A 72,089-nucleotide genomic window follows, 5' to 3' on the forward strand; every position below is an offset into this window, starting at 1 on the left:
TTTATTTGCGTGAGCGTAGCAGTAATGCTCTCGTTGCTGAATTAAGTAAAATTGTAGGTACTAACAATTTCCATAAAGTGCCTTTGAAAAAAGGCAATATAGATGAAACAAAAATTCAGTCCTACACTGAAAAAAGTTTTATGGACTTAGTTAAATTTTTGTCAATTAAAAACAAGAATTATTATTCGTATCAACTGAAGAGCTCTAAGGGTCTAGTTGTTGTAATCAAGGGTATAGAGTCCGCCGAAGACTCTAGTGAAGTCAAAGAAGCATTGGAAAAATGTGGTTTTGGTATTAAAACAGTTGTAAATATATTTAATAGAAACAAAGTACCACAGCCAATGTTTAAAATATGATACATGTACTGATCTATCTTCCGAATTCGAATCAACTTAAAAAAATTGGACCCATCCAATATATAATTTGAAATATTTGCTGCATCGTAGAGTAACTGTGGAAAAACCACATAAAAGGAACGGTCCGGTACAATGTACTAACTGCCAAGAATATGGGCATACTAAATCATACTGCGCTCTACGCAGTGTTTGTGTGATATGTGGTGATTTACATCCCACTTCCAAATGCATCCTTAAGAAAGAATAATTAAATAAAAAATTCAGCAATTGCGGAGAAAATCACACTGCTAACTACAGAGGTTGCCCTGTATATAAAGATTTGAAATCGAAGTTGTCACAGGGCATTCAAGCACGTCGCAAATGCTACAAACACCCCGTAATGTAATTATAGCAACCTCAGCAAAAAGTTCAAATTCTATTACTTCTAACAATAATAATATGCAAGGAAGCTATGCAAATGTGGTGAAAGGCAACACTGTGCAAATGCAACTGCTGCAAAATCCTCCAAATGGAGGTATAGAAACTATGATTATAAATCTTACACAGTGTATGACACAATTTATGTCTACTATGCAAAACATGATCCAAGATTTAATAAAATCACAAAATCAAATGCTGCAAAATTATTAAGTAAAAAATGAGCTTACTAAATATCTGTATATGGAATGCTAACGTTGTTAACCAACATAAATTAGAGATTATCAGATTTCTGTCTGAAAAGAATATAGATGTAATGTTTATTTCAGAAACTCATCTAACAAATAAAAATAATTTCAATATACCGAGATTTAGACTATATGTTACAAATCATCCGGGTGGTAAGGCGCATGGTGGCACGGCAGTGTTGATTAAAAATCGTTTAAACCATTATGCTCTATAATCTCATGCTACACCACAGTTACAAGCTACAACAATATCGCTAAAAAATCGGGGTTGTGACTTAAACCTTATGGCTATATACTGTCCATCTCGTTTTAAAATTACAGAAATCGAATTAAAAGACTTTTTTGGAACACTAGGTAAAGATTTTTAACAGGTGGAGATTACAATGCAAAACACACGTACTGGGGCTCACGTCTTATTAATCCGAAAGGACGACAGCTGTATCAAACTGTTATAAATAGTCACAATAACCTTGAAATAATATTTCCTGGTAAGCCGACATATTGGCCCAGTGATCGTAAGAAAAGACCAGATTTAATTGATTTTGCTGTAATCAAAAATATAGATAAATCGCACATAACAGCTGATACATGTACTGATCTATCTTCTGATCACTCTCCTGTACTAATAAAGTTATGTGAACAACCCGTATTCGTTAATCCAAAGGTGGGTCTAACTTCTTATAATACCAATTGGTTAAAATATAAAAAATACGTCAGTAGCCACATTAATATTGAGTACAAAATAAATACAGGAAGAGATATTGACGAAAGTATAAGAGAAGTCACTGATATAAGCGCAGCTGTCTTAGCAACAACAAACAAAAGTTTCAGAAAAATCTCTAATAGAGAAATAGAAATGCTTGTAAATGAAAAGGCGTGCCAGACGTGAATGGCAGATAAATCGTTCCTCTTCCACTCAACTTCAATTAAAATCTGCTGTACGTAAATTAAAAAAAGCGCTTAAATGTGAAGAAGAATTGAACACCGAAATGTATATAAAGAAGCTGTGTCCAAATTCAAACAACTAAAATTCCCTTTGGAAAGCCCAAAAGTCCATGAAGCCACCAACTGACTCCAATATGCCTATACGAGACTTGGGTGGAAATTGGGCTCGAAGTGACGAGGAAAAGGCTAATTGCTTTGCAAATCACCTAGAAAAGGTATTTCAACCTAATTTGCCAAAGAACAACTTTAAGCTGTCAATCTTACCCAACACACCTAAAGAGTCGCTCGAGTATTTTAAGACTTCACCTTCTGAAATTATTGCAATCATCAAAGACCATAAAACAAAAAAGTCGCCGGGACATGACAATATTTCCCCAAAAATGCTAATTGAGTTAACAATTATTGCTGTAGAGGTGCTCTCTTTGCTCTTCAATGCGATTCTTAGTTTCGGATACTATCCAATTTCATGGAAAAAGTCGCAGATTATCTTGATAGATAAATCTGGGAAGGACTTAACACAGCCGTCTTCATACAGACCAATCAGTCTTCTACCCTGTCTTTCAAAAGCATTTGAAAAAGTATTACTATCAAAGATGTCTCCTTTCCTCCACGTAAATAACACAATACCAATGCATCAATTCGGATTTCGTGCGAAACATGACACAATAGAGCAAGTAAATAGAATTACTAACGAGGTAAGGAAAGCATTTGAGCACAGGGAGTACTGTTCAGCAATATTTCTAGATGTAGCCCAGGCGTTTGATAACGTGTGACACGAAGGTCTTTTATATAAGATTAAAAAAATTGTACCTTTAGAATTATATAAAACCTTGGAGTCTTACTTAAAAAATAGAAAATTTATGGTAAAAGTGGAAGATTTCATATCTGATGAACGACAGATAAGGGCTGTTGTACCCCAGGGCAGTGTTTTAGGCTCAACACTATATATCATATATACAGCAGATCTTCCAATAGCTAATAATGAATTAACTTCAACTTTTGCGGATGACACAGCTATAGTGAGCCGTAACAAATGCCACATAATAGCATCAAGAATATTACCGGAGCATTTAAGTTCTGTCGAAGAATGGCTAGCGAACTGGCTTATAAATGTGAATGAACAGAAATGTAAGCATGTTACATTTTCGCTTAGACCAAAACTGTGCCCGGCAGTAAAAATTAACAATATTTTACTACCCCAAGCAAACGAAGTAACATATCTAGGTATTCACCTAGATAGAAGGCTCACGTGGAGAAAACACATCTCTAGTAAAGTAACATGTATGAAGATTAGAGCTGCAAATTTATATTGGCTTTTAAATAAAAACTCCAAACTTAGCCTAGACAACAAAGTGCTTTTATACAATGCGGTCATAAAGCCGATTTGGATGTATGGCATTAAACTGTGGGGTACGGCTTGTGCAACTAATATTGATCTAATACAAAGGTTCCAATCAAAAATGCTTAGAACAATCACGTGTTCACCAAGGTACATGCGTAACGAAAATATCCATAAAGCCCTTAGTATTCCTATGGTAAAAAAAGAAGTAGAAGACAGCAGAATTAAATATATATCTAAACTCCGAGATCACCCAAGCCCTTTGGTACATTCCTGCGATCAAACACGACTTAAAAGAAGAGATATGGCTGCGTATTAAAAAGCGACGTATCACCAAAACAGCTCAATCACTTGCTTGAGTCTGTCTAGTTTTTAAATAGATTTAAGATTTTATTACTTATTGTTAGGCTTTAAGAAAAAGCAGATACAATAAATAAAATAATTTTGAAAAACAAAAAAAATATATTTACGCTAGTTTGTCGGCGAAGATGTTCGAGCAGCAAGGGAAGCGGTGACAATCGGCGATCGTTTGTTAGTTTCTTTCGGCACAGCTCGGATTTTCTACCAGCAACACAATGTTGTGACGCTTTGTCGTCGTGTCAGTGCTTTGACACATTGACTCTTTGACAAAGCGTGAGTTTCGGCCATGCGAAAGATGCGTGCGACACTTGTTATTATGAATGTATGTACATACAGTATGTAACACAATTGAGCAAATAAAATCAAATATTCCGGATTTCAAAACTTTTTTGCACTACGCAACTTATTACGAAAAGAATATATATGTATTCGAATAGGTACACTAGTTGAGTTTTTTTCGCGGAAATATAACGGTACAATTTCTCAATATTTTTCTGGCTGCGACTGGTTTGCGCCACGTGCACATTTGCTCAATTGTGTTACAACATCGGTTGCGTTCAGGCGTGTGAGCATAGCTAAGACCAAATAAACAACTTTCGAGTATTTTAAAGCTGATTAACTCCGTGTGTTTTTTTTTAGAAAAATGAAGAAAATTGCTGACTCTATTAAAAAATCTGTGCTTCAATGGTTGAATGAAGGGCTCTCATATCGGCAAGTTGCGAATTTAGCTAAAATTTCATTTGGGTCAGTGAAAAATATTGCTAATTGTCATGAAATATCAGTACCAAAACATCGATCTGGTCGGCGATCCGGTTTAAATAACCATGATAGACGAACTATCAACCGTCTGGTGGCCTCGGGAGCAGTAAAATCAGGTACTGATATTCAAAAAGAACTGGAGAGGACTTACGGAAAACAAGTTTCTCGCATGACTGTACACCGCGAGTTGAAAAAACTAGGTTTTAAAGCCAGGCGCGAAATTAAAAAACCTTTGCTTACTAAACGTCATCAAGAACTACGTCTAAAATTTGCTAAAGCGCACCGAAACTGGACTCCAGAACAGTGGGCGAATATATTTTGGACAGACGAAAGCAAGATTAATCTTCACGGGTCAGACGGAATACATTACGTTTGGAAGAAACCATCAAAGACTATTACCAGCCGCGATGTCATCCCAACACTCAAATTTGGGGGCGGAAAAGTCCTTTTTTGGGGTGGCTTTTGTAAAAGTGGTGCTGGGGACCTAATTTTAATCGACGGAAATATGGACGCGAATATGTATATAGATATATTAAGGCAAGGGTATTTTTCTTCGTTGGAGAAATTGGGTCTGGACAGTAGCAAAATCGTTCTGATGCAAGACAACGACCCAAGCACAAAGCTAAGAAGACTATGGAGTATCTTAGAAGTCAACAAATTGAAACTTTGGAATGGCCCCTCAAAGTCCCGATATTAATCCTATCGAGAACCTGTGGTTTGTTTTAAAAAAGGGTATACAATTATGCCAGTCCACCGAAAACAAAGGCAGAATTATTTACTAGATGTGTAGAAGTATGGAACTCCATCACTAAAAAGAATGTGAAGATTTAGTCAATAGCGTTCCCAAGCGGATTGAAGCGGTGATTGCGGCCAAGGAGGCTATACTAAATATTAAAGCGGTAAAAATTACTATGTATCAAAATTGAGCAAGTGCCATACAAGAGAATTTATATTTTCTTCTTATAAAACCTGAATAAATCTGTTACTCTTTTGTAGTTTTATATTATAGACGGGCTGAAGAATGTATTTGAAAAAACTGTAATTCAATTCGCCCAAATTAAATACACATTTTTTGTAAGAATCCATATTCGTGATTTTATTTGCTCAATTGTGTTACATACTGTACATATGTATGTATGTGGCTCGCATTTGCTTTCGCAAACATACAGACAAATGTACCAAAGAAATAATATATGTACATATATGCCATACAAACTCTATTTGTACATATGTATATATGGAAATGATATATAAATATGCATATTTTATGAAGATCATCAAATTTCTTTGAAGAAATGAAGTTCATTTGACACATCTTCACTTTGTAATAGTCGAAATAAATATAAATAATATTTAAATATTAATTTATTTAAAAATTAAAAAATTAAATTAAAGATAAATAAAATATGTTAAATAATTTAAATGAGAAACCCAAAAATACTACTCTGTGCTAACGACCGCAGTTATGCGGTTCAGCTATATGTAACCCGACAGTTTCCGTTAATTCAAAAGTGAAGCGCTTATAGTAAAGAACAATTGTATTTTAATTATGATCAAAAAGACATATGTATATAAAGAGCGTCCGCCGCTGCCGTCACACGTCCGCCTCGGAGTGTGATTGATGCTCAACTGTTTCTCACTCATTCGGTGACATATATTAGTTCTGTATGACACTGTTGAGATCGAATGTATAGTACATACATACGTGTAAGGAGAAAGTTGTAAAATTGACCCGACACCTTTGACTCGTTCACTAATTTTTTCACTACTTTTGATTGGTAGGGATGCAAGTTATTAACCTACGTAAGCATTTATGTATGTATTGTTGTTAATATAGATAACACAGGTCTGCAATTATTTGGATGGAGGCAAAGTAATCTTATCTCTAGAAACTAAAGATGAGTTTATATTCTGGTTTTTTCTAATGGTCTTCAAACATATATAGAGTGACGAGCAATACCGTAACACGTTGAAACGCTCTTATTTGAACTGCAACTTCATTTTTTTTAATGTTGGGAGTGGACATCGTATTTTACCTGTACTGTAAAAGTGCCAAGATCTAACAACAATAAACTAGTATAGAGAGCGTAAATTAAGAATAACTGTAATGTTAAAGTTATGCTCGCCCGTTATGTGAAGATTTATTATAGCTATTTTTTGTAATTGCGATGAGAACGTGGGCATTTTATAGCTGTTAAGTGATAATTGAGCTGCCTTGTACCAAACGTGACAATGCAACCAGAAAATAAGCACAAAATTTTAAAGCTATCAAAGCAGGAGCAATTTGTGTGCAAAGTAGCAACAAAATGCAAAGAAAGTCATATGACCGAGCAAAGTTTAAAAAAAATATTTAAAGCCACGTCCAACAACAAAGGTAGATTTTATAGTGCCCATTATCACTGGATATGAACCCAATCGAAAATTTGTGGAGTCATGTCAAGACGCAGCTGACAAAGTACTCTAATCCTCCTAATGGGTTAAATGAGTTATCGGAGCGGACTCAAGAAATTTGGAACGATTCCTCCCGATTTTGCATCGAAATATACAAAAAAGTATGCCCCACCGATTTAACGCTTTAAAAACAACTAATGGATTTTGGACCAAATATTGGATCTAATTGTTGAATCCGTATCGAAATCGGATTCGTTGCGGAAAGAATTTTCGTTCGAAAATGTTCATGCGATCATTGATACCGTCGATAATCTGCTTTACCATACCTTAAGTAAACTGTGTTATCAACAAATTTGACAAGTTTGAAAAATGAAATAAATTGTCTTAGCTTTTTGGTAGTGATGATGAAAATAGCGTAAACATTCGTCGTGAGCCCAGAAATTGGAGGAATATTTCAAAAGACCTGTTGGAAATGGATGACTATAAGTGAGTTGAACTTTCTAAGCTAAAAACAAACAACATTTTATTTACTGATGTATGTACTGTATGTATGTACATACGCAGTTTCAAAAATTTTCGGGTCAACAAAACGGACATTTATATAGATTTTGGTGGAATGGGAAAATGAATTTGAAAATGGCAAAAGAAGAGGTTCTCTTTCTCCAAAAATAAAACATGCTGCATTACTACGTTTCTTAGTCACAGGCAGTTATCAACATTGCATTGAAAAGGACTTCAATATAAATATGACCCAATCGACATTTTTTGTAGTATTAGATGAAGTACTCAACATTCTTGAGTACAGGCTGTGTTCATGATGGATTTCCATTGACATGGCCACCAGCGAGAAGTTAGAAGCAAAAACATATTTCCTGGTGTGGCAATGCCAGTTGATGGAACTCACGTAAAGATTATGGCACCGTCAAGAGATAAACATCTGTATTTTAACCACAGAGGATTCTCAAGTATGAATGTTATGGTGGTGAGGCTTTTGCAAAATTAGCTTTCCACTCAGTATTCTATATATACATATATGTTTTTCGTATGTACATATGTAGGTGTGCGACCACAAGATGCAAATACGATACGTTTGTGCTAAGTATCCCGGCAGTAGTCATGATTTTCACATATGGGATATGAGTGATTTGAATTTGCTGGCTGATTTTTGTTGGTGTGTTTTGGTTTCTTCTCTTTAAATTACACATTTAAAACATAATTGAATGCGTTCTTAGGTATTTTTTTACATAAATACTTCATTTTTGCCAATTTATAGCCCTGACAGACGACAGCGCTAATTTGCATTAGCGGGTTTAATTTACATTAACTTGCGCATTTGACCCATATTAATGCAAATTTGTAATGCACTAGAATTTCGTGCATTTAGCTGAATTTACCAAATTTTAGTAGCCAAAATGGCAGATTGTTGCTATTTTTTGACAGACGTCGCTTAAAGTCTGCCGCCTTCTTTGCGTTTACAACATCAGAGGTAAGCAGTTTTATATTGCTAATCAAATTATGTGTAAGTATATTAACAAAAACAAATTTTAATATTTTTAGATGGCAGAAAATAAACAATGCACAGTTTGCTATCCATTATTCCAATATTCTTAACTTTTTCGTACACTTTTTTCGCATTACAATCAATTATTGTTTTTAATTTCACTCTATTATCTTTGAACGTAGTTAATAATAAACGAATCTTTTCGTTAAATTAGTATTGATTTTCCAAAAATATCAACATTTTTATAAATAAATTATCTTATTCATTTTTATTTCACTTTTTTTATTTTAATAAATAAACAAATTTCACAATCAGCTGTCTAAATGCACAAATCTACCGTATGTCACCATAAAATTTCAATGCGCATTAACGTTGCTTTGTGCGTATTAATTTTGCTCATCTGTCAGGGCTATTACGCAGTTCACTTATCATTGAATAGATATCGATATATATCTTCGATTTTGCGGTTTCAATGTTTTCGAGCCGTGGCCAATTAGCCACGGAATGTATTTTATCGAGTCGGCAAGTTCAAATTTAATTTTCGATACGGTTTCAATGATTTCAATGTAATATATTCCGATCGAATTGTCAAGTTTTTCGATCAAAACGGATTCAATAATTATACCCATTCATTTTACGATTTTATATAGTATTATGTTCCAATATTACATCGAGTGTAAAACTGTAACATTGATTATATTTTATGTTTTTATTTTTAACAAGAAAAAACGTTAACTTCCGTTGCGTCGAAGCTAACTACCCTTCACAGGTGCATTTCTGTTAGTAACTATGTGTTCAGTTTGTATGGTAGCTTTAGTGAAAGTTGTCCATACAAGAACTTGATTCCGATCGTTCAGTTTGTATGGCAGCTATATGCTTAGTCAACCGATCTGAACAACTTCTTCGGAGATAACATTGTTGCTTTAAAAATTATATATACCAAATTTCGTGAATATATCTTGCCAAATGTGAAAGTTTTCCATACAAGCATTTGATTCCGATCGTTCCGTTTGTATGGCAGCTATATGTTATAGTGGTCCGATATCGGCCGTTCCGACAAATGAGCAGCTTCTTGAAGAGAAAATGACGTTTGCAAAATTTCAAAACGATATCTTAAAAACTGAGGGACTAGTTCGTATATATACAGACAGACGGACATGGCTAAATTGACTCAGCTCGACATACTGATCATTTTATATATATAGGTACTTTATAGGGTCTCCGATGATTCCTTCTGGGTGTTACAAACTTCATGACAAACTTAATATACCCTGTTCAGGGTATAAAAATATTGCATTGTTATTAAATTACCATATTTAATTACTCTAATAAAGCTAAGGGGAGGATAGTATCATGTATAGAAGTTCACGCAAGTGAGGAAAGTTCTCTGATCGCCATTCACTTGGGAGTGGCCAGAAACGATTATTTTACATATGGCTCAAGCAGCTCACGATTTCCGGTCTTTGAAGGAGAGCTAAAGTGAGAAGGCGAAACATTCCCTACATAGGGTTGTGCGCTGGGTTTGGGATCCGCCACATAAAAAACACCCCCAATGAAAGGAAACAACAAGCCTCGGCAAATGAAATTGGGAAATCTCTTAATTGGGAAGGTGCCACTGCCCAGCGGGTTGATGTCCTCGTTAGAGTGAAGGCTGACATCACCGTCGTCCAAGAAATGCGATGGACGGGACAAGGACTGAGCTGAGCAGGTCCTTGTGGCATTTACTACAGTTGCCATATAAAGGAGAGCAAGTTTGGTGTGGAAGAGAGACTCCGTCGCTGAGTACTATCATTCACTCCGGTGAATGAACGTCTAGCCACAATCCACATCAAAGCGAGGTTCTTCAACATATCGCTGATTTGCGCCCATGCCCCGACGGAAGAGAAGGGCGATGTCACCAAAGATGCCTTCTGTGAGCGCTTGGAGCACACGTATCAGCGCTGCTCCCGCCACGATGTCAAAATCGTGCTGGCGACTTTAACGCCAGAGTGGGCAAAGAAAGTATCTGTGGCACGACGGCCGATAAATTCAGGCTCCACGAGGTAACATACTCAAATGGGTTGAGGCTGATTGACTTCGCCGGGGCCCGGAATATGGTTATCTGTAGTACTAGATTCCAGCACAAGAAGATTCATCAAGCCACCTGGCTGTCTCCGGATCGAAAAACCACCAACCAGATCGATCATGTTGTGATAGACGGAAGACAGGTCTCCAGTGTTTTAAATATGTGTATGCTCCGAGGTCTTAACATCGACTCGGACTACTATCTTGTTGCAGCGAAGATTCGCACTCGCCTCTGTGCAGCAAAAAACGCACGCCAGGAAACACAAGAAAGGTTCGACGTCGAGAAGCTGTAATTACAACAGATAGCCGAACGATTTTCTACTCGACTTGCACTCCTGCTCTCTGAGGGCACTCGTCAACAACTCGGTATAAGGGAACTGTGGGACGCCATTTCAAACTCCTTACGTGCAGCTGCAACCGAACCCATTGGTTTTCGGAAAATGCAAAAGAACAGCTGGTACGACGAGGAGTGCCGTGTTGCAGCGGAGAGAAAACAGGCTGCCTACCTCGCAACGTTACGATCGACCACAACACGTGCGCGATGTGATAGATACCGACTGTTGAAAAGGGAAGCGAGACGCTGTAGACAGAAGAAGAAAGAGGCGGAAATGCGGGAGTACAAAGAGCTTGATAAGCTGGCCGACAGGGGTAATGCTTTCTACGAAAAAATGCGGCGGCTAACTAAAGGTTTCAAGACCGGAGCATACTCTTGTAGAACCCAAGGCGGTGATCTAGTGACCGATGCCCAGAGCATACTTAAATTATGGAGGGAACACTTCTCCAGCCTGCTGAATGGCAGTGAACGTACAACGCCAGAAGAAGGCGAACCCGATTCCCCAATCGATGACAATGGAGCAGACGTTCCATTACACGACCATGAAGAAGTTCGAATTGCAATTACCCGTCTGAAGAACAACAAAGCAGCGGGGGCCGATTTATTACCGGCCGAGCTATTCAAACACGGCGGCGAAGAACTGATAAGGAGCATGCATCAGCTTCTGTGCAAAATAAGGTCGGACGAAAGCATGCCCAACGATTGGAATTTAAGTGTACTCTGCCCAATCCACAAAAAGGGAGACTCCACAATCTGCGCCAACTACCGTGGGATAACCTCCTTAACATCGCGTATAAGGTTCTATCGAGCGTATTGTGTGAAAGATTAAAGTCCACCGTCAACAAACTGATTGGACCTTGTCAGTGTGGCTTTAAACCTGGTAAATCAACAACCGACCAGATATTCACCATGCACCAAATTTTGGAAAAGACCAGTGAAATGGGAATCGACATACACCATCTCCTCGTCGATTTCAAAGCTGCTTTCGGCAGCACGAAAAGGAGCTGCCTCTATGCCGGGATGGCTGAATTTGGTATCCCCGCAAAACTAATACGGCTGTATAAACTGCCGTTGAGCAACACCAAAAGCTCCGTCAGGATCGTTAAGGACCTCTCCTAGCCGTTCGATACCAAACGAGGTTTCAGACAAGGCGACTTCCTATCGTGCGACTTCTTCAACCTGCCGTTGGAGAAAATAATTCGAGTTGCGGAACTTAATCGAGCAGGTACAATCTTTTATAAGAGTGTACAGCTGCTGGCTATGCCGATGATATTGATATATTGGCTAGGTCATGTTGTACGTATGGACGAAAACACTCCAGCTCTGAAAGTATTCGACGCAGTACCCGCCGAGGGAAGCAGAGGAAGACCTCCACTCCGTTGGAAGGACCAGGTGGTGAAGGACCTGGCTACGCTTAGAATATGCAATTGGCGCCACGTAGCGAAAAGAAGAAACGACTCCGCGCTGTTTTTGACTAGGCTATAATCGCGTAACGGTGTCTACGCATATTAAGAAAAAGAAGAATAAAGCTAAGGTTCCTGTAAATTAGAAACATAAATAGAATTATAAAAACGTTGTCTATTTTTGTTTGGGGCGTCATTTAAGAGGTTAGGTGGGTTTCAGAGATACAAAAAAATAAGGTATTTTTATGATTTTCTTTTTTATATCAATCATATATTTGAAAAATTTAATACAGCATATACAAAGAATATATTTGAACAATGTCTCCTGAAATTTTGATATAAAAATGTTGAGAATTCAGCTGTTGAGACCTAATCTCACAGTGTGTCTCACAGGAAAGTGCTCTCGTCGTGGGCAGCATAACTTATTATTGGATCATCTAAAATTAAAGAACTAAACATATTCCGTTAATACAAATAAAAATCTCGTTTACGAAGGAAACAAAAAAAAACATTAAAATTTTCCTTTTTTTTCTCAGACTTTGATAGAAGGGTTTTGAAAATTTTACATATATGGTTTCCCGTTTACCATATACCATATACAAGGTGCGCTCCAAACTAAACAATACTTAAAAAAAAAAAAACGAACAAATGATTTTTTCGGCAAAATCAATTTATTTTATTCAAGATAGTCCCCTTCTGCTTCAATACAGCTTTTTGCACGGTTCAAAAGCATATCGAACGAGTGTTTTAGCTCGTTGGACGGTATGACCGCTAGTATGCAAGTGCAAGCCTTTTAAATGGCATAACGCTTTCCTTTCACCTTTCGGTTAAATGCATTTTTCCGAAAAGGAGAAAAGTAGGACGGTGCCAAATCAGGTGAACACGGGGAGGGGTTAATGATTAAATTTTGGTCAAATAATCGGTCACAAGCGTCGATCGAATGTTGGATTCTGAGCAATTTTTGGTGGTCAGTCAATTTGTGCGAAATAAACTGTGCACATCTTTCGAAAGCCCAAATGTTCGGTCAAAATGCGATATATCGATATTTTGGAGATGTTCCAGTCCATGAATTTCAGTGATGATTTCGGTTTTTTGATGAATTAGAACGGTGTCATATCAGGTGAATACGGGGAGGGGTTAATGGTTAAATTTTGGTCAAATAATCGGTCACAAGCGTCGATCGAATGTTGGATTCTGAGCAATTTTTGGTGGTCAGTCAATTTGTGCGGAATAAACTGTGCACATCTTTCGTAAGCCCAAATGTTCAGTCAAAATGCGATAAATCGATATTTTGGAGATGTTCCATTCCATGAATTTCAATGATGATTTTGGTTTTTTGATAAATTAACGCACAGTTTCGATGGAATTTCCGGTGATCACGGATTTTGATTGGCCCACATGTTTATCGTCATTTATGTCCTCCCGACCACTTTGAAAACGTTGAAATCACTCGTGCACTCTGATACGGGATAGGCAATCATCGCCATAAACTTGTTTCGTCAATTGAAACGTTTCGGTATAAGTTTTACCAATTTTAAAACAAAATTTAATGTTCGCTCTTTGTTCGAAGCTCGTTTTCGCACCGATAACACAAGCATACTGGCACTAAAGACGCAATAAATTCATTTCCAATGGATGAAATGTGACTGGACTATCGATAAAGATAGCAGATCCTAACGCACCAGTCGACATATAGATGGCGCCACCAGGGGGCGCAAGATTCAAAAAGTCCTCTTTACTTTGGAAATCACCTTGTACATATGTATATATGTATATTGTCATACAAACAAGTGAAAAACATATTTTACCTCCAATAATCAGTTTATTATCATTTCTTTTAAACAAGTTAATTTACACACATTTTACACATTTAAATGCTTTTCGCATGTCTTAAAAGCTACGCCCACACCAAATCCCGATCCAATTAATAAAGGCCAAGATTTTCTTTTCAGCATCAAAAGTGAAAAAGTGACACCCACAAATAAACCGGTTGCTAAAAAGAAAGAAATATATATAAAAATTGTTTGTTTAGATTAAACACGTTGTATAATGAATAGCTATACTATTTTGAAAATTGTATCTACTAATTTTGAATTAGCATACGTTCTCCATATTATTCCGTTTAGCGCGATTACGCTCACTTTTTAAAAACTTTTAAACCACAGATACCATTCTCACTTCGATGCCAAGTAGCAAATAAGCGTTTGTTATCTAAATATTGAACCTAGTAATAGTTTTTTTGCAGTTTTCTATTATCTCACATTTTTGATCACGGTATTGATTGCGCGATAATTCATCTGGATTTTTTGTTTGGCCAATATTACTAATGAACGACCAGGAAGTCGATGCTTATTAATTAATGAGGCGTTATTTTACTTTATGTCTTCAATAACTTCGTGGTGATTTTTATTAAAAGCTTGTAATATAGATGCTCCTCCCAATTTTTGGGTGAAATTTCTTTACTAATAGCATACTCGGATGACCATATAGTGGTAGGAGTAGCAACAACTTGATGACGATCAAAATAAATGTTATGAATGCATAAATGGTGTACACCAATGGTTGGCTTCCATGAGTTTGGAACTGGCTAAGCACAAAACAGAAGTATTGCTCATAAGCTCCAGAAAAATTGAGTAAAAAATAACTCTCACTATAGAAGAGTATGCGATAACTTCACAGCCACATTAGAAGTATTTAGAGGTAATGTTGGACTTCAATTTGAAATTCAAGGAGCATTTGCTATACACATGAAATATATTAGGTAAAGCAAGTAAAATTTACAATATCAAGAATGATAACAAATAGAGGTTGTGTGCGCTCCAGCCGTCGACTTCTAATCGCGAAAGCGATGAGCTCAGTAATACTATATCAGGAATAAAGGGTTGTTAAACTTATTCCAGTGTGAGAGCGCCTCAAAATTAGCGTTTTTATAACATTTTCCATTATGGCCAGATTGCACAAAATTACAATTTTTGGGCATTTAAATTCAAATACCCAACATTTAGTATGAATAAAAATTACTATATAGCGGTTATTTATTATATGGAGAAACTATTTAAATCTTTTTAAAGAATATTATAACAACTGACTTTTGTCCTTTCAATGCCCAATAAATGGGTTTAAGCTTGTTAGCTCTCAATCATTAAACGTTTTTAATCATTTTCCATTGAAAATAAAATTATGATGCTTCAAATTACAAAACGTTTCATCAAATATCTTTAAATTTTACAAATTTATTTAATTTCATTTTTATAAGTGGTCTTGAACGATGCAACTAATACCTCCGTTTACATATTTTTTTGGTATAATTTCAATCTGGCCATCGCTCGTTTCCAATTGCTAAACGTCAAAACCTCCTGAACTCGATCAACTGTCAAAGTTTAGGTGGTTTTGACGTTTAGCAATTGCTCTCTCACTTCCAGTGAGAGAGGAGTTAAACATCTCTTTATCTCTGACTATATGCTGTTCCAGTTAGGATACAGGCACTAGACATAAAAACCTATGCCAGACCAATAAATGCGGTGCATAAACTCACAGCAATAAGAGTAACAAATGCCTTCCCATTTAAGTATCTAAGTATAACGGCCATAGACATCCAAGTAGACGAGTTCATAAGATTATATGAGCTATCAGCGCCAATTACAGAAATTAAAAAGAGAGAGGAGAGAAATACATCCATGACATCTGTATATGGATAACTAGACAACATGGGGACCTGGATTTCCACCAGACCCAAATATTAAGCAGGCATGGGTGTTTCAGAGGCTATCTATACAAATTTCAAAATGACGTTAGTCCGTATTGTTCGAAGTATATGGAGTCAATAGAAGACTCTCAAGACGTATTTTTCCATTGTCCTCGGTTTCCAAACATAAGGGAAAAGTTAGAAACAGCACTAGGTAGTAGTTTAACGGCGGAAAACAAAACAGCAAAAAATATTGTCTTATCTACACAGCAGTTTTTTACGTTTGCACATTGAATCCGAAAGTCGCTTTTTCGATCGTCGTTCCGCTACATTGATACGCTGCTATCAACAGTTTGTTTAACTAAATTTTTAAATTGAATTTGAGCTACATTTATTATAGAAACATAATTTTTTAAATAAACCCAAAATTGCCGAGCAACGAAAGCGGGCGTTTGAATTTTAAAAAAGGTGAAAGTTTGGCAAAGTGAGAAGTGTCGAAAAAGTGAAACCAAAAACAGTGACCTTTGGCGTTAGCAATTCCCACCACAGCCGGTTCTACGCACGGGAATTGACTCGGATTTCATCCAACCAAGGGCTGTTTTTTCGGCGATCTAACCCCGTTTGGATCGGTAAGTGTTAATTTGTGTTTGTCGTCATTGGAGCAATGCCTTGCAGCAGGGTTGCTCCGTATCCTCCTGACTCGTGCTGGCATTGAGTCCAACCCGGGCCCGGAGGAATTTTTCTGCTGCGTATGCGCAAAACGGCTCCATCCAAACTCCACCTCGGTCAAGTGCAATACATGCAATGGATGGAGCCATCTTAAGACCTGTTCTGGCCTTAAGACTCATAGGGAGTGGACCACGCGTTACGTGGCCCCATGTTGCCTGCGCAATACTTCGACACAAGCCTCTACGGCTGTGCAATCTGCACATAGTTCGCGCGCCGCGCCGCCACTCAACAGAGGATCTCCACGGTCCCTAGGAGCTCAATCAGGCAACATAGCTCCCCCTCTGACGAGGAGATAGTTGCACTTATGAATCGGGAACGTGTATCGATAGCTGCGGTCCAAAAAACCAAGCTAAACAGCCGCTCAGATCTTCTGAGTTGTGCCGGTTTCAACGTATTACGTAAAGATCGCGAGTGAGATAATGGTGGTGGCCTAGCCTTCATATTGCACAACACCGTGCAATATCGTTTAATCGATGAAAACATCGACCCCAGGGATACTACCCTAGAATGACAGGGTATAGCTATCCGGTCAGGCGAGGTCGAGCTAGAAATATTTAATATATACATCCCCCCAGTTACATGTTGCCCAACAGGATATCACCCGAATATAGGTGCGCTACTTCGTAGTGAAAACCGTTTGGTACTAGGCGCGCACCATGATCTTTGGCATTCCTGCCTGTCAAATGACCGTAGGGGGATAGAGCTGGCGGAACAGATTGACGTTTCGACATTCTGCACAGTGATGACGAAGCTCCCACCAGAGTTATGGGCACCTGTAATAGCTCGCCGGATACCCTTGCTAACGGTGGTCTGATAAACAGCATAACCTGGCGACCTATGCTAACTCTTGCATCAGATCATCTGCCCATAATTATCTCGATCGAGAAGCCTCCTGATTTTGTTTCTGTGGACAACCGCACCTACATTAACTTTAACAAAGCTAATTGGGTCGGCTTCACAGAATTTACTGAGGGCACCTTCAACGCTCTACCTATTCCTACGGACGGCGTTGGCGAACGTCAATTCCGCAAAGTGATCGCAGCAGCTACCACTCGCTTCATCCCGGCTGGAAGAATAGCGGAAATCCGCCCCAATTTCCCAGCCGAAGCAGCCGTTTTAGCTAATGAGCGCGAGGCCTTAAGCCATGCCGATCCCGGGGATCCCCGAATAAGGGATCTCAATTTGGAGATTCAGATACTGTCAAAGCTTTGTCAAACCCAAAGAGACATGACGACCGAGTTGAAGTTCAATTCAATGGTCATGCCTCTTCGGACCCGTAGAAGTGCGCGAGCTATTTTAGACGGCAGTTCACACTGCACCCTTCGGTTGACAATGCTAAACGATGTAATAACCCACGGCTGCGCAAAATGCAAACGACGGCGCGCCACTTACTTTCACCGATGGGGAGGTTCAGGGTGTCATCAAAAAAGCTAAATCCTCCAAATCCATTGGCCCTGATGGAATCAACATGCTAATGCTAAAGCATCTAGGCTCGACGGGAGTAAGATATCTCACCAAGGTCCTCAACCTGTCGCTGACCACTCTTCATATACCCGATGTGTGGAAAGTCGGAAGAGTGGTCCCACTACTGAAACCTGGGAAACCCGCCAACAAAGAGGAATCTTAGCGACCGATAACACTCCTCTCCCCAGTAGTGAAGACACTTGAGGCCTTGTTACTCCCGACCTTCACTCACCACCTGAGCCTAGCCAGCCACCAGCATGGATTCCGAAAAGTGCACAGTACCACCACAGCACTTAGCGTCATAAACGCGCAGATGGGTCGTGGCCTCAACCAGAAACCACCCTGCGAAATAACGATCCTCGTAGCGTAGGACCCGTCAAAAGCTTTTGACACGGTCAACCACACAACGCTACTGCAGGACATTGAAAAAACTACGCTACCTCCAGGGTTAAAGAGGTGGACCATGAACTATTTGTGCGGTCGGCAGTCATCCGTACTATTTCGTGGTGAAACATCTAAATTGAGAAGAATTAAACAGGGGTTCCGCAGGGTGGTGTCCTCTACCTGCTACTGTTTAATTTCTATGTCTCGAAACTCCCACAACCACCAGAGGGAGTTTCCATAACCTCGTACGCTGATGACTGAACGATATTGGCGTCGGGCAATGGAATCGATGGCATGTGTTCGAAGGTAAACAGCTACCTCTCCGACCTTTCTCGTTTCCTCACTGCACGAAATCTCACACTTTCCCCCACCAAATCCACAGCGACCATATTTACAAACTGGACGAAGGAGTATAGACTTGAGCTTAATATTGCAGTCGACGGCGTCAAAATTCCGACTGTCAATAATCCTAAGATTTTAGGTGTAACTTTCGACAGTCTATGCTCCTTCTCTCCTCATACGACCGCGATTATCGCCAAGTTATAGAGCCGCAACAAAATCCTCAAGTTGCTATCCGGCAGCACATGGGGAAAAGACAAAGAAACGTTGTTGGCAACATACGAGGCAATCGGCCGGCCGGTCCTTAATTACGCAGCTCCCATATGGTCGCCTGGATGCAGTGACACGCAGATGAGGAAACTTCAGACCTGTCAAAATACTGCACTCCGGACCACGACGGGATGTCTTTTGATGTCTCCCATTGAACACCTCCACAGTGAGACGCTTATGCTCCCAGTTAAGGAGCATAATGAACTCCTCTCCAAGCAGTTCCTGCTGGGATGTTTTCGCAGAAATCACCCCTGCCACCAACTGCTTGGAGTGGAACCGCCTCCTAGGAGCATCAAAAGGTCATTTCTCGACTACGTCGACGACGTCGTACAGTACGCCGACCGGACATCGGACGCAACTAACTTTCGACAGGTACTGACCGCCATTCACAATGGAGCCATCAGCACCTTCACCGACTCCCTTCCCGTGAATGGCGTTCTTGGAGTCAAACCACCACCCATAGCAGACGAAGAGCTCCAGCTGCCGCGAGAAACGCGTGTGAACCTTGCGCAACTTCGTTCTGGATAATGTAGCAGGTTTTTTTTTTGTTTAATTTTTCCCAATGTTTTTTTACATAAATTTTGTCATAACATTGTCAACAAATTATAAAAAAATATGAATCTAGTAGGGACGATAGCCAGGCGTTTTGTGAACATTTACAAAAAAAATTAAGCAAATCGGCTGAGTAGTTCGACCGGAATCATGTCCGCTAGTTTAAAACAGTTTGGAAAAAAAAAAACGCGTTTAAAGTTTGCGGTGTGCCTCCGAACGCTCCGAACTTCGAGCGGTATTATTATTTTTGGGCCGTTTTCAAAATCTTCCAATGGTAAAGTGGGTTTCTACATTAAATCTAAGGGTATAAGGAAGCATAAGATGAAAAGTGACTATTCTAAGTGGACATGGGTGCTTTAGAAGCTACCTGTACAGATTCCAGCACGACATTAATCCGAGTTGTCCGACGTGTTCAAAGTGGTTTAAAGACTCTGAACATGTATTCTTTTATTGTCCTCGATTTTTACGTACAAAGAAAACTGCACACAATCGGTGGTAGTTTTACGGTGGAAACTCTCATGTGTCAGACCACTGAGAACTGGAAAGCTGCCAGCGAAAATGACAAAACTGAGACATATAGAGCGGAGTATGCGTCCGTCAGTGCATGCGATAAGGGAGACTAAAATGTCTTATCACCCCCACGTATTAATACTTAATCGGGTGGTTCCGTGTTCTTCGTCAGCGTTTCACTAAATCCAGGCATATATATTAGTTATACATACATATGTAGTTAACGAGCGGCCGCAGAACTCTCGACCTTCATACACCATCTGAGCCTCGGCAGCCAACATGGCTTCCTTAAAAGTCCCCTCATCACCACAGCATTTAGTCATATATATTTCCATATAACTAATTGCTTTAATCCTGTCAGAGGAACAAACGTGCCATACGTCGACGGGGCAATCAGTATTTAAATTTTGTTCGATTATTTTCATTCACACAAAGAGAAAAGTTTTGCGATCTAACAAATAATCCGTTTTACCTTTTCTATCTTGGTCGATCTAACACCGGAAATTCTGAAAGTGTATGCGTTATTAGTTACACGACTATAAATTTTGTATTGTGGATTTGAAAATATTAATTTAAGTTAATTTTAGATTGGGATTCAGAATATTACCCCCGATTTCGGCGATAAGATGGGTATGTACAAATAGAGGTTTCGAAACTAAAAAAAATATACATATATGCATATACATATGTATATATCTAGTTGCCGCTGTTTTATGTGCTTATGCTTTAAAGTGCTTGTTTTTTACTTTATAATGAACTAGAGGGCCCGTCCACGCTTTACTGTGGCTGATACATAGATAATACTACTAATACTATCTATTTGATATCTATTAGTTAGATTATAACTATTATTTAATGAAAAGGTGAAGCAACTTGTGTTAGTTTACAAAAATTGAATCAAAAATCATTTCGCGTGTTAATAAAGCATTGCTTTTTAGGGAAAAAATACTGTTGAATTTGGGCTGTGCACCAGGAAAATCAACCGAGTCCAATCGATAATAATTATGTTGGCTTATCACAAGCTATCATAGCTTGCATATTGAACTAGAGGCATTGCCAGTTCATCGCTTTTTTTCATTCACAATAGCTATGAAAATGTAAACAAACCAAAATTACAAAACTTTGTGTTTTGTTTGAGTTAAAATTAATACAAATAGGAACATTTGTTATATTTTTTTTTGTATTAACAAAATAAATATATTTATATTCCGTTACAATTTGAAGAATTCAAACTGACCTTTTCTCCACATCAGACATTTTGAAACAAATTGAATATCAGTTGACTGTTCCCGACCGCATTGCCAACACACATCGTTTTTAAGCGAAAATATGAAATAAGTTAAGAGCATTTTATTTGTTCATGATTTGGCTATTAGCTTGTGATGGTCAAAAAAACACGCCTACTCGTATTACGGGCATCTCGACAGGCTAAAGTTTACTGCATACTAACTGTCAAATCCATTGCCAAATCTGTATGTGGGCATTTGTTATCATAACATAATCATTTGCGGAAAGGCGTCGGGTAGGTATGTTCGAGCTGATGTAGCGCATGTTTTGAGCTATTGAACTGTTTAAATTTTTATATGGATGTGGAAAATAAAAAAAAGGAGAAATATATTTCTTTCTACAAATGTATTATTGGAAAAAATAAGAATTTATATTTTCGGACTATATGTTATATTGTAGCATAAATTTTATATATGTACCTATTAAAATAATAAATTTAATATGAGCAATGATATTTTGATTTATGCTTGTGTAAGTTAATTAAATTTAAGACTTCGCTCATTCGCCAATCAATTTTGTATAATTTTTCCGCAAATTAACAATATTAAACTAAATATTAATATTTTGGAAAAACGTATTAAATTATTTTGAAAATGTACTTTATTTTTATAATTTAACGCAACCGTCTTAATACTCGCTCTACTAAATTCAATATTACCGAAATGGAACTGCCGTCGGTATACATATGTGTAAATGGGATGTGTTGCCTCCTCGAAATTTTCATAGAAATGAAAACTGATCTGTCAAACTGCTGAAGTGATAGTTCATTGCTTTCAATATAAGGCCTACTAATTAGTATTCCATATATTGTATTCCATAAGCAATTTGAGGTCTCCGCAGGCAATACGCACGGCAATACATACAGTTAGTATGAGCCTTATTACACACGGCAACTTTTGTTGCGGCAACTCTTAATTTATAGGCGAGGGGGCGACGAGGAGAGGAGAATCGCGCCGAGTTTCCAGTGTTCAGCAACTCGCTTTGTGTTCTTATTCGTAACAGTTCGCTGCGACGTTTTTCGGCATTCGTGTTCTTTCTTTCGTAGTACATAGTTGCATTTGCGTATATTTTTTTGAAATTAATATTTTGAATATATTTAAAAAATTTAATTTCATCTTTTGGTAAGTAATTTGCAAATATGTATACAAGTATACATAATATAATATAAATATTTTAGAAAATGGAGTATGACGAAAAAATCGAATTAATTAAAGATATTGTGAAACGTATGGAGGAAGCCATACAAATTGATTCAGACGATAGTAAAAAGGGTGATATATCTTTGTTTTAATAAATAAAATGTATTTCTTAATTGACAGAGCTGATTAATATATGTGATAGAGTGGCCCAAATACCTATAAAGAAAAAGAAGCGACAATGGGTTAAAGTAAAGAGTAGACAATGGGTTAAAGTAAAGTGAAAGAGAATGAGAAAAAAACTCGAGCAGAGTTGCGCAACACAAGTTGCTCGTGTGAAGGTAATGGGCGACAGCAAAAGAGAATCGCCCGAGAATTAGCAACTAAAGTTGCCCCATGTAACCGTAAACTATACAATAAATTTTTTTTCCTAAGCTGATGGCTTAACCATTAGTGCTTTATATATAAATTGTAATTGTAATTAAATTACCTTTTTCAATTTAAATAAAACAAAAAAAAAAATTTCCTGTCGGGATGCCCCGTTATGAACCGTTTCTCAAGCGTGGAAAGACAAAAAAAATGTCGGCTGGCAAAATTGGGAATGCACATGGTATAATTAGTGTTCTTCCGCATTAGCTGTGTTGTTATTTTTTTATTTCTTTTTTTTTTTTTGCTTTTGAAGTAATAGAGTTTTCAAATGTTTCTTTCATGAATTTTGAACAAATGCTTATGATTTGAAATATAATTTTTGTATTAATGAATTGTGAGGAATTTAAACATAAAAAGAGAAAAATTATCTTATGTCCTTGCCCTGGTTCTAAGCTACGTTCCCACCAATTTTCGGTTGGTACAGTCGTTCTTGAGTTATAAATAGTGTAACTAAAACGACTTTCTTTTAAGAAAATACTTTAAGGTGTAAAACTTCAACCCGAAGATCGGAATCCAAGCAATTTTATAAATAAATACACTATATATAGTATAACTCCTATACTGACTGACACATAAGGTTTGTTAAAAAAAACGTAGACCACTATATGTTGTATACGAAAGTTGGGGTAGAATCGACATATATGTAATAAACGTGATTGTAATAACACTATCAGGTGTTGTGGAATCTGATTGTAGTCGGAATTAGAATTGAAACCGATCAAAAAAGGTAGTAGGTGTCATGAATTCAGATATTATTGGTTTGCAATTCGAAACAGAATTTGTATCGGTTTTGGGTGTCACGGAAACCAATTGTATCGGTTTTGCTATCAGAAACAAAGCAAGAAGATAGTCGCTCACAGATTTGAAATGATAGTTAAGAAATCCACTTATTTTATTATTTTGAATTAATTTATCTTTATTTCTATAGGGGAAAACATAAGTATAAAACACGAAATGTGTTAATTATTGAGTTTTTGGGAAAAAAAAAAGATATTAGATTTACAAAACGTAATTTAACACCCATATGCGTCTTTATTCATTCAATAAATGTTATCTCTTAAAATTTTCCTTTAATTCGGAATTTATTAAAAACTTTTAAGGAATTGCTTCCAAATGTTTTCATTTGCAAGTTTTGTTACATCAGTAAACAGCCGGTTTGAATATTGGTTTCGCGTAAGTTCGAAAAGACGAAAATCCAATCAGATTCTGTGACACCATTGAAAATCAGAATTGATTTGCAATTCTGACAGCTAAGCAATTCTGTCTTGGATTTCACAACACCCCTGTATATTAAGTTTTAATAGCAGTAATATAAATAATGTAAATAGTCTTAAAATTCTAGGCTAAATATTTAATCATAAGTATACATGGAATGACCATAGGAACATTTAATAATATTTAACCTATTTTGTTGTAATAAACAAAGCTGTATATCACACAATTTTGTATCAAAGTAGAATAGATTAGATAAGTAAATGAGGACTTTGCACAGCGACCTAGGGTCTATTGTGCCCTCCTCTAACTCACAACATCTCAGCTAGCCCCAGCAAATTGATGAGTTCCAATATGCTGCTAGGTGCTATTGAATGTGATGCCTATTTGGAAACATGGATCCAAGTTCCTTAAATTCTGCGCCTACAAACTGCTGTGCAGTCCATTAGCAGGTTTTCTGGCGTTTCAGACTTCAAGTCGCACAACCGGCAATTTGCACAAGAAGCTAGGCCCATGTTAAATAAGTGCTTCTTGAGAAGGCGACCAGTAGCCTGAGATTTTCCCTAGGGAGATTGATTACATATTTAAACCTTTTGAGGTTGTAACCATTCATTAGCAACTTTGCATGGCGCATGCGCGGGAGTTGTTGCCAATGCCTCTCCCTACCCACTGTTTCATCATTACGGAGCAGCTCCTTTACGGTGTGGGAACCAACCACTATGAAAGGTTCCGGTTCTACCATGTTGGTGGATGCTGCAGAGCCAGTTCATTCCCGGCTTTACCTTTGTGACCTGTCACCCAAAAAGTGTGCACTTGGCTACATTTTGAAAGACTATTGAGTCGATCTATACATTCCTGCACCAATAGTGATTTTATCTCGTATGTAGAGATCATTTTGAGTGCCGCTTGGCTATCGCTTAGTATAGCTATACGTTCATTACGATAGTTGCGTTGGAGGTTTAACTCTACGCACCGACTTATAGCAAATACATTGGAATATGCTCAGAAACCTACCAATAGGAATGGAGAGTTTTGCACGTGGTACTGCGACCCCTACGCCAATTTCCTCTGACGTTTTCGTGCCGTAGGTGTACCACCTGATTGTACTGTCGCTAAGCAGTAGCTCTAGAGCGGAGTCGCTCCATTCGGCCTTGCTGCTGAGGGTAATCTTAAACCTTCTAGTGACGTTCACCTTTTTGTTAATGCTATCGCTAGGGAGAAGAGTCAGAGATATGACGCTACTTAGCCTTACATACGTTGGGAAGACATTACCTTACCTTTGTCAGACCCTCTGCTGTCATGAGGGGTGAGTTCCAGCAGACTCCTTCGGACATGTGCACATAGCTACCGACATGCAAACGCAGGCGAGTCTTTGCAGCTTCGATAGTTGAAGTCCTACTGACGTATGCGCTGCTTTCGGAGCCCAACTTACCGCTCTATAAGTGATAATTGGTCGCACTACCATGGTGTACAACCATCTAATAACCCTTGGTTTACACCCCCAGGATTTACCAGCAAGCCGATTGCACACCATCAGTGCCTTTGTGGCTTTGACCATGGTCAGGTCAACATGCTGCTTCCACCGCAACATGAAATCTAGCCTGAGACCCAGGTATTTGACCATATTGGTCATCTCTATCTCTCTGCCCCCGAATGTTAAGTTCCTGAGGCCAGGCAGAGACCTGCGCCTAGTAGACGGAACGAAAAATTTATTATGGATTCCCAATAATTAGTAAAACTTCTAAATGAAATTGGGCAAAAATTACATCCGAATACCACAATGCAGCCCGACTTCCCTTTGGAGCTATCCAGACTACTCCAATCATAAACTTATTGGCTGAAGCTGGTTTACCTACCTTAGAAAACAGGTTACTCTTCAGCACAAAAGGCATGTCTACTAAACTGACCTTCGCAGAAGGATCACCTATCAAAGCTGCCCTCAAAAATATATTTTAAACATAAAGCGTAAGCCCTTCCAACCTTAGAAAAGCTATTCGATGCTGCAAAAGAAATGGATGATCCTGTTACCATCCCAGCAGTGGCCCGCTTTCGTGCTCCTCCATGGAATCTAACCCAATCTTGCGTTATTTCGGACTTGGTCATATACATATAAAAAAGAAAGCACATCATCTAACTCTTTTTGGAAATTTTAAGCAATTACACTAATTGGAAAACTCTACACTGATGGTTCTAAGCAGCATTGTTAATAACTATGCAACAATTATGTCTGCTATACTAACATCTTTTGCCTCAATATTTACAGCAGAAGCAATAGCCATCCTTCACGCTTGCCACTGAAACGATTGCCAAATCAGAGATATACATACATACCGCCAATATAGGAAAAATTAAACTGTCATGGATACTCAATCATATCGGCATACAAGGAAACACACTAGCAGACTCCGAAGCAAAATTAGGAACTACATCTCCATTAAATCTTATAAATAGCATTAACAACAAGTAAGGTCGGGAGCAACCGAACATTTTATACTTTTGCAAGAATCAAAGCCATTGAAATAATATAAGATGTAAACCCAATCGTATCAATGAGGTGCCTTACATACAATCACCAATCACATGGTGTAAAGTCAGCCAGATTTTCGAAAATCCTGATATTATTTATATAGCGGCTAGCCAAGTTTTCGCCCAAATTTATCAATTTTAGGCAGAAAGATACACTGTTATGAGTAAAACACGCTCTCTTATTTTCATGGAGATAACTCAGATGTTGGCCGATATATGCGGTACAAAGTGACTCTGAAGTTCGAAAATCTTTATTTAAGTATATGGGGGTAAGGGCTAAGAATATGGCCCGATTCAACCCATTTTTGACATATAGACATATCATTATAAGAGAAGGATTATCGATTAATTTGAGTTATATATATCAAACGTTGACCGATATTTTCGATCAAACGTCAACTACAATTACCGGGATGTAAATTCGGTACTTAAGGGCATGAACAGTTTTTATTGGATTTACAAAATTTGTGGTCATATGGTGGCACACACTGTTTCTTTATATTAATTGCTTCTTGATTTTTGTACTGGAAAATAAACGAATCAATTGGAATTTAAAATTGTGCTACATGAGAAGTAGGTGTTGTTGTTGTCAGATTTCATTAATTTTCACAATAGGGCAATAGGGATTTCACCAAAAATGGGCGGTGCCACGCCCATCGTCTTTGTGGTAAAATTTAATGTTTCTGGCTTTTAGTTATTGATTTACCGAGCTTACTACTACGTATAAGTAGTTTTTAACAGTAGCGTTACATGGGTAGTGAGCGGGGTTATCATCCAGATTTGCACCCAGCAAATTTGGTTGTTGTAGCTTGAATAGTTTAGGAGACATGTATAATAAACTTATTACAGGGCGTGCCCACGCTCACTTTTTCAAAAAAAAATTTCCCACAAGTGCCCCTTGTTGCTGAGGTTCTTTGTACCAACAGCTTTACAGCTTTATATCTTAATTTAGTTCTTAGTTATGGCAGTTTATGTGTTTTCGGTTAGTGGCGAATTGTGGCAATGGCAGTGGTCCGATTACGCCCATTTACGTACTGGTATTTTTATGTACTAAGGAACCTGTATACCAAGTTTCATCGAAATATCTTAATTTTTACTTATGTTACAGCTTGCATGGACGGACGGACAGACAGACAGTCAACCGGATTTCAACTTTTCTTATATTCTCCTGATCATTTATATATACATATATAACCCTATATCTATCTCGATTAGTTTTAAGTGTTACGTACAACCGCTAGGTGAAAAAACTAGCTGGTTTAGAAGCAAAATCGGGTTATACTAAGCATGTATGGATATGAAAATTTTTACTTATTTCTTTATATTTTTTATACTAAAAATTTCAAATGATTCTTACATGAATTTTGAACCAATGCTTATGATTTGAAATATAATTTTTGTATTTATGACTCGAATTGAATTTTAACATGAAGAGATAAAAATCATCCTATGTCCTTACCTTGCTTCTAAGCTACTTGCTACTAGAATGTAAACAAATATCAAGTGACAATTTAGGGCCGACAAAATATGTCTTCCAAAAACATCGATTAAACTAGAGCAGGCACCGATTATAATGAGTGGAATGTGAGTTTTCAAGTAGTTTTCAGTGAAAACTGGTTTAGAATGTGTTTTTGTTTGACAGATTTTAGATGGACGAAACACACAAGTTTTAGGGCGAAAACCAGTTTTTCCCACGAAAACATGTTTTCGTTGTCGGTCAGAACATAGTATTACTCTTAGGGGTTTCACATAGTCTCATAAAGTTATAACGATCCGAAAACATAGCGTTCAGAGTTGTATTTGCGTAAACTTATTTTAGTATGCAATCCAACAACAAATTTTTTAAACTAGTATAGAAATTTATGATTTTACGATGCTTTATGGCACGTTGTGAGTACCCCATTTGTTGTTTATTAATTTAAAGGAGAAAATATCCATATGCATGAAAAAATTATTGATTTTATTGGAACTAATAGCCCTGACAGACGACAGCGCTAATATGCATTAGCGGGCTTAATTTACATTTACTTTCGCATTTGATCCATGTTAATGCAAGTTTGTAATGCACAAGAATTTCGTGCATTTAGCTGAATTTACCAAATTTGAGTAGGCAACACTGCTCAAAAATGGCTGATTTTTGCTATTTTTAGACAGATGTCGCTTGAAGCCTGCTTCCTCCTTTGCGTTTACAGCGTCAGAGGTAAGCAGTTTTATATTGCTAATTAATTTTTAATATTTTTAGACAGCAGAAAATAAACAACGCACAGGTTGCTATCCATTTTTCCAATATTCTGAACTTTTTCAAACACTTTTTTCACATTTATATCAATTATTGCTTTTAATTTGACTCTATTATCTTTTAACTTAGTTAATAATAAACGAATTATATTGATTTCCAAAAATACCAAAATTTCTAATAATAATTTATCTTAATCAATTTTTATTTCACTTTTTTTTTAATAAATAAACAAATTTCACTAACAGCTGTATAAATGCACAAGTCTGTCACGACAAAATTTCAATGCGCATTAGCGTTGCATTAATTTTGCTCGTCTGTCAGTGCTATAAGATTTCGAAAGAAAGAAATAGGGATTAAAGCGAAAAAGACAAATAGGGATTAAAGCGAAAAAGACAAATTTTAGCGAATAGCTCATATTTGCTTATTATCATATGGCAGCGCTCCATTTCCTCATAATTGTTAGCACAATAATTATTCTCACTACGAGAGCAAAAAGGTTTTAATTTTGAATTTGTTTAAATGTTTATAGTTTAATTAAATGAATTTGAAGTGAAAATGTGGATAAAGTGTGTTAAATGTAGTGAAATAGCTCATTGAAATATTTGAATTTTGGGAATTTTTGAACTTTAAAGTCGAATATCTCGTAAACTAAGCGTTTGCTTTATACATATGTATATGCCTATATATTTTTAAATGAAGAGGACTTTCTCTTTTCCTGTCTATGTCGTCGTATATTTCGTACAGCTTATCGTTCCATCGAATGCGATATTCGCCGTGGCCAATGCGCAAAGGACCATAAATCTTTCGTAGAATTTTTCTCTCGAAAACTCGTAACGTCGACTCGTCGGTTGCTGTCATCGCCCAAGCCTCGGCACCAAATAGCAGGACGGGAATTATGAGCGACTTATAGAGTTTAGCTTTTGTTTGTCGAGAGAGGACTTTACTTTTCAATTGCCTACTCAGTCCGAAGTAACACCTGTTGGCAAGAGCAATCCTGCGTTGGATCTCCAGGCTGACATTATTGGTGGTGTTAATGTTGGTTCCTAAGTAGACGAAATTATCTACAACTTCAAAGTTATGACCGTCAACAGTGACGTGAGAGCCAAGTCGCGATTGTGACGACTGTTTGTTTGATGACAGTAGATATTTCGTTTTGCCCTCGTTCACTGCCAGACCCATTTTCTGTGCTTCCTTGTCAAGCCTGGAGAAGCAGAACTAACGGCGCAAGTGTTGAGGCCGATGATATCAATATCATCGGCATACGCCAGCAGCTGTACACTCTTATAGAAGATGGTACCTTCTCTATTTAGTTCTGCAGCTCGAACTATTTTCTCCAGCAGCAGATTTGAGATTCTAAGAGCGAGCTTTCAATCTAAGCGGACGTGTATTGATGCGCTCCGTAGAAACTTTTTTTAAAAAACAAAAATAAAAATAAACAAATACAAAAAAGTGCATTAAGTGCAAGCGTTAGGAAATAACGCCGAAAGTGTTAATAAAACATAAAAAAGACAAAAAATTAGACCTTTTGTAAACAATAAAAATAATAAAAAAAAAATACATAAGTGCGAAATACGCAATAAAAGAAACAAAAACCATGAGCGCAGCGCAACCCCACCAACAAAGCCGTAGGCATTCTCTGAATGCCTACTGCAGCTTTGTCGAGCCTGCGAATACAGCTCATAACAACAAACAAGGCAACGGTGAGAATGATGAGTCAGCAAGCACGCAGGCAGCGAAGAATAACATAACGCAAGGTGAGAATGTACCATTAAAAAAAGGCCAGTCTGTGCAAACTGGCATTGATCGCTACTTTAATATAAAAAGGAAATTAAGTCCTTCAAAGGCAGGGGTCAATTCTAAAAAATTTCAAGTCGGCACACCAAATATGAATAAAACGGGAGTTTTAAATGGCAACAGATTTACCTTACTAATCAAGAGTTCAGACGACGTTGCGAAGGGTACCACCACAGTCGACCGAAGCTAAATACCCTTCACAGGTGCATTTCTGTTAGTAACTATGTGTTCAGTTTGTATGGAAGCTATATGCTATAGTAATCCGTTCTGAACAATTTCTCCGGAGATTACATTGTTGCCTTAAAAAATAATATATACTAAATTTCGTGAATATATCACGTCAAATGTGGAAGTTGTCCATACAAGAACTTGATTTCGATCGTTCAGTTTGTATGGCAGCTATATGCTATAGTTAACCGATCTGAACAATTTCTCCGGAGATTACATTGTTGCCTTAGAAAATAATATATACCAAATTTCGCGAATATATCTTGCCAAATGTGAAAATTTCCATACAAGCATTTGATTCCGATCGTTCAGTTTGTATGGCAGCTATATGTTATAGTGGTCCGATATCGGCCGTTCCGACAAATGCAGCTTCTCGAAGAGAAAATGACGTTTGCAAAATTTCAAACGATATCTTAAAAACTGAGGGACTAGTTCGTATATATACAGACAGACAGACGGATAGACGGACAGACAGACGGACATGGCTAAATCGACTCAGCTCGACATACTGATCATTTATATATATACTTTATAGGGTCTCCGACGATTCCTTCTGGGTGTTACAAACTTCATGACAAACTTAATATACCCTGTTCAGGGTATAAAAATTCAGTCCAACACTGAAAAAAGTTTTATGGACATAGTTAAATTTTTGTCAAATAAAAACAAGAATTATTATTCGTATAAACTGCAGAGCTCTAAGGGCCTAGTTGTTGTAATCAAGGGTATAAAGTCCGCCGTAGACTCTAGTGAAGTCAAAGAAGCATTGGAAGAATGCGGTTTTGGTATTAAAACAGTTGTAAATATATTTAATAAAAACAAAGTACCACAGTCAATGTTTAAAATTGAATTGTTGCCGAACTCAAATCAACTTAAAAAAAATTAAACACATCCAATATATTATATAATTTTAAATATTTGCTGCATCGTAAACTAACTGTAGAAGAACCACATAAAAGAAACAGTCTGATACAATGTACTAACTGCCAAGAATATGGACATACCAAATCATATTGCACTCTTCGCAGTGTTTGTTGTTGTCACGCGCAAGGCTAAAAGCGTGCGATCAGCATAATGGCCGGATGCATACTTAATGCGGTATTGAGTTCTGATAAAGTTGCAGACGCGCCGTCAGCGAATTCGGTGCAAGTGATATTTTTGCCGGATGTTTGGTTACCTGTGCTAACTACTCCCCCTCTTGAAGTGAAAGCGTCCCCGGTTTCCTTTATGATGTTCTTCAGTACTACCATATTTCTTTGTCGTTTTCGCAGAAATATTGCTATGCTCATAGCTGTGGCAATTAGGATTAGGATCAAGGCGGTTCCCGATTGTATGGAGCGGGTTTCAATAAGATTCTGTAGGTGCGCTATGTGCCTGAGGTTTTTTATATTAACTCTTTGTAGGTGTGGGAGTGATAATAACTCGATATGTTCTGTAAAGTTAACGTGCTGCGCGGGTACTGCTTCAGGATGCGAAAGTATTACCTCGTTCCAATTGCTATAAACGGTGGAGTTTATTGTAATTTCCCCTTTGAATGTTATCAAAAAGGTTCCTCTAGCTAATCTTGTCAAATTTTCATTTTTTATTACAGCGGTTGATCATTAATTAGAATTACACCGTTATCGATCTCCTCAAGAGCGAGAACGTGATCGGCGGATTTGGATTTGCATTCTGCGAAGTGCTGGTTCAATAGTTGTCGTACACAGGAACTTTCTTTCAAGGGTTGGCAGAAGTTTGCTTGTATGGCTTCCTTGCAATTATAAAGTGGGATGTATTCTCTGTTGCATTCGGCAATAAGATTTGTTTCCAAGGAAATAATCTTTCCTTCCTGGATTACGGGCAGCAACTTTACCTTGTTACAAACTCTAGCTATTTTTGGGTATTTAATAATGAAATAAATAAATTGTGTATTTTGAAATATCTTAAGTTTAGAAACAGAAAGTATGTCAGTTATACTGGTATTTGTAGAGAGCTCAGCAGCTAATATATTATTTATTTCCATGCCATTAAGCAGAATGGGGTTAATAACATTTACTTTTCCTAGAGCTACAGACGTTATAATAGTTTCTAATTCCATTATCACCGCTCTATTTCAAGTACTGACTAAAGAAAAGAGATTTCTAGTGTCGATCTGTGTCTGTTTTGCCTGTGCTAAAGGTTTATTAACTGTCACCTTGACGGTTTATCGTTTATTTGTTTCTGTGTAACTAAATTAATTGTTGCCTGCTGTTCGTTTGCTTCTATTAGGGCTTCAGCTCTGGTCTCAATTGTTTGAAAGTCATCAAAGTCCGGGGTGCCGGTTATGTATTTTAATGCAGTCCTACGCATGTCGGTGATGTACTCTGACCGCGTCTAGTAGTTTTAATATTTCGTTAGCGTCGTTTCGAAGTAGTTGCCTGGCGTGGGAATGCGGAAATTGCTTTAATATTGTGTCCGTCTCTTCGGCTATCGTCTCGAATTCTGATAAGTTTGTCTTGTGTAGTAAAAACTCGTATTGTTCATGGAGGATTACTTTCCCTGTTGTTAATGGAATGTAGTGAGAGGTGGTATAGTTGAATATCCTCGCGGTAGTCCAATGGTTCATTGCCAAGAGTAGGGTTATCCTAAGGAGGAGGGAGAAGTTTTAGTTTTTAAGTTGGATTTGTGAACTTTGCGTCCGTCTATCAAAACATAGGTACCTAAATCGTTTTGGACTGTTTTTTCGGTGTAAAGTCTAGTAAATTTGTTTCCTATTCTCCTGTTGGTCTTTACAAAAACTTTTTCTCCTGACTTATATTGTCTTTTTTTGTTTTTTTATATTGTGTATTCTTAAGTCCTTTTGTTGGGTGCATATAAGTTTGTTTTTTATTTCGTTAAGTTCGTCAGGCGCTGCATGTATGACATCTATGGGTTTCTTGCCTGTTACGGAGTGTATGGTGCGGTTGTATTTAAACGTGGCTAGCAGGATTAATTCGGCAGTGTCGGAAATGCAGGTCTCGAGCTTTTGGCAACGTGCGATTTCCGTTAATGTACTGTGGAACCTTTCCACTTGGCCGTTAGTCGCACTATGAGCCGGTGGTGTGGTGTAGATCGTGACTCCGAAGTGGTTTTTTTGGATTGCTCTAATAGTCTCAGAATTCAATGACCTCTCGTTATCGCAAACCAGAACTTTAGTATTTCTGTAAAGGTTGAGGAGTTCATAGATTGGTTCCTTAATATCTACTATGGCTCTAGATTTTATTGGAAAAACTATTGCAAATTTAGAGAATTTATCTATTGTTGTGAGAAAATGCGTTTTGTCTGTTGAATAAATGTCAACGTGAAGGATTTCTCCTGGGTAAAAAGGTATGGGGGTTGACCCTATTTCAGGGTTTGGGGGATGTCGTCGGTATTTGGCTTCGTGACAAATTTTGCAGTTTGAAACTATTTCTTTTAACATTTTCCTTAAGTCAGGAAAGTAGTAATTCTCTAAGACTTGTTGTTCATTTTCGCGACAGGATCTATGTGCGCGAATGTGTTCGGTTTGGAGGATCTCTCTTTGGTCTTCCTTATTGAAAACGTCGATAACCTGTTTTGTAGTGTGACGGAACTTTATTCTCGGGAAAGATGTGGTAAGTTCGCTTTGGATCAGTGCCAGAGTGGGGAGTTCGCATAGCAACCCGTTAACGACGTTCGGGTTAACACATTGTTTAATGGATTTCAGTAAATCCTGTAGATTACTGAACGATATTCGATGCCTTACTCGTGTCCTAAAGCGGATTGACGTGCTAACTGGTAATTTGGCTCCCTCTTCCAAAATAATCTGAGTTTGGAAACAATTAATGAGGTGCTTTACTGTAGTTATTACTTGAGTGAGTGATAACTCGCTGTTGGTGGCCATACTTTCTGTGTCTGCCTCATGATCCAAGGCATTTATGTATTGCCGGGAAAGTGCATCGGCGATAAAGTTTTCTTTGCCAGGTTTGTAGTGAAACTTGGGTGAAAACTCCTCAGCAAAAGCGCGCCACCTTTTCATCTTTGCATTTGGGTTTTTATCGGACAGAGCAAAGGTGAGTGGTTGATGATCAGTATAGATGTTTAGGTGTTTTACGCCGTACAAATAGTTGCGCAATTTTTGTAGGGCCCATACGATCGCCAAGAGCTCTCGTTCATTGGTCGCATAGATTTCCTCTGTCTGAGACAGAGTTCTCGAGATTATGGTGATGGGTCTGCCGTTTTGCGACAAAACAGCGCCTATGGCATGTGAAAAGGCGTCCGTTGTCAGATCAAAGGGCTGTTTGTAGCCTGGGTAAAGGAGCAGTACATCCTCTGATGTAATGAATCTTTTTAATTCTACCAAAGGCGTTAAGTGCTTCTTATCTAATGTTATTTCGATTTTCCGGGATTGGTTAGCACCGATATTTCCATTTTCCCCACGCAAGTATTTTGTTAGAGGCTTTGTAATCGCAGCGTAGTCTTTTACGAATCGTCTGTAATAGCCGGCCAATCCCAAGAATGAGCGTAAGGCTCTCAAGGATTTGGGAACAGCGAAGTCCAAAATATCCCTGACTTTATCGGGGCATGTCTTTATACCTTCTTTAGAAACTGTAAAGCCCAGAAATTCGACGCTTTCTTGAAAAAATTTAGATTTTTCAGCGGAAACTCGCATGTTAGCGGCATGAAGTTTGTGTAGTACCTGGTCTATGTCCTTTGAATGTTGCTCAGCACTTTCTGAAAAAATTATCACATCGTAGACATGGCATATTTTACCGATTTCTTCTCTTAATACGTCATCGATAGCTCTCTGGAAGATGCTGGGTGCATTTTTTAAGCCAAAAGGGAGCCTACAGAACTCGTACTTGCCGTTATTGACTGAGAATGCTGTTTTTTCCCGACCCTTTTCAGCTAACTTAATTTGGTGGAAGCCGGACTTGAGGTCTATTGTTGAAAAAAACCTGGCATTTCCCATGTTAGCCAGAATTACAGAAGTATCCGGGATTGGATACTTGTCACTAACCGTTTTGTTGTTCAGTTTCCTAAAATCTATCACGAGTCTGGACCTCCTATAAGGAGAGCGGGATGGTCTTATTATACCATCACGCAAGAGGTTCGAAATCTCCTTATTGACAAACTCGGCTGAAGCTATGGGGTATGGGTAGCTTCTTGAGTAAACCGGAAGGTCATCGGTGGTCCTTATTGTTCCTATGATATTGGTGTTAAAGGGTAGAGCTTCATTGGGGTCCGCGAAAACTTTAGCATGTTGTTGCAGTAACTTAGGAATGTCCAACTCGCTCACGTTTGTTTCTATTAATTTATTCACGTCCGGGCAGTAGTGATAAAAGAGCCTTTCCTATCCACCATTATAACTAAGAAGACCATTTTTACAATCTATTTTACCGTTCACTTCAGTTAATAGATCAAAACCTATGATACCGTCGAAAGTGTCCAGGTTGGGTAGGATAAAAAATCTAGTATTTTTGTTAAAAATATTGATTGTACAATATTTATCAATTTCAGTGGTGCCGTGGATGGATTTGGCTGTAAAGGTGGGGTCGCGGGTTTGATTCCCTTTAGATCGTTGAGATATCTTATGTAACTCTTCGCGGCACCAGTGTCGATAAGGAATTTTATACCTCTTCCCCCGATTGTCCGCTCGATATAGGGTAAGAGGGATTTTACCCTAAAAAATTCACCTCGTCATTTGCTTCGTTTTGGTATTCGACTGGTTTAAACTCTTCATAAACCTCACTCTGGTGGTAATAATCATTATTGTCACTATTCCAATATTCTCCTTCGGACTCATCCTGTTCGTGGGTAAGGTTGTTTATCCTTTGTACCTTTGGTAGCGCCTGCTGGCCACTCCCGTGTGGTCTTTTCTCTGGCCTTTCCCTACTCAAAAAATCTGGTACCTGTTTTCCGAAGGTTTGAGTGGTGTTTCGGTTGGACAAGTCACTGGGGTTGCCAATACCCGGACGAGGAGCTCTTGGATAGGCTCCTTGATGGACCCTCTCGTCATTCTTGTTTATTTGTGGGGGTCCATTTTGTCTGAACCTTGAGAGCGATGGATCTACATCTTTGTGCCTGAGTTTGTCGCTGTTGGTCAGGCCGAATCGTTCGGTATTGTGGTAAATATGAAAATTGGTTGGGAGCCTGAATTGTTTGCCTGTTAAAGGACTGGGCAAACATTGACCTAGCTTGATTTGATTCAAGCTCCTGTGCTAAAGCTAATGCAGAGGGGAGATCGCTAGGCCTGAAGGAAAACAATATGTCGCACAAAGGACGATTGAGTCCTGAGATAAAAACACGAAGAGCGTCTTCGCGATACTTATTATTGAGTGATTCTATTAGGGTGGCATTTCCACCATGGGTCATAATGGTTTTGTTAATTATTAGGTTCAGCTTCCTTTCAACCTCATCGTAGAATCCTATCACTGAAAGTTTACCCTGCCTCAAAGTGGAGAGTTCCTGCTCTTTTAAAATGGTGTTGAAGGACGACAGAACACCATCTGCTGCACCTACCACCTTATTCCTGATGGATAGGCCTCTTATCGGCGTAGGCGAAGTCTAGCCGTGAAATAATTGCATGAAAATTTAAAATGGTGTTGAAGGACGACAGAACACCATCTGCTGCACCTACCACCTTATTCCTGATGATGCCTACGGCTTGGTAGTGCCTAGAGTTACCCTGGAAATTTTCAAAAACCTTATAGGCAGTGTGCGCGGCTTGCCTCCAAGATAAATAGCGGGTAGGGTCGCCCTTGAATTCTGGCATGGTTTTTACCAGATCCAAAGATTCGTCACACACTACGTTTGGTTCGAATGTGACTGGTTCATATTGGACGACCTGGGTTGGAGTTTCAATTCTGGCTAGCCTGTTTGTCAACTCATCTATGCGAGTCTGGAATTCCTGCCTTGATTGTTCCGTTGCCGTACGGATTGCGGTATTAAGAAGGATCTGGAGGGTTTGGGAGTCCATCGTTTAGAATTAAAAAAAAATCTCTGATTTTGTATTTGTAATTGTATTTATTTTAACAATTTATCAAATTATCTGATTCGAATACTATATTACTCTCGAATGGAATTTTCAGAATAGTAGCTGCTGAACTTTCTACTTACATAAATATTCCCATGTTAAGTTGCTTTCGGTCTTCAATGGATGATTGATGCTTGATTATTGACCCTCGAAAGTAACGCCTCTGCGTGGCTTGATGATTTATTGATGATCTTATTGTGGTACTTCTTTGGTGTCACTAATGGTTTTATTTAAAAATTTTTAGCTCGTAATATTTGGTAGCACTTCTATGATGGCACTGGTAGTTTTTAAAATAATATTTGGTGGCACTGATGGCTTAAAATTTTTAGCTCATAATATTTGGTGGCGCTTCTATGGTGGCATTGTTGGCACTTCTATGGTGGTACTGATGGTTTTTAAATAATATTTGGTGGCACTTCTATGGTGGCACTGATGGTTTTATTTAAACTAGTAAGGAGGTGGGTCCGAACCCACGGCCAACTCGCATGTCCTTTTATAGGGATTTCCCCACGTTGGGCGCCAGTAAACAATTTCTCTTTGAATTTGTTTTAAAAATTTTATTTCCCTTGGTAATACCAAGGGCAGCCGGTCTCAGCGAAAGAGTTGAAATAACTGAATTACATACGAGCGACGTTAGCGTCTAAATACCTACACTACTTTGCTCTAACTTTAGTTGCTGCACGTTATTGGCCGTGTGACTTCTTAGTTGCTTACACTTTGTTTGTTGTTGTCACGCGCAAGGGTAAAAGCGTGCGATCAGCATAATGGCCGGATGCATACTTAATGCGGTATTGAGTTCTTATAAAGTTGCAGACGCGCCGTCAGCGAATTCGGTGCAAGTGATATTTTTGCCGGATGTTTGGTTACCTGTGCTAACTTATACTTTCCCCCTTTTTATATACATTAGGGTGTTTTTATTTTTTTGAATTATTAATGTTGTTCGGTCCCGTCACGAAATTTCTTTGGAAATACCCCAAAAAAAAAATTCTCTGAAAATTTTAGCCCTACATATTAACATTAAGAACTGGACCGAGGCATGTAAAAATTTTCCATAGAAAATACACTACAATCTTGGTTTTTTATCTTTTAACTCCTACAAATCAGAGGTATTTTATGGCATCGCTTTGACTTTAGATGCTGTAGCTCTCGTCAGTTATACAAAAAATTGCGAATTTCGTGGAAAAATTAGGTTTAGATACCTCGCCTTTATCTTTTGGAATACACGTGGTTAATATTCATCTACTGATTACCAGTACCAGTTTTTATCCATTGCACTGCGTATTTGCAGTTCTATTCTACCATTCCCAATATTTAGTAATTTTATAATTTTTTAGGAAGAATCAGTTTGAAATTGTACGCATATACATACTTCAATGTATATTGCAAAGAATCGAAAAGATTTCTGTATATCTAAAATTATAATAAACCTTTTTATCAACACTCCAATTATTCCGTTATATCTTTATGTTAGATATCGCGTTTGGTTTGTTATGAATGCATTTGCGTCCTTGACCAATAATCTAGCAAAGTATCCGCAGTGCCTTGACGATGAAAATTCCAATGCCATTTTTGTTGTGATATTAAATATATCGGACGGGCTCGTCTTAAAAAAACTACCTGGTTAAGAAGCAAAATCAGTATAACCCATATACTAAGCATGTTTGGAAATGAAAATTTTTACTTATTTCTTTCTATTTTTGAATTACTAAAATTTTCAAATGATTCTTACATAAATTTTGAACAAATGCTTATGATTTGAAATATAATTTTTGTATTACGCGATCGTTCAGTTCAACCTCGCTCCGCGGCATCTCGATTACCAGCATCGGTAAACTATTTCTCGGATTTGAAGTCTCACCGCTTATCCTCGATATGTATAACTAACTTTATAAAATATAAATTTATGTTTTAAATAAACGTTAAAAGGATTGTGCATTTTAGATCCATACGCATTTTTATTTATCAGTCGTGAAAGTGATTAGAATAGATTACTTTTGTTTGCTAATTTGGCAGTAAATTGTTTATCAACTTGAGTTGGTATGGTGGTAACTAGTTCTGTAACTAGTCCACTTTGTATTTTGCTGTGCAGCGTTTGAACTTGTTGTGCCTTTGAGCAACATGGTGTCTCTCTGCAATTTTTCGAATTTCGGGTTTCTGGATTTGCTTTTGCAATTATACCAGAGGTTCTTTTTGTATAAGCGCTTCTTTGGGGTGAGCTAAGAAATGTGCTGTAGTGAAGCATTGAATTGTGTCTTTTGTGACAATATGAGCAATTAAATTTGCTTTTGCAACTTTTAAGATTGTGTGTATGGGACAAGCAGTTTGTACAGAGTCTTTTTGATCTGACAAAGTTGTTCCTTTCGTTAATGTTTAATTTTTTAAACTTCTCGCAAGTTTTAAGTTTATGCCCTCTTTTACATAGTTCGCATGACGTTTGCTTTTTCTGTTCGGATGTGAACGATTGCATTATGTGAAAGCGTTTGTTTAAATTGTTTTTGCTTCTAGCTTGAGGTCTATTTAAGCTTCTATTTTGGTCGTGTTTAATGGTCTTAGTTTTGATTCGATTTTCTTCCAACCTTTCCGCAATTTCATATTGGATGGTGAGAAAATCTTTCATTTGTTGCCACGTTGGGCACTTTTTTCGTAATGAGAGCGATTGCTCCCATAAAAGTAACGACTTTTCTGGTAATGCGGCGGTGCAAATGTTTACCAGAATTGGGTCCCACACACACCACAGACAGCTGGGAATATTTTGTGTCGACAGAATCGACAAACAATTAGAAACAGTGGATTGTAGTGTTACAAATTCTTTACTTGTTTCTTTCTTGATTTTAGGCAAGTTTAATAGCGTCGTTACTTGCTTATCGACCAGCATTCTTTCATTTTCTTATCTTGCTTTTAGAACTTCCCAAGAGCGAACTGTTTTACTATTATACCTGCTTGACCTTTAGTTTTGTATCTGAGGTGATACAATTTTTGCGCTTGTGATAATTGGGGATGGTTTATGTACACGGCAGTGAATTTGTCCCGGAAGGACGGCCATTCTTCATAACCTCCATAGAATGTTTCTGTGTCACAAGCGGGCACCTCGAGCTGGATGCCGAAACTTGCCTTTTGACTGTCTATTTGTGGCAGCTCTACTCTACTGTGGGGAGTAGGTGCAGTTGCTTTAATGAGCTTTAGTTGATCAGAGATCATAGCTTATGTTTCTTCGTACTGGTCTAATCAGTTTTCGTAAATATCGTAAGCCGATGATTTAAAATTATGTGGCAACTCTGAATCGTCAGATTCTAGTATGGCGTCATGAGCCGCTTGGAGGCGAATCCAAAAATTTTTAAGATTTTGGCCCTTTATTTCTAATAACGATTCAGAGTTTTCGTGAATCGGTGAGGAGGCAAATCTAGTGCAGTATCTTGTTAAAGTGTCACTTTCTGATATAAATCTAGCAACCTGTTTTGAGCGTGTAGCTCCAGGTGTATTTTGATTTGTCATGTAATTTGTTTTATTTTTGTCACTTCACATTCTCTGTTACCACCGCACAATTATTATTATTTTTTCTATGTTCCCACACACGGAGGATGGAGTCATGTGTAGAAGTTCACGCAAGTGAGGAAAGTTCTCTGATCGCCATTCACTTGGGAGTGGCCAGAAACGATTCTTTTACACATGGCTCAAGCAGCTCACTACTTCCGGTCTTTGACCAAGTATCCTCTGGGTAGCCTAAGAACATCCGTTCGAAGGCGAGCTAAAGTGAGAAGGCGAAACATTCCTTACAAGGGTTGTGCGCTGGGCTTGGGACCCGCCACGTAAAAAAACAATACCAATGAAAACGTTAAAACAGCCTCGGATGAGAGACCCCCCTTTTGATGACGACCATGGCAAACGAAAGAAGGACTACGAATTAAGGGCATGCACCTGGAATGTCCGGTCCCTTAATTGGGAAGGTGCCGCTGCCCAGCTGGTTGATGTCCTCGTAAAAACAAAGGCTGACATCACCGCCGTCCAAGAAATGCGATGGACGGGACAAGGACAGAGACGAGTAGGTCCTTGTGACATTTACTACGAGTGGCCATATAAAGGAGCGCAAGTTTGGTGTTGGATTCGTGGTGGGAGAGAGACTCCGTCGCCGAGTACTATCATTCACTCCGGTGAATGAACGTCTAGCCACAATCCGCATCAAAGCGAGGTTCTTCAACATATCGCTGATTTGCGTTCACGCCCCGACGGAAGAGAAGGACGATGTGACCAAAGATGCCTTCTATGAGCGCTTGGAGCGCGCTTATGAGAGCTGCCCCCGCCACGATGTCAAAATCGTGCTCGGCGACTTTAACGCCAGGGTGGGCAAAGAAGGTATATTTGGCACTATGGTCGGTAAATTCAGCCTCCACGACGAAACATCCCCAAATGGGTTGAGGCTGATTGACTTCGCCGGGGCCCGAAATATGGTTATCTGTAGTACTAGATTCCAGCACAAGAAGATTCATCAAGCTACCTGGCTGTCTCCGGGTCGAAAAACTACCAACCAGATCGATCATTTTGTGATAGAAGGAAGACACGTCTCCAGTGTTTTAGATGTGCGTGCGCTCCGAGGTCCTAACATCGACTCGGACCACTATCTTGTTGCAGCTAAGATTCGCACTCGCCTCTGTGCAGCAAAAAACGCACGCCAACAAACACAAGGAAGGTTCGACGTCGAGAAACTGCAATCACAACAGACAGCCGAACGATTCTCTACTCGGCTTGCACTCCTGCTCTCTGAGAGCACTCGTCAACAACTCGGTATAAGGGAACTGTGGGACGGCATTTCAAACTCCTTACGTACAGCTGCAACCGAAACCATTGGTTTTCGGAAAGTGCAAAAAGAACAGCTGGTACGACGAAGAGTGCCGTGTCGCAGCGGAGAAAACAGGCTGCCTACCTCGCAACGTTACGATCGACCACTACACGTGCGGGATGGGATAGATACCGAGAGTTGAAGAGGGAAGCGAGACGCATTTGCAGACAGAAGAAGAAAGAGGCCGAAATGCGTGAGTACGAAGAGCTTGATAAGCTGACCGACAGGGGTAATGCTCGAAAATTCTACGAAAAAATGCGGCGGCTTACAGAAGGTTTCAAGACCGGAGAATACTCTTGTAGGACCCCCAAAGGTGATCTAGTCACTGATGCCCAGAACATAGTTAAATTATGGAGGGAACACTTCTCCAGCCTGCTGAATGGCAGTGAACGCACAACACCAGGAGAAGGAGAACCCGATTCCCCAATCGATGACGATGGAGCAGACGTTTCATTACCCGACCATGAAGAAGTTCGAATAGCAATTGCCCGCCTCAAGAACAACAAAGCGGCAGGGGCCGACGGACTACCGGCCGAGCTATTCAAACACGGCGGCGAAGAACTAATAGGGAGCATGCATCAGCTTCTTTGTAAAATATGGTCGGACGAGAGCATGCCCAACGATTGGAATTTAAGTGTGCTATGCCCAATACATAAGAAAGGAGACCCCACAATCTGCGCCAACTACCGGGGGATTAGCCTCCTCAACATCGCATATAAGGTTCTATCGAGCGTATTGTGTGAAAGATTAAAGCCCACTGTCAACAAACTGATTGGACCTTATCAGTGTGGCTTCAGACCTGGAAAATCAACAACCGACCAGATATTCACCATGCGCCAAATCTTGGAAAAGACCCGTGAAAGGAGAATCGACACACACCACCTCTTCGTCGATTTCAAAGCTGCTTTCGACAGCACGAAAAGGAGCTGCCTTTATGCCGCGATGTCTGAATTTGGTATCCCCTCAAAACTAATACGGTTGTGTAAACTGACGTTGAGCAACACCAAAAGCTCCATCAGGATCAGGAAGGACCTCTCCGAGCCGTTCGATACCAAACGAGGTTTCAGACAAGGCGACTCCCTATCGTGCGACTTCTTCAACCTGCTTCTGGAGAAAATAGTACGAGCTGCAGAACTAAACAGAGAAGGTACCATCTTCTATAAGAGTGTACAGCTGCTGGCGTACGCCGACGATATTGATATCATCGGCCTCAACATCCGCGCCGTTAGTTCTGCTTTCTCCAGGCTGGACAAGGAAGCACAGAAAATGGGTCTGGTAGTGAACGAGGGCAAGACGAAATATCTCCTGTCATCAAACAAACAGTCGTCGCACTCGCGACTTGGCTCTCACGTCACTGTTGACAGTCATAACTTTGAAGTCGTAGATAATTTCGTCTATCTTGGAACCAGCATTAACACCACTAATAATGTCAGCCTGGAAATCCAACGCAGGATTGCTCTTGCCAACAGGTGCTACTTCGGACTGAGTAGGCAATTGAAAAGTAAAGTCCTCTCTCGACGAACAAAAGCAAAACTCTATAAGTCGCTCATAATTCCCGTCCTGCTATATGGTGCAGAGGCTTGGGCGATGACAGCAACCGATGAGTCGACGTTACGAGTTTTCGAGAGAAAAATTCTGCGAAAGATTTATGGTCCTTTGCGCATTGGCCACGGCGAATATCGCATCCGATGGAACGATGAGCTGTACGAGATATATGACGACATTGACATAGTTCAGCGAATTAAAAGACAGCGGCTACGCTGGCTAGGTCATGTTGTCGGATGGATGAAAACACTCCAGCTCTGAAAGTATTCGACGCAGTACCCGCCGGGGGAAGCAGAGGAAGAGGAAGACCTCCACTCCGTTGGAAGGACCAAGTGGAGAAGGACCTGGCTTCGCTTGGAATATCCAATTGGCGCCACGCAGCGAAAAGAAGAAACGACTGGCGCGCTGTTGTTAACTCGGCTATAATCGCGTAAGCGGTGTCTACGCCAATTAAGAAGAAGATGTTCCCACACACATATGTGTTTAGTTGAAAAATTAATTGGTTTTATTTTTTGTTTGTTTTTAATCCATAGTGCCTGTCACTATGGCTCGAAGGACCATGAACAATTTACTGCCAAATTAGCAAACAAAAGTAATCTATTCTAATCACTTTCACGACTGATAAATAAAATCGCGTATGGATCTAAAATGCACAATCCTTTTAACGTTTATTTAAAACATAAATTTATATTTTATAAAGTTAGTTATACATATCGAGGATAAGCGGTGAGACTTCAAATCCGAGAAATAGTTTACCGATGCTGGTGATCGAGATGACGCGGAGCGAGGTTGAACTGAACGTTCGCGTTAGAGGAGCAAGATGTTGACGCGGCGCAGTGTAGAAGCGAAAGTTGGTAGCGAATTGACGTGTCGAATTGCTTAGAACGAATTGTGTCTACTTTCTCCTTGTCCATCCTTTTCGATGAGTAGGTGTATAGGTATGGTGAGTTGTGTTGGTGTCATCAGCTGTGGTGAATTAAGCTGTCTTATTAGGGTGCGCCAGTTTACCCGGGTAGAGTGGGTGGATGCTTAACTCATTTAAACAATGAGCTGTATTGAAATTTAGTATAAAGAGATAAAATGTATCCTATGTCCTTACCCTGCTTCTAAACTACCTCCCCACCAGTTTTAAGCCAAATCGGTTTAGCCGTTCTTGAGTTATAAACGACTTTCTTTTATATACCAACTTGTACCATACTTGTAAATGCCAGAAAATAGCAAAAAAAAGAAAAAAAAAAACAACAAACACTTTCGGGAGCTGTAGCACATGAAAATTTTCATTTGCTCTGCTGTGCTACCGCTCGCAATTTTTTGCTACCGCTACGCCAGAGCATAGCGCAGAATTTAATTTTTTCTCCCGCTCCAGCTATAGTTTTTTACCTAACAAAACTCGGAGCAGAGTAGAGCACATACTTTACACTGTTATACTAAGGCTACGCTGTAGCTCCCGACAAAGTGAGAGCTGTAGCAAGAGTAAAATGAAATGCTACGAGAGTAGCGTAGTTTTTCAAACGCTGCTACTATGTCATAATTGTGGCATACATTTTACATACCAATTAAAATAATAAATTTAAAATGAGCAATGATATTTTGATTTTCGCTAGTATAAGTTTATTAAATTTAAGATTTCGCTTATTCCCAAGCCAATTTGCATAATTTTTCTAATATTATTTTGAAAATGTACTTTATTTTTATAATATAACACAACCGTCTTAATACTCGCTCTTCTAATTTTCATATTACCGAAATGAAAATGCCGTCGGCATATGTGCAAATGGGATATGTTGCATCTTCGAAATTTTCGTAGAAATGAAAACTGCGCTGTCAAACTGCTGAAGTGACAGCTTATAGCTTACGATATATGGCATACGAATTAGTTTGCGATATATTGCAAGATATAAGCAATGTGGAGTCTCCACAGGCAATAGGCACGGCAATACAGTTCGCAAGACATAGATTTTATCCTGTCGAGATGCCCCGTTAAGAAAGAAGAATTAAATAAAAAAATGCAGCAATTGTGGAGGAAATCACACTGCTAACTACAGAGGTTGCCCTGTATATAAGGATTTGAAATCGAAGTTGTCACAAGGCATTCAAGCAACGTCATAACCAAATGTTACAAACACCCAGTAAAGAAATTATAGCAACCTCAGAAAAAAGTTCAAATTCTATTACTTCTAACATAATAATATGCAAGGAAGCTATGCAAATGTGGTGAAAGGCAATACTGTGCAAATGCAACTGCCGCAAAATCCTCCAAATGGAGGTATAGAAACTATGATTATAAATCTTACACAGTGTATGACACAATTTATGTCTACCATGCAAAACATGATCCGAGATTAAATAAAATCACAAAATCAAATGCTGCAAAATTTATTAAGTAAAAAGTGAGCATACTAAATATCTGTAAGTGTAAATTAGAGATTATCAGATTTCTGTCTGAAAAGAATATAGATGTAATGCTTATTTCAGAAACTCATCTAATAAAAATAATTTCAATATACTGGGATTTAGACTATATGTTACAAATCATCCGGATGGAAAAGCGCACGGTGGCACGGCAGTGTTGATTAGAAATCGTTTAAACCACTATGCTCTAGAATCTCATGCTACACCACAGTTACAAGAAACAATAATATCACTAAAAAATCGGGGTGGTGACTTAAACCTTATGGCTATATACTGTCCACCTCGTTTTAAAAGTACAGAAATCGAATTTAAAGACTTTTTTGGAACACTAGGTCAAAGATTTCTAGCAGGTGGAGATTACAACGGAAAACACACGTAGTGGGGCTCACGACTTATTAATCCGAAAGCACGACAGCTGTATCAAACTGTTATAAATAGGTACAATAACCTTGAAATAATATCTCCTGGTAAGACGGCATATTGGCCCAGTGATCGTAAGAAAAGACCAGATTTAATTGATTTTGCTGTAATCAAAAATATAGATAAATCGCACATAACAGCTGATACATGTACTGATCTATCTTCTGATCACTCTTCTGTACTAATAAAGTTATGTGAGCAACCCATATTCGTTAATCCAAATGTAAGAAGTTCTTATAATACGAATTGGTTAAAATATAAAAAATACGTCAGTAGCCACATTAATATTGAGTACCAAATAAATACAAGAAGAGATATTGACGAAAGTATAAGAGAAGTCAATGATATAATAACCAGCGCAGCTGTCTTAGCAACAAACAAGCAAAATTCCCTTTGGAAAGAGCAAAAGTCCATGAAGCCACCAACTGACTCCAACATGCCTATACCAGACTTGGGTGGAAATTGGGCTCGAAGTGACGAGGAAAAGGCTAATTGCTTTTCAAATCACCTAGAAAAGGTATTTCAACCCAATTTGCCAAAGAACAACTTTAAGCTGTCAATCTTACCCAACACAGCTAAGGAGTCGCTCGAGTCTCTTATGACTTCACCTTCTGAAATCATTGGTATCATCAAAGAACTTAATCCAAAAAAGTCGCCGGGACATGATAAAATTTCCCCAAAAATGCTAATTGAGTTACCAATTATTGCTGTAGAGGTGCTCTCTTTACTCTTCAATGCAATTCTTAGTTTCGCATACTATCCAATTTCATGGAAAAAGTCGCAGATTATCTTGATAGATAAACCTGGGAAAGTCTTAACACAGCCGTCTTCATACAGACCAATTAGTCTTCTACCCTGTCTTTCAAAAGTATTTGAAAAAGTATGACTATCAAAGATGTCTCCTTTCCTCCACGTAAATAACACAACACCAATGCATCAATTCGGATTTCGTGCGAAACATGGCACAATAGAGCAAGTAAATAGAATTACTAACGAGATAAGGAAAGCATTTGAGCACAGGGAGTACTGTTCAGCAATATTTCTAGATGTAGCCCAGGCGTTTGATAAGGTGTGGCACGAAGGTCTTTTATATAAGATTAAAAAAATTCTACCTTTAGAATTGTAAAAAACCTTGGAGTCTTACTTAAAAAATAGAAAATTTATGGTAAAAGTGGGAGATTTCATATCTGATGAACGACAGATAAGGGCTGATGTACCCCAGGGCAGTGTTTTAGGGACAACACTATACATCATACATATATACAGCAGATCTTCCAACAGCTAATAATGTATTAACTTCAACTTTTGCGGATGACACAGCTATAGTGAGCCGTATCAAATGTCACATTTTAGCATCACGAATATTAGCGAAGCATTTAAGCTCTGCCGAAGAGTGGCTAGCGAACTGGCGTATAAATGTGAATGAACATAAATGTTAGCATATTACATTTTCTCCAAGACCAAAGATGTGCCCGGCAGTAAAAATAAACAATATTTTAGTACGCCAAGCGAACGAAGTAACATATCTTGGTATTCACCTAGATAGAAGGCTCACGTGGAGAAAACACATCTCTAGTAAAATAACATGTATGAAGATTAGAGCTGCAAATTTAAATTGGCTTTTAAATAAAAACTCCAAACTTAGCCTAGACAACAAAGTGCTTTTATACAATGCGGTCATAAAGCCGATTTGGATGTATGGCATTAAACTGTGGGGTACGGCTTGTGCAACTAATATTGATCTAATACAAAGGTTCCAATCAAAAATGCTTAGAACAATCACGTGTTCACCAAGGTACATGCGTAACGAAAATATCCATAAAGCCCTTAGTATTCCTATGGTAAAAAAAGAAGTAGAAGACAGCAGAATTAAATATATATCTAAACTCCGAGATCACCCAAGCCCTTTGGTACATTCCTGCGATCAAACACGACTTAAAAGAAGAAATATGGCTGCGTATTAAAAAGCAACGTATCACCAAAACAGCTCAATCACTTGCTTGAGTCTGTCTAGTTGTACTCTCGCAACAATGTTGCTACGGAGAGTATTATAGTTTTGTTCACATAACGGTTGTTTGTAAGTCCTAAAACTAAAGGAGTCAGATATAGGGTCATATATACCAAAGTGATCGGGGTGACGAGTAGAGTCGAAATCCGGATGTCTGTCTGTCCGTCCGCCCGTCCGCCCGTCCGTGCAAGCTGTAACTTGGGTAAAAATTGAGATATCATGATGAAACTTGGTACACGTATTCCTTGGCTCCATAAGAAGGTTAAGTTCGAAGATGTGCAAAATCGGCCCACTGCCACGCCCACAAAATGGCGAAAGCCGAAAACTTATAAAGTGTCATAACTAAGCCATAAATAAAGATATTAAAGTGAAATTTGGCACAAAGGATCGCATTAGGGAGGGGCATATTTGGACGCAATTTTTTGGAAAAGTGGGCGTGGCCCCGCCCCCTACTAAGTTTTTTGTGCATATCTCGGAAACTACTATAGCTATGTCAACCAAACTCTACAGAGTCGTTTTCTTCAGGCATTTCCATATCCAGTTTAAAAATGGAAGAAATCGGATAATAACCACGCCCACCTCCCCTACAAAAGTTATGTTGAAAATCACTAAAAGTGCGTTAACCGACTAACAAAAAACGTCAGAAACACCAAATTTTACGGAAGAAATTGCAGAAGGAAGCTGCACCCAGGCTTTTTTCAAAAATTTAAAATGGGCGTGGCGACGCCCACTTATGGACCAAAAACCATATCTCAGGAACTACTAGACCGATTTCAATGAAATTCGGTATATAATATTTTCTTAACACCCTGATGACATGTACGAAATATGGGTGAAACCGGTTCACAACCACGCCTTCTTCCAATATAACGCTATTTTGAATTCCATCTGATGCCTTTTCTGTATAATACGAGTATATACATTAGGAACCAATGATGATAGCGGAATAAAACTTTACAAAAATACGGTATTTGAAAAATATGTAAATGACGTATAATGAAATCTCGATTATCACTTTATCATGCGAGAGTATAAAATGTTCGGTGACACCCGAACTTAGCCCTTCCTTACTTGTTTTAAATAGATTTAAGATTTTATTACTTATTGTTAGGCTTTAAGAAAAAGCAGATACAATAAATAAAATATTTAAAAAAAAAAAAAAAAAATTGAAGAAGTCGCACGATAGGGGGAGCGCCCTTGCCTGAAACCTCGTTTGGTATCGAACGGCTCGGAGAGGTCCTTCCCGATCCTGACGGAGCTTTCCGTGTTGCTCAACGTCAGTTTACACAGCCGTGTTAGTTTTGAGGGGATACCAAATTCAGACATCGCGGCATAGAGGCAGCTCCTTTTCGTGCTGTCGAAAGTAGCTTTGAAATCGACGATGAGGTAGTGTGTGTCGATTCTCCTCTCACTGGTCTTTTCCAAGATTTGCCGCATGGTGAATATCTGGTCGGCTGTAAATTTGCCAGGTCTAAAGCCACACTGATAAGGTCCAATCAGTTTGTTGACAGTGGGTTTTAATCTTTCACACAATTCCCTCGATAGAACCTTATACGCGATGTTGAGGAGGCTTTTCCCACGGTAATTGGCGCAGATTGTGGGGTCTTCTCCCTTTTTGTGGATTGGGCAGAGCCCACTTAAATTCTAATCGTTGGGCATGCTTTCGTCCGACCATATTTTGCAAAGAAGCTGATGCATGCTCCTTTTCAGTTCTTCGACACCGTGTTTGAATAGCTCGGCCGGTAATCCATCGGCCCCCGCCGCTTTGTTGTTCTTCAGGCGGATAATTGCAATTCGAACTTCTTCATGATCGGGCAATGGAACGTCTGCTCCATCGTCATCGATTGGGGAATCGGGTTCACCTTCTCCTGGCGTTGTACTTTCACTGCCATTCAGCAGGCTGGAGAAGTGTTCCCTCCATAATTTAAGTATGCTTTGGGCATCGGTGACTAGATCACCATTGGGGGTTCTACAAGAGTATGCTCCGGTCTTGAAACATTCTGTAAACCGCCGCATTTTTTCGTAGAATTTTCGAGCATTACCCGTGTCGGCCAGCTTATCAAGCTCTTCCTACTCACGCATTTCCGCCTCTTTCTTTTTCTGTCTGGAAATGCGTCTCGCTTCCCTCTTCAACTCTCGGTATCTATCCCATCCCGCACGTGTTGTGGTCGAACGTAACGTTACGAGGTAGGCAGCCTGTTTTATCTCCGCTGCGACACGGCACTCCTCGTCGTGCCAGCTGTTCTTTTGCATTTTCCGAAGACCAATGGTTTCGGAAGCAGCTCTGCGTAAAGAGTTTGAAATACCGTCCCACAGTTCCCTTATGCCGAGTTGTTGACGAGTCTCAGAGACCAGAAGTGCAAGCGGAGCAGAAAATCGTTCGGCTGTCTGTTGTGATTGCAGTTTCTCGACGTCGAACCTTCCTTGTGTTTGTTGACGTGCGCTTTTTGCTGCACAGAGGTGGGTGCGAATCTTGGCTGCAACAAGATAGTGGTTCGAGTCGATGTTAGACCCTCGGAGCGTACGCACGTCTAGAACACTGGAGACGTGTCTTCCGTCTATCACAACATGATGCACAAGAATTTCGTGCATTTAGCTGAATTTACCAAATTTGAGTAGGCAACAGTGCTCAAAAATGGCTGATTTTTGCTATTTTTAGACAGATGTCGCTTGAAGCCTGCTTCCTCCTTTGCGTTTACAGCGTCAGAGGTAAGCAGTTTTATATTGCTAATTAATTTTTAATATTTTTAGACAGCAGAAAATAAACAACGCACAGTTTGCTATCCATTTTTCCAATATTCTGAACTTTTTCACACACTTTTTTCGCATTTATATCAATTATTGCTTTTAATTTGACTCTATTATCTTTTAACTTAGTTAATAATAAACGAATTACATATATTGATTTCCAAAAATACCAAACTTTCTATTAGTAATTTATCTTAACCCTTAACCACCTGGCAGCGGTCATGGTGACCGCAATGACTTTTTGAATTTTAATTTCGTAGGAGTTCGTTATCGCGTGTTAGTGTGCGTTCGTGTACCTTTTCTGGTGGTGGTTTAGTGTCGCGTGTGCGCTCGTGAGTAAAAATATTTTGATAGCGGTCATGGTGACTGCGTGCAGGTAGTTATCTGATTATTGTGTATTACGTTTATGTTTATTGTTTTAGAGTAAAAATGGATGTAAACATCGAAAATATTACGAGATGGTTAGATGAGGAGCTGTCGGATGTGAAGCAAACCTTGGATGAGAGTTACAGTGATATAGACCCTGAGGATTTGGAAGTTCCTGTGGTTTTAGATGACTGTGAATCTGATGACTGCCTGCAAGTGTCGTCTTCTGATGAGCAAAGTGCCGATGGACAGCCGGAGGGAGGTATATTTGAGGAATTTTCTTCAGAAGACGAGTTACCCTTGTCACAACTCCAGACTAGAAATCGGAACTATTTTGGAAAAAATCGTTTGCGGTGGTCTTCTGTGTCAATTGCTAGTCGTACTAGAACTTTGCGGCATAACATTGTATCGCAAGGACAAGGACTTAAATTGGCCTATCATGAAGTTCTCAATGATTCTACAACACCTCTTGACCTTTGGAGCATTTTATTTACAGATGAGATGCTGGAAAACATAGTGATACATACCAACGACAAAATAAGCCAGTTACCACCAAGATATAAAAACCAAGGCTGTGTTCATGATGTTGATCTCATAGAGTTAAAAGCATTTATTGGTTTTTTATTCTATACAACTATTTTTAAAGACAATCGGGAACATTATACGTCGTGGTATAGTTCTGATGGCTCAGGAAGAGAAATATATCGTTGCATTCTAAGTAAAAATAAATTCGAGATTTTGATGAAAGCAATTCGTTTCGATGATGCAGAAACAAGAGCGCAACGGCGGGAGACTGACATTTCTGCTCCAATCGCCGAGCTATTCAGCTCTTTCATTCAAAATTGCCGAAAGGTTTACAGCATCGGAACCTGTGCCTGTATTGATGAGATGCTGATAGCTTTTCGAGGTCGGTGTCGTTTTAGGGTGTTTATGCCAAAGAAGCCTGCTAAATATGGCTTAAAAATTATGTGCCTTACAGATGCCCGAAATGGTTATTTACTCAATGCTTACATATATTTAGGTAAAGACTCGGTCGGGACCAATTTGACATCAGAACAAACTCGATTTTCAAAAGCTACTCAAGCAGTTTTACGACTCATATCGCCAATTGAAGGGTCGAATAGAAACATCACTGCTGATAATTGGTTTTGTTCAGTTGAACTAGTCGATGGTTTGAAAGATAAAAAGTTATCTCTTGTGGGTACTTAAAAAAAAAATAAAACAGAAATTCCGCCAGAATTCAAACCAAATCGGCGACGAGAAATTGGAACCTCGCTTTTCGGTTTTACTAAAAATATTACTTTGGCATCTTTTGTGCCGAGAAAAAACCGTGCTGTAGTGTTAATTTCCAGCATGCACCATACAGCAAACGTAGACGATAATACAAAAAAGCCCGAAATAATATTATACTACAATGAAACTAAAATTGGCGTTGATTTATTGGATCAAAGGTGTGCGAACTATACCACGGCGCGACGAACGCAAAGATGGCCTTTGTGCATTTTTTTTCGTCTGTTAGATATATCAGCTTCCAATACTTATGTCATGAGCGTACAAAATCAGGCCAAGAAAACTAGAAGTAGATTTAAATTTATGAAGCAGCTAGCAGAAGATCTGACCATGCCACACATGAATCGTCGAGAAAATAACAAGCACACTCCTCGTGACATCAAAACTTTTATTCGCCGGATCTTGAAAATATAAGAAAAATTGCCTTCTGTTTCTGAAGCTGATCATCTTGAAAAACGTAAAACGTGTTCAACTTGTGATCCCAAGAAGAAACGAAAAACATTTCGTTTGTGTTTGCTCTAACAAAGTGTGCAAAAATTGTCGTGAAAAATTGTAAGAATTTACCCCCTGTAATTTTCTCGAAGTTTTGATTTTTTTTTTTACTTTTATTTTTTTATGTCATTAGAATATTATTATATTCTTTAAAGAAAGTCAGAATTTTATATAACATTTTGTTCCTATGTGGATAGATCTCAATATGTAAACTAGTATGTAATTTTAGTTAAAATGTGCCAGCAATTGTTCACATTTATGAGAAAAATATGTTTTGTTTTTGTTTCTTTTTCAGTTAAATAAATAATTTAATATATATTAAAGAGTTTTATTAATGTGTTCTTATAATAAAACCTTAAAATCCTAAGAAAGTTCAAGTGTATCCGATGCGGTCACTGTGACCGTGCTCAGGTGGTTACGTAACTGATATAGGGCTCAGGTGGTTACGTAACTGATATAGGGCTCAGGTGGTTAAGGGTTAATAATTTTTTACTTCACTTTTGTTTTTTAATAAATAAACAAATTTCACTAACAGCTGTATAAATGCACAAGTCTGTCATCATAAAATTTCAATGCGCATTAGCGTTGCTTAAGGCGCATTAATTTCGCTCGTCTGTCAGTGCTATTTGATTTCTAAAGAAAGAAATAGGGATTAAAGCGAAAAAGACAAATTTCAGCGAATGGCTCATATTTGTTTATTATCATATGGCAGTGCTCCATTTCCTTTTGAATTTGTTTAAATGTTTACAGTTCAATTAAATGAATTTGAAGTAAAAATGTGGATAAAGTGTGTTAAATGTAGTGAAATAGCTCATTGAAATATTTGAATTTTGGGAATTTTTGTACTTTAAAGTCGAATATCTCGTAAACTAAGCGTTTGCTTTATACATATGTATATGCCTACATATTTTTAAATGAAGAGGACTTTCTCTTTTCAACTGTACTTTCAGATCGCGTCGCTAAGAAATCGGAATTGTGCTCACTGATTATTAATTGGAAAAAATTGAACAAAAGTATTTTTGCACTATTTAATATTAGGCAAATGGGTAGAAAAAATTTATTACAAATCGAAGAAACATGCCCTTTAAATAGTTGAATTTATGAACTTTAAATGCAAATATCGGAAAAACTATAATACAGCGGTACCTGTAAATACACCCTAAATATTTATTTATTTATTTATCTTGATCTGGAGAACCTCCTCTATCCGACCATACCCATTTTATTCGCGAAATCCTGGGACGGTGTACTAAAGTCTTCCCGAAGTTCGTCTAACCGTATGTATTCATTTCGACCTTGGACTCGGGGGTGATGCTATTCTAAATCCCATCTCATTTTAATGTACATATGTATATCGAAAAAAATACGTTGCCTTTTTGAACAATTCAATTATCTCAAAGACAAGTCAGCGAAAATTGTATGTGTATACATACATATATTCTTAATCTGGAGAACGGGATGGCACAATTCCGATTTCTTTGGCGCCGCGATTTGAAGGTACCGTTGGAAAGAGGAAGTCCTCCTGATTAAAAAATATAGGTACCGCAAACGCTTAGTTTACGAGATATTCGACCTTAAAGTTCAAAAATTCCCAAAATTCGGACATTTCAACAAGCTATTTTACCACATTAAACACACTTTACTCACATTTTCCACTTCAAATTAATTAAATTAAACTATAAACTTTTAAATAAATCCACATTTTACACTTTTAACAGTTTTTTTAGGGAAGAAATCTTTATTTTAAAAAATGCATTTTGAGCATCATGTGTGTGCTAAGAATTACGACGAAATGGAGCGCTGCAATGTGATAATACTAAGGAAATTCGCTGAAATGCCCTTTTTCCCAAAAATTCCTCTATCCATTCATGTGGATATGTTCTTTATTTAATTTAATAAACAAATAAGTCACCTAATATTATTTTCACTTATTGTCACTTAATATACAAAAAAACCTATTATCAACAAGTAAGGAAGGGCTAAGTTCGGGTGTCACCGAACATTTTATACTCTCGCATGATAAAGTGATAATCGAGATACCGTTATTAGCAACTTTATTGCGAGAATATAAAAATGATGCCCTCTGAATTACATGAAAATATCTGAGAGAGTTACCGTTAGGTTAGGCACTGAATTCTTCGTGTTCGATATCAGGGACCTTGAAAAGTTATAGTCCGATCACGACAATTTTTCCACAAGGGATACCACAGCTCAAATAACGTATTTGTGTAAAGTTTTATTCCGCTATCATTGGTTCCTAATGTACTATATATTATACAGAGAAGGCATCAGATGGAATTCAAAATAGCGTTATATTGGAAGAAGGCGTGGCTGTGAACCGATTTCACCCATATTTCGTACATGTTATCAATGTGTTAAGAAAATATTATATACCGAATTTCATTGAAATTGGTCTAGTAGTTCCTGAGATATGGTTTTTGGTCGATAAGTGGGCGACGCCACGCCCATTTTCAATTTAAAAAAAAAAGCCTGTGTGCAGCTTCCTTCTGCCATTTCTTCTGTAAAATTTAATGTTTCTGACGTTTTTTGTTAGTCGGTTAACGCACTTTTAGTGATTTTCAACATAACCTTTGTATGGGAGGTGGGCGTGTTTGTTATCCGATTTCCTCCATTTTTGAACTGTATATGGAAATGCCTGAAGGAAACGACTGTGTAGAGTTAGGTTGACATAACTATAGTAGTTTTCGAGATATGTACAAAAAACTTAGTGAGGGGCGGGGCCACGCCCACTTTTCCAAAAAAATTACGTCCAAATATGCCCCTTCCTAATGCGATCCTTTGTGCCAAACTTAACTTTAATATCTTTATTTATGGCTTAGTTATGACACTTTATAGGTTTTCGGCTTCCGCCATTTTGTGGGCGTGGCAGTGGGCCGATTTTGCACATCTTCGAACTTAACCTTCTTATGGAGCCAAGAAATACGTGTACCAAGTTTCATCATGATATCTCAATTTTTACTCAAGTTACAGCTTGCACGGACGGACGGACGGACAGACAGACATCCGGATTTCAACTCTACTCGTCACCCTGATCACTTTGGTATATATAACCCTATATCTGACTCTTTTAGTTTTAGGACTTACAAACAACCGTTATGTGAACAAAACTATAATACTCTCCTTAGCAACTTTGTTGCGAGAGTATAACAATAAATGGAAAGATCTGACAGATATAATAACCAAACCAAACTTTAACCATTTTATAACGAAAACTCAAATTTTGTTTCAATATCAGTGCAAGATAACCAAAAAATATAACCGCTTTATAACGAAACTCAATATATTTTTTTTATTTTAACGCAGAAAGAAGTACTATGCGAAAGTACTTCAGTCACTCCGGGTATTCGCTCGGCCAGAGTTATTTTTTTAGAGCGCGGCCGAAGGCCGCCAACGCAGAAAGGAGTACTATGCGAAAGTATTTCAGCCACCCCGGGTATTCGCTCGACCAGGGTTATTTTTTTAAAGCGCGGCCGAAGGCCGCCAACAAAGAAAGGAGTACTTCGCGAAAGTACTTCAGTCACATAAATTACGTATTATACAGATACATATGTAGAAAGTACTTCAGTCAGCCCGGGTATTCTCTCGACCAGGGTTATTTTTTTAAAGCGCGGCCGAAGGCCGCCAACGCAGAAAGGAGTACTACGCGAAAGTACTTCAGTCAGCCCGGGTATTCGCCCGAGCAGGGTTATTTTTTTAAAGCGCGGCCGAAGGCCGCCAACTCAGAAAGGAGTATTACGCGAAAGTACTTCAGTCAGCCCGGGTATTCGCTCGACCAGGGTTATTTTTTTAAAGCGCGGCCGAAGGCCGCCAACCCCGGGTATTCGCTCGACCAGGGTTATTTTTTTAAAGCGCGGCCGAAGGCCGCCAACGCAGAAAGGAGTACTACGCGAAAGTACTTCAGTCACCCCGATATGATATAAATTTTACAATATTATTATAGATTTTTACTTATTTATTTTTATTAAACATAAATCGCATATTATACATATACATACATATGTATAGTATATTTGTATACATATGTATATAAACAAAGAAAAATCGTTAAGAATCCTACAAATTTGGTGTTTGAGATGTGGCAACGCTCGTTTTCCTCATAATTGTAAACAATCTAGCCTTTGCAACAATGAGTGTTCTAAGTGATTTTTAAATTAATAAATTTAGGTAAAATATAGCAAAATAAAAGTGAAATGTGAACTTATTTGAATGTTTAGAGTGTATATTTAAATATACAGAGTGAAAACAGTGAAAAAATTTAGTGAAACATAGAGAAATACCATGTGTTATTAGTGCAAATTTTTGAACTTTTAATCGTGAATATTTTAAAAAATATAAGTTATTTTTATATTATTTTTGGATATTGCTTGGGTCGGCTTTAGTATACCATCCCACGATTTCAAATATAAAATGCTTATTTTAAGCAAATATCTAAAATATAATTAAAAAATAAATATGTAGAAATATTGTAGTGAATTGTAAGTGTATAAAAAGTGCATAATACGGAAGAAAAACTAACCATAATTCGAGAAATTGTAAAATTAAATTTGCAAAATTTTCAACTTTAAATGCAAATATCTCGAAAACTATAAGTTTGGGGCGGCAATAATTTTATATATTCTTAATCTGGAGCATCTGCACTATCCAACCATACCACTTTTAACCCTGAAATCGTGGGATGGTATACTAAAGTTTCCCCCATTTCTTCTCTGGAGAAGCTCCCCTATCCGCACATACCCCATTTATACGGAAATTCGTTTTTTTTTACCCTCCGCCAAAGTAATCGGAATCGTGCCCACGGGATGTTATATAAAAGTATTTCAAAACTTTTAATTGAAAGCCTAAAACTCTTAAAAATACATCATGGCTCCATAACCTATACTCTTATAATAACTTATATAACGTATTAATTACGCTAATCAATATCCAAGTCATGTTGTGTCCAGTACATGTTAAAGAATTACAAATAATATTCAAGCTACAAGCCAACAGTCAAACTATTACGGTATTAATATAAAGCACAACTTACATCCCTTTATTAACACATCGGTGCAACATCGATCTAATCGTTTTCCAAAATCATCCTCTGGAAAGCTGACTTTAGGAGCAACCATTTTAAAACAATTTCTAGTTTCGTATACAGAACACTTGTGTGTACATATATGGATGGTCAAGTAATAACATGGAAAGACTGAAGAATATATCTTCACGATAACGGGCATCTCGACAGGCAAAAATTTATTGTATACTAACTGTTTTGATGTGAGTATTGCCTGTGGAGACTCCATATTGCTTATGGAATACAATATATGGAATACTAATTAGTAGGCCATATATTGAAAGCAATGAACTTTCACTTCAGTAGTTTGATGGACATTTTTCTAAAAAATTAATATTTAGTTCAATATTGTTAATTTGTGGAAAAATTATACAAAATTGATTGGCGCATGAGCGAAGTCTTACATTTAATAAACTTATACAAGCATAAATCAATATATCATTGCTTATATTAAATTTATTATTTTAATTGGTTTACAAAATTCTGCTACAATATAACATATAGTCCGAAAATATTAAATTAATGGGTTGGGTTTAGTATCGCGCCGGTTAATTTTGACTCACTGTACCTAATAGTGCCCATACACGAGCACACAAGTGCGTTCGATCGGTATGAATTCGTTTGCCCATACACGACACACAAATCCATTTTGCGTTCGTTCTTCACAGAGTTAACATATGCGACAGGCAAGCGGAACATTTCTTGGAATTTATTTCTAATGTAGCATTTTTATCTATTTCATTGTATTTCGTTAATAAGTTATTCCAACTTTTATTTTTCTTACACTAAATATGTATGTATATGAATGAGCGTTTAGGCAAAAATCGAAAACTTTGAAGCGTGATTTCTCGGTTTTTAATTTTTACGATTATTCTTAATTGACGGGGAGGATAGGAAAAAAACTAAAAGTCGTATGGAATTAGGGCAAAGTTTATTATCATTGACATAAAATTATCTTATATTTAAACTAAAAAAAATATTAAGAAAAGTCAAGTTTTAACATATTTTTAAACAGCATAAAGTAAAATTCTTTTGATCAGAAGCCACTATTTATTCAATTTTTAATAAAATTTTAAATTTTACACATTTTTTTGGAATTTTCTTAGTTAAACTAGAAGATAAATTAATAAAAAATATGAATCTCTTTGAATTTTTTGTTTTCGATAGAAATTGCGACCTGCATCCTGCCCGCCGTCCGAAAAATGTACATGCGAGATGAATCGGGTAATTGCTTCCCAAAGGCAGAATATCAAAGATTTCGTATCCAAAAAATTTGTGAAAGATGTTCAAATATATAACTATAAAGCCTAGAAATTTCGCTTCAATCAATTATCTCTTTCCCTCCCAAAAAAAATCCTCAAAAAAATCGATTTTTTGAAGCCACGAAAGCAGGCTCTCCCCTTAACACTTGCCATTGTCCGCGATCTTAACTGTTCGGCGACACGAGAGAAATGAGATTTTGTGCGCCGACAACGCCATACACGATAAACATGTTCGCGCACCGATAGTAAAAAATCAAACATTTTCGCGAACATGGATCGGTACGCGAACAAGCCCATACACGATAAACCGCAAGCGCACACATACCGATCGAACGCACTTGTGTGCTCGTGTATGGGCGCTTTAAACGAGAGAATCAAATTGAAAATTTTAAACACGCATGTATGCTTAAATTATCGAACTTTATTTAAAAACATATTTTATAAAAGTCGGTTGACAAATTTTTCCACACATTCACTTTAAAAAGTGCTATTTTTTGCAAATTTCTACATATATGCCAGTGTATTTTCATCTGTTGTGCATTGTACCAAACCAATTATGGATACATTTTCACGTACATATATTACTTATGAATTATAAAAACCACTAGAAATGTTTTTAATTACTTTTGATTGTTAATTTCTTTGTAAATCTTTAAATAAAATACACCTTTCTCTGCATTGAGTTCAATAATACGAAAAACCAAAATGACTGCCTAATTTGAACTGTCAAATTACCGAGAAAGCACGAACAAAAGGGAATAAATTAAACCCACTTAGCAATAATGTATGAAGTGAACGCGAAAAGGTGTTCAATGCTAAAATACTGTGGATGGCGTAGCCGGTGTTGGACCGGCCAGTGTTATTTTTTTAACGTTTCTGTATATTAATTTCTTTTTAATATTTGTTGTAAATAAAGCTTTATTTTAATTATTTTATTTTAGAGACAATTCTCTGCATTTGCACAATAAGAAAAGGGTTGCCATGGTTATTTTTTTTTAAGCGCGGCGCGGTTATTTACAAAAATGTTGGCTGGGTTGCATTGCTTTCAGTTTGTATGGAAAAATGAGCAAAAATGCTGATTTTTGGTCATTTCCAAAGGGCTCCCTACAGGTCTATAGGGGCTCTAGGGGGTCGAGGGGGGTTTATTAAAAAGTCGATCCTTCCTCTTTCCAATAAGGGGGCGTGAGGGGGAGGCCCCCCCTTTTCTCCATAAACGATACTTAACCGGCGCGATACTAAACATTCCCCAAATTATTTTTTCAAAATATACATTTTATATCAGCCCTATTCTCATGCCCTCACAAAAGTCACCAACCTCACTACAGTGATGTTTCTCACTATAGTGAGGGTTACCTTATTCTGGCGAAAATTCAAAAGCTCAAATGCTCACTATTATCACAAATATCTGTGACGTGTGAAAGCAGCCATCATAATACAAAACATCTGTGTTTGTTTTGTTTTACATCAATATTTGACATTTTTTAAAAAATATTTGAGTGTTATAACTAGCATGGATGAACTGTTCTTTGTGTATGCGGCAATTGTTGAGGAGGGGGAATCGGGGGGTGGGAGGAAAATTTTGAAGGGTTTACGAGACAAAAGCGATCCTTTTACTATGCAAGACACAACAATTATAAATACATTTCGATTCCCAAAATCGCTATGTAAAGTACTTATAGGTGAATTGGTGCCGCATGATGTGCAGAAGTCGAGGATATCTTTTGATCTGCGTTTCCTGGCGTGTTTGTATTTTTACGGGCATGGCTCCTACCAAAAATTCGTTGGTAATAGTTATATGCTCTCTATGAGCCAGTCCTCTGTGTCTGGAGCTCTGCACTTTATTTCGAAATTAATTATGGATGTTAAGGGCAGTAAAATTTATTTCCCTTCAAGCGCGCAGGATGTTTCAGATACAAACAAGGGGTAAGATAAATAAATAAAAATAAATATAAATAAATAAATAAATTTTCTCTTAAAGATTTTGCACGATATTTGGGATCAAGTTCACAATCGGCGCAATCGATTGTACTTATATTGGGATTGTTTCACCCTCAAGCACAGACGCATACATATCTTTATTATCCATTTGTGATTTTGTTTGTTTATTTTTATTAAAACAGCTGTTTGACAGCAAAAAGCTTTTTACCTCACGTGGTGACTTTTTTAAGCTTTTTTCTTATGAGGTTTGAGCAAGAATAGCCTCACAAGAAATCTCTCAAATTTTTCCTCTCAGTTGAGAGGTTTTTTCAGAATAGGGCTGTATACCACATAAACTTTTTTCATCCATATATAAATTTATAGCGCTATTCTGTAAGCAGTCTCTATTCACTATTTGAGACGTTTTGGGGTAAAGTCTCAATTTGTGACTAGTTATCATTCACTAAAAAATCTCTAGCTCCTGTCTCAAAATATTGTCTCAAATTTATCACTTGATAGTTAGCAGATCACAAAACTAACAGCCCTATTCTGAAAAAACCTCTCAACTGAGAGGAAAAATTTGAGAGATTTCTTGTGAGGCATATTTTGTGAGGCTATTCTTGCTCAAACCTCATAAGAAAAAAACTTAAAAAAGTCACCACGTGAGGTAAAAAGCTTTTTGCTGTCAAACAGCTATTTTAATAAAAATAAACAAACAAAAACACAAATGGATAATAAAGATATGTATGCGTCTGTGCTTGAGGGTGAAACAATCCCAATATAAGTACAATCGATTGCGCCGATTGTGAACTTGATCCCAAATATCGTGCAAAATCTTTAAGAGAAAATTTATTTATTTATTTATATTTATTTTTATTTATTTATCTTACCCCTTGTTTGTATCTGAAACATCCTGCGCGCTTGAAGGGAAATAAATTTTACTGCCCTTAACATCCATAATTAATTTCGAAATAAAGTGCAGAGCTCCAGACACAGAGGACTGGCTCATAGAGAGCATATAACTATTACCAACGAATTTTTGGTAGGAGCCATGCCCGTAAAAAAATACAAACACGCCAGGAAACGCAGATCAAAAGATATCCTCGACTTCTGCACATCATGCGGCACCAATTCACCTATAAGTACTTTACATAGCGATTTTGGGAATCGAAATGTATTTATAATTGTTGTGTCTTGCATAGTAAAAGGATCGCTTTTGTCTCGTAAACCCTTCAAAATTTTCCTCCCACCCCCGATTCCCCCTCCTCAACAATTGCCGCATACACAAAGAACAGTTCATCCATGCTAGTTATAACACTCAAATATTTTTAAAAAATGTCAAATATTGATGTAAAACAAAACAAACACAGATGTTTTGTATTATGATGGCTGCTTTCACACGTCACAGATATTTGTGATAATAGTGAGCATTTGAGCTTTTGAATTTTCGCCAGAATAAGGTAACCCTCACTATAGTGAGAAACATCACTGTAGTGAGGTTGGTGACTTTTGTGAGGGCATGAGAATAGGGCTGTAAAAAGAACTCTTGTTTACCCTTTTGAATATACAGAATAGAGATAATCACAGATCACAGATTAATCGATTGTCGTTTTTTTATATTTAGTAAGCAACTTAAACACGAAAAGGTTAGAAATAAATCAATTTCACATAAATTTCGTAAATATTATGAAACAAAGTCAACATATATTTAATTTTTATATGTTTTCTATTATGTTTTTTGACTATGTTATAGAAAATATTTGTTGTCGACATATTTATTTTCATTCAATTGTAAAAACATCTATGAATAATGAAATCTAATAGATTTTGTGAGTGTAACTTAAAGTGTAACCCCCTTTTTATGACGACCATGGCAAACGAATTAAGCTGTCCAGCTGGTTGATGTCCTCGTTAGAGTTAAGGCTGACATCACCGCCGTTTAAGAAATGCGATGGACGAAACAAGGACTGAGACGAGTAGGTCCTTGTGGCATTTACTACAGTGGCCATATAAAGGAGCGCAAGTTTGGTGTGGGATTCGTGGTGGGAGAGAGACTCCGTCGCCGAGTACTATCATTCACTCCGGTCAAAACACGTGCCCGGAGTTGAAGAGGGAAGCGGGACGCATTTGCAGACAGAAAAAGAAAGAGGCCGAAATGCGTGAGTACGAAGAGCTTGATAAGCTGGCCGACAGGGGTAATGTTCGAAAATTCTACGAATAAATGCGGCGGCTTACAGAAGGTTTCAAGACCGGAGCATACTCTTGCAGAACCCCCAAAGGTGATCTAGTCACCGATGCCCAGAGCATACTTAAATTATGGAGGGAACACTTCTCCAGCCTGCCGAATGGCAGTGAACGTACAGCACCAGGAGAAGGTGAATCCGATTCCTCAATCGATGACGATGGAGCAGATGTTCCACTGCCCGACCATGAAGAAGCTCGAATAGCAATTACCCGCCTGAAGAACCACAAAGTGGCGGGGGCCGATGTATTGCCGACCGAGATATTCTAACACGGCGAAGAAGAACTAATGAGGAGAATGAATCAGCTTCTTTGTAAAATGTGGTTGGACGATAGCATGCCCAACGATTGGAATTTAAGTGTGCTATGCCCAATCCACAAAAAGGGAGACCCCACAAACTGCGCTAACTACCGTGGGATAAGCCTCCTCAACATCGCATATAAGGTTCTATCGAGCGTATTGTGGTGAAAGATTAAAGCCCACCGTCAACAAACTTATTGGACCTTATCAGTGTGCCTTTAGACCTGGCAAATCAACAACCGCGATGTCTGAATTTGGTATCACCGCAAAACTAATACGGCTGTGTAAACTGACGTTGAGCAACACGGAAAGCTCCGTCAGGATCGGGAAGGACCTCTCCGAGCCACCAAACGAGGTTTCAGACAAGGTGACTCCGTATCGTGCCACTTCTTCAACCTGCTGCTGGAGAAAATATAGACATAGATATCATCGGCCTTAGTTCTGCTTTCTCAAGACTAGACAAGGAATCAAAGCAAATGGGTCTGGTTGTGAACGAGAGCAGGACGATATATCTCCTGTCATCAAACAAACAGTGGTCGCGCTCGCGACTTCGCACTCACGTTACTGTTGACAACGTTCGGGATGTTTAACGTGGGTACCTTACTCAACGGCGCCACAGTACAGCTGATCAAATCAATGCGTTGATCATCGCCCTGGGAATGCAAGCATTTTCAGTACGAATTGGCAGTGTGGAATGGACACACTAACCACCTTGGCCGGGTTCGAGGCCCATCTAAAACCTCTGTCGTGCTTCGGGTCCGGCACCCGGTTGGAATGCAACTCCACATTCAACTGACAAAGTCAGTTCTTCCCGCATTTGGGTTTTAACCACAACAACGACGATACTCCCCGAGGGGTCAGCCCGCATGAGCAGGTTGGAGTTGCCTCCAAGGGCTCCTGCTCCCCGTGGTTCCAGAATTAAGTCTCCGGTCAGACCTCGTAGCCGAAGCTACTTCCTATTCTGTAACTCGATTCGAAAAAAAATTTACTTGAATTCGGATTTTTTATATTCTGTAATTAGATTTTCGGGTTTTCAAGCCAATTTTCGAGTAAAATATTCGTTAGCTTTTGAGTTGTAGAAAGCAAAATCGAAAATTGCACGTATTTATCCTGGCATGGGGTGGTACAGCTAATCCCCATACCACCCAGATCCCTAATGTCCGAGTACATAGGGCACTCTGCAATTAAATTCGACTAATTTTCTACCCCCGCCCCACAAAAGCACCCCGACCTATCCGGTAGGTGCCTCTGATGCAAAAATGCATTCAGAGGCCCATGCCCCGTAAGCAGAAAACCCAGACTCAGACACAGTCTGAAGTCTGGGTTATCCTCAACAAACCTAACGTCCTGAATGTACTCGTACGTCACTCGGCCGTTAGGACGATTGTCCCAACGTTCTTGCCACCTACACCTAACCCTATCATCTAGAAGCCTCTTGCTCCTTAGATATCCCTCTCCACATCATCGTCGGAAATCCAGTCATTCCGCAACAATGACACACTCAATCCCCTTCTTAACCTGAATGCAACAGTACGCTGTCTGACAATCAGGTCAAGAGGGGGTGCACCTAACAAAACCTGCACCTAACAAAACCTGCATCCGTTGAGACGGTGCGACATACAGTCAACCATCAAGCATCATACAGCCTTGGATTGAGAGGAGTTTTTGTGACTCCAAGACAGTTGTGGCTACCTCCCACCATACAGCGGCTCCATATGTGGCACAGGTCACAAACAAGCCACGATATATAGTGCGGACAGCACGACGTCCGAGACCCCAGTCATTTCTCAAAATGGGGCGTACTTTGCCTACGGTTGCCTGCAGTCGTTCCTTCACATTCGCCAAGTGTGGAGTAAAAAATACACTTTCACTCATGGTCAACCCCAGATATTTGACTTGAGTCACATATCTGATGCTGACCCCATTCACACGGACAATAGGTGGACGAACCGGTGACAATCTGCCCTTAAGCAGCATTGCCCCCGTTTTATCCATCGATATGTCAACCCCCACACTTACACCCCAAGTTTTCACGATCTCTAAGATTTCTCTTCCCGCCCGATCTAATTCAGATCGCGACAATAAGAAGAAGGTCGTCCGCATACGCACAACCCTTGCAGAGTGGCTCGAGGTGCCCAAGCAGAGTGCCCATTATAAGGTTCCAAATATATGGACCACAAATGGAACCCTGCGGGCAGCAACAAACCACTCCAATCTCCTCACTCCCCTTTATGCCGACAAGAGAAGCCTTTCTGTCCGAAAATAACTCCGCCAAAGAGTAATTTCCGGACAGCCAAGCTCTTCAAGCCGTTGCACCACTCGATCCCAGCTTAGGTAGTCAAACGCCCCCTTGAAGTCAAGAAATATGCCAAGGACAGACTTGTTGACATTCTCCCTATCGACATTCTGAACATAAAACAACGCATCCTCTATACTGCGTCCTTTCCTGAACCCAAACTGCCTATCCGACCACATACCCCTCTTTAGCTCAAGAAGCCGTTCCACCATGACTCTTTTCAGCACTTTTCCAAGTACTGGAAGGAGACTGATTCCCCGAAACCCCACCCTCTCTTAACCACCCATCTAACGCTGAAAGCCCTACTTGCTGCCTCATTCATAAGCGTCACGTCAATGTCGCTCACGCCCCCAAGCCCATCGAACGTATACCATTCGCTCGGCTCATTCTAAATGTGGAGGCTATTAGCCGCCACCCATTCGCTTAATGCCTCGCCTCGACTGTGGCTTTGGTATAACGTAGCTGTACAGAATGACCGACAGAAATGGTAGTATAGAAGCGGGATAACTTACTAAACCTCATCGAGGACGAAGCATTCGCAACCAGCCCTAGGATAAATGGGCTACTATTCGCAAGTATTAGTAGCTTATCCATGTAGCCCAGGTAGGGCTCTAGGGGCTCGCTATATTTACAATATAAACTAGCGAAAATCATCCTACCGAACTCCCCTTCTATAGCTACACATATAGTATACCCAGTTATGAAGAATCCACAACTACGCAATCGTAGCGTGGATTATTCACAACTATTGCAGCGTTAGCTCTAAGGTCCGTGAAGACCTTAAAACCCCCAGGAAGACCCCGAACCACACCGTTGGTGGCGTAGGGCTCCTGGAGTACACCAATACCGCACCTACCCTCAACCATGCAACCCCCCAACTCGGACATCACGCCATATGAGTCCTGACAGTTAAGCTGGAAGATTCCACCCATCAGTGTCTGGCAAGGGCGCGTTCAACAATGCCACAATAGATAGGGCAGACAGCTGACATCATAAGATGCCCAGATGGCCTACCCTTGAACTCACAGTTGCGGCAATGTGGTGCATTGACGCAACTGGCAGCTTTGTGGCCTTCTTGACTGCACCTCCGACAGACATCTACTTTAGCCCTACCAGCAGCCACGGACGACATTGGTGCTACCGTCAGTGGTCACCCTCCAGGGACGACTGACCATCCTAACGTACGACCTCTGGGACGCCGGGCTGAAATCCTGTAGGTTCAGCTGGAGTATTTTCTCCATGAATTCTTCATGGGGGATCTCCATATGGACCCCCTGGACCACCACTCGACGACCCAACTTGCGGTTGACAGAGACGTCCAACTCCACCTCCTCCAATTTCTTGTTATTCGCCACTCTCTGCCTCTCTAAAACAGAGGGAGTGCGAATGACCGCCCCAGCTCCCTTAATAGGTCTTACTTCGTGAACCCGTGAACTCCTGACGACGACCGACCAAGTCTCCACAGGCTTCGGCGTCACCGGTGTAATTGCTTCGAGCACAGGTGCTGGAGGCGCAGGGATCTGTGCCGACGGAGCTGGCATTGACCTGCTCGGCGTGGAGGAGTGTCTCCCACAACTTCCCCTAAGGGTATCTACTTGGCCGCGAAGATGGGCATTTTCGGTTACAACCGTCATCAGGAGCGCCTCATATTTTAAAGCAAGCTCCAACAGCCCCGTCGCGGTCCCTACTTCAAAACTTTTCGCATCGTATACGTGCCCATTCAATTCCCCCGTTATCCTCTTTGCTGCAGCCCCATGGCTGATTGCCCCACCCTCAACAACAACAGCTTCCCGTGGGAAATCCCGCGTTCCCTCTTTATTGGCACTCGAGACACGAGTGTCCGCTTTCGTAGCGGCCTCTTTCCCGACGCCCACTCGTTTGCCCACCGTACTAGCCGGTTAGGCTTTTACAGCGGCGGCCACGCTCCCATTACCGCTCCCTCCCTCATTACGCGACGACCCCATATGCGCAACCGCTTCCTCATTGGTGCCCACATTGGCACTCTCACCACAACTACTGCTCCCTCCCCCGTTTCCCCTTATGTTACGCGGCGACCCCATACGCGTAACCGCTTTCTCGGTGGTGTCCACATTGGAACTCCCACCCAAACTCTCGCTCCCACCCTCGCTTACGCCCTCTTGACACGGCGATCCCAAACGCGCCTTACTCCGCGGTGGAGATCTTAACGCTCCCGTCGCTTCCCGACTCACCTTTCAGTCGAACTGATCCACTGGCGTTCCACTAGCGCAGAAAGCTCTCGGACAGAAAAATTCTGGAGCAGCTGCTCTCCAGTGGATGACCACGTTGTCCGTATAGTACACAAGAATTTCGTGCATTTAGCTGAATTTACCAAATTTGAGTAGGCAACACTGCTCAAAAATGGCCAATTTTTGCTATTTTTTGACAGATGTCGCTTGAAGTCTGCTGCCTCCTTTGCGTTTACAGCATCAGAGGTAAGCAGTTTTATATACAAAATAATCCATCCTATCCATTTGCTATCCATTTTTTCCATTATTCTTAACTTTTTCACACACTTTTTCCGCATTAAAATCAATTATAGCTTTTAATTTCACTTTATTATTTTTTAACGTAGTTAATAATAAACGATTTTTTTCGTTAAATTTATATTAATTTTCCAAAAATATCAAAATTTCTATTAATAATTTATCTTATTCATATTTATTTTACTTTTCTTTTAATAAATAAACAAATTCACTATCAGCTGTCTAAATGCACAAGTCTGCCGTCTGTCACCATAAAATTTCAATGCGCATTAGCGTTGCTTAAGGTAAAGCCATCTTTCGACGAACAAAAATCAAACTCTAAAAGTCACAGGAGACAGCAAAGAAGCGGTCTCTGAGTAGGAGCAGGGGCAGCTACCCTTCTCCTAACAATGCACGACGCAGAGCAGACAAACCTCAGGAAGTAAGTGGAAAACGCTCCAACCCTAACCCGCCACCGGCGAGAACCGTAAATCTCAGATACTCGAAGGCCGTAAGAAGCATCCGGATGGCGGTGCCCTATTCATGGGCGATGGATACACCGGCTCTTTTAATGGTATTTACTTTAAGGGAGGTATGCTGCTGGTCGACTGTCAGGATGGCTAACGGAGATCACGCCAAGTCTGGAGGGTTGGAAGGGTCCGGTCCTGTGTGTAGAGAGAGGAGAATACCACAATTGCACAACATGACGGTATTCTTTCCCCGGAGTACGGATAAAACATACGACTTCGCGCTTGGTTTAGTAAAGAACCAAAACGAGGGCTTAAGTACCTCCGCATGCAAGGTCGTAACGAGCAGTGCTGAGGGGTCAGGGTGGAACCTCAACATTACAGTAGACGACGAATCCTACAAGTTCATAAGACAGAAGGGATTTCGGCTGAACTTCTGTTTCCGCAAAGTAATGATGCGACCACGGAGGCCCAACGCAACGCCCACGGCGAGCCAGGAGCCTGCGACGGGGTTGACTGTAGTATCGACTCGATCCGCAGCCAGCTCCGCTGTGCATGATGCGACTGCCGCAGGAGAGCGAGACGAGTCCCCCAACGACACTATCTCGGCTGGGCAGGTTGAAACCACCGCCGCTGATGAAGGTAGGATCAAGGAGTTCGCCAACGAGCAGGCAGGCACGCTGCCATCCATCCAAGAGCTTCTGGAAGGCCTGGACATGCAGGTTTTCTCTATTTCAGCGTTTCTAACGCAGAATCTGGTGGCGGTGAGTAACTTCTTGAATTCGTAATTAGTAATTGTTGAAAATTAAATAGAACGATCATTTATACTTATTAAATGCAACTCTGCTCATATAAGCGGACGTATTATTCTTTAATAAAATATACTTTACTTCCGTTTTAAGTTCACTTGAAGATGACGTGTTTTAGTTCGGCTTCCAGATAAAACTAAGTTTACAACAGGTTATGGGCCTATAAGTCACGAAATAATATCGGTTCAAGTAGAAAAGCATGAAAAGTAAACTTTGAAAAAGGTTTCCGGCGCGGATTGATTACTGTGAGCTAGATAATTACGAATATAGATTTTGGCATGGCAACCAACGCGTTAACTTTTCCATTCGAAAAACTTAAAGGTCGCGAAAATTTCGATGTATGGAAGCGGCACGCGAAGTCATATTTAATCATTAAAAACTGCTGGAAGATAGTTGAAAATGGGCTATCGGCAGTGTCTACAGAAAAAGAACTGGATTCCGATCAACGTGCATTAGCAGAAATTACGCTGATGATAGAACCAAATAATTTTCTCACACATCGCAACGGCAGAAAGCGCAAAGCAGGCGTGGACAGCGTTACTCTCTGCATACGAGGACACTGGTCTTACACGCAAGGTGGAGCTCCTGAAACAATTAGTTCAATGCCAACTCTCGGATTACGTATCCACACAAGAGTATGTCAACTCCATAGTAATGACGTCACTAAAAAGTTCAAAATGCTGGACTGAACATTGACGAAAGAGCTCACTGCATCATTGATGTTAGCAGGTCTACCAGACGATTTCCGTGCTCTAGTGCTGGCTGTTGAAAATTCAAAGGAAAAGCTGACGATCGATAGTGTTAAAACCCTATTACTGCAGGATGTAAAATTTGACCATAAATTTTCTGAAAATGTCCTATATTCTAAAGGGAAACCGAAAGAAAAAAAATTTCGGTGCCACTCTTGTAAGCAATTAGGTCATTTTGCAAAACAATGCCCAAACAAATCGAAACGAGATGGCAGCACGTTTAATAAAACAAAAAATGTTCTTTTCGCTTCTCTCTTTACACATGACATTCATCAAGATGACTGGTTCATTGATTCTGGCGCAACTTCGCACATGACCAGAAATAATAACATAATGGTAAATGAAAAATCGGTACAAAATAAAAACATTCTAATCGCAAATAACAAAACTCTTTCAGTGAGATCAAAAGGCGATATAAACATGGTGTTGTTAACAAAACATTCAAAAAATGAAAGTGTTGTGAAAAACGTGGAATATGTG

The 72,089-nt window shown here is 39.0% G+C and overlaps 1 protein-coding gene across 1 annotated transcript; it reads right to left on the bottom strand.

Moving 5' to 3' along the window:
• Positions 1-13,919: 13,919 nt before the first annotated feature.
• LOC120780309 (MICOS complex subunit MIC10-like) lies at positions 13,920-59,211 on the bottom strand. The gene is made up of 2 exons (XM_040112602.1): positions 59,055-59,211; positions 13,920-14,110 (listed from the first exon to the last, which is right to left on the bottom strand). Exons 1-2 carry the CDS (start codon positions 59,137-59,139, stop codon positions 13,980-13,982), a joined length of 216 nt encoding a protein of 71 aa, XP_039968536.1. The 5' UTR covers positions 59,140-59,211; the 3' UTR covers positions 13,920-13,979.
• Between the last annotated feature and the right edge of the window lie 12,878 nt (positions 59,212-72,089).

The sequence above is a fragment of the Bactrocera tryoni genome, unplaced genomic scaffold (assembly GCF_016617805.1).
Source record: "Bactrocera tryoni isolate S06 unplaced genomic scaffold, CSIRO_BtryS06_freeze2 scaffold_25, whole genome shotgun sequence".
In the NCBI taxonomy this organism is placed as follows: domain Eukaryota; kingdom Metazoa; phylum Arthropoda; class Insecta; order Diptera; family Tephritidae; genus Bactrocera; species Bactrocera tryoni.

Bases quoted from the DNA above. Each gene is read 5' to 3' on its own strand.
- LOC120780309 (XM_040112602.1), bottom strand. From the start codon at position 59,139: ATGGTTGCTCCTAAAGTCAGCTTTCCAGAGGATGATTTTGGAAAACGA. The intron at 14,111-59,054 runs GTAAGTTGTGCT...CTTTCTTTTTAG, and splicing joins CGATGTGTTAATAAAGGGAT to CAACCGGTTTATTTGTGGGT.